The sequence below is a fragment of the Pezoporus occidentalis genome, unplaced genomic scaffold, assembly GCF_034315485.1.
Source record: "Pezoporus occidentalis ecotype Australia unplaced genomic scaffold, CSIRO_AGI_Poc_V1 ctg5, whole genome shotgun sequence".
Taxonomy (NCBI): Eukaryota; Metazoa; Chordata; class Aves; order Psittaciformes; family Psittacidae; genus Pezoporus; species Pezoporus occidentalis.
Genome location: NW_026915835.1, coordinates 13041561 through 13096153, shown reverse-complemented (window position 1 = coordinate 13096153; position 54593 = coordinate 13041561). Strand labels below are relative to the sequence as shown.

The window sequence follows — 54593 nt, the reverse complement described above, 5'->3', positions numbered from 1 at the left end:
TTAAATTCCTATCCCCAGTTTTCAAAATCACTGATTCTACTTGTCCTTAATCGGCTTCTTTGCATAATGTTTTCATCTTCTTAATCATTTCTCCTGTTTCTGCTTCTTTTGGGTATTTTGACATGTGAACACTATTTCCGCACCCACTCCCCTCCCCCATTGGGAAAAATGGCTTGGATGCCAGAAAAAAGATTGGCTTTTCTTTCCAGAAGTGATTGTTTCTTTTTCCTCTATTTTCCTTTTTTTTTTTTTTTTTTTAATGTTGTGTTCCTGAGTAGGTAGTTTTAATGGCTGCACATTGTTCTCACCACAATAGCTGTCTAAGCTTCCTAAACAGATGTCTGATGACTGCACAGCAATGCCAAGTCTCAGACAAGTGCTTTTGGCATGATCATGCTCATATATTGACTCTAACAGGACAAAACCAACCAATTTTAAGTCTTGGCACAGGCTGAGAGATTATAGCTGTCAATTTATAACTGACACAGTTATAAAAACTCCATGAAGAATAATATGTTTACAAGTAGCTTGCTTGGAAGGGGAGTGAAATCTGATTTTTTCTTGAGCCATTTACGCAGGTGCAGCAGTACCACCCAGAGGCCACTGCTGTGCTGGGTGCTGCACAAACAAGGAGTTTGTTCCTGTCCAAAAGAGCTCAGATACTGGAAAGGCAAATAAGATAGTAAAGCTTAGAAGTGATCATATGAAAACATTTCTAGTAATCTCGGATGAAAACCCCAAAACTTGCACTCTCTCAGCCTCCTACACCATCTAAATCTGAGTGCAGACAACTCCTCTAACGTTGCTAGAAAGGAGCACAACATTAACAGAGATAAACAGAGGATCATTCAGACTGCTTTTAATTATAAATTAGGCTACTTAGATGAGATGGAGAAATTCCAGGATCTGGTCTCTGCTCTCAGGACTGTCTCTACATTTTCTATTCAGCAGTGATTCCTGAGGGGTCAGTAGGCACCTAGTGATTGCGTACGCAATGCAGCTATCCTGCAGGCCATGGGCCATAAGGATCCACCCTCTACCCATATCAGGGAACATGGCAACAACACCTGATTTATTCCATACACTAGCCTGTTCCACTGTGTTACATGACTTGGTTAAAATAGAGGTAAGATGGGGCAGAAATAGAACTTGACCCTCCCACTTTCTGGGCCAGTGATCTGCTCAAAGAGGAGAACAGCACCCCCCTGATTTTAAAAAGCAGTAATTATCAGGAGATTTTTGTGGAGGTTGGATCTCAGCACAGTGTGCCAAACACGTTTTGAGAATATCTGCAGGCTACTCTCCCTGAAATGCAAGGTATGTTTCTAAGTCCCAGTTTTACTGATGCAGGAGATGAGAGCTGCATTGCTTAGATCAGGCAAGACAGAAAACAGGACAGTAGGCCTTTGAAGTAAAAGAAGGAAAAATGGGTTTAAGACCTCAGTGTTTCTGCATCCGTTAAGAAGCTAAACAGCTATTTTGGTCAACAGTTTCAGACTTGGGCACTACCTGAGTATCAAAACTACCTGAGTATTAAGTGTCTTTATCCTTTGTCTTTATGGAATGAAGGATGTCTCTACTGTTACACTGCTTGAAGAAAAATGAGGTGGTTTGGTGCAGCAGATGGAAAAAAAGGAAGCTACATTTCTCCCTTGCAGTTTGACACCAACCTGACTGGAAGTTAAAAACACCTCTCAGTGTAACAGAGTAGCTACAATGAGCAACATGCAAGTATGATCAGAAAGCAAAACCAATCAGGAAAGTGGATACTTTTCATCCTAAACAACAGGATTATGTTAAAGTGTCAAGGAAAGCAACTGGAGTAGCAGAGTTCTGAGTAAGTAAACTGAACACATGAAACAATCCCAACACAACACACATCTCCATAGCAAGGCGTGGGGAATAGAGCTGACCTCTGGATAAAAGCAAGGCCTCTTTGATGCTGACCAGCTCTTTACAAGCATAGCTAAGGGGGCTCTACAAAGTAACAAAGAGCATGTCTTGTCAAACTCAGAGAGATGCTTGTTTTAAGAGGAAAAGGATGTAAGTATCAGTAGCTTTGAAGTAATCTACATATTTAAATGCATCAATATATATTACATGCATTATTTCACTCCTTTCCTCTTATTGCTTGATTCTGCCCCCTGTAGAGCTATGCCCCAGCTTTGTAAGATAAAGTATCCATTACACACTGAAAAAATGGGCCTGATGAATCAAAACCCCCACATAATTTAGTACATCATCTCTCAATAGAGCTTTTCAGTATAATTTAATGCATTATTGAAGATAACACGTTCATTAAAACAGCTGCCAGCAAACTGTTCATTTGGATTGTTTCATGGAAGCACTAGTCAAAGAGAAATAAAACACCACATGCTAATGATATGCAAAAAGGAAAAAAAAAATTCAGTTTTGATACATTGGTATTGAGATGTTAATATGATTTTTTTTAATGACTACTGCCATGCTGGCTTTTATATGGTAAATATGAAGCATCACAAACCCGGTGTTTCTTTTCAGCAAACTTACAACATATAATAAAAAATAACAAAAAAACACATGGCAAAATTACCAGGGTTGTTCAGCAAGTATGAATTAACAAGCATGGAATTATTATTTATTGTTTCTTATTGCAGCTTCTCTCTCTGTAAGCATTTAAGTAGCAGATTTTTGGATACAGACTTTGCTCCTGGTCTCTAATGGAATGAACTGAAATCTCTAATCCTCTCAAATGCTAGGAAGTCCTGGATTCTAATGATCTGGTTCAAATGAACATCTAACATCTTTCACTGTAACAGCCTTAGCAATAAATATTGGCCTCTGAACAGGGCCAAATCTCTGACCCCAACATTAAAATTTCACCACTACTTTTCTCCACCTGTTTTGCAAGTCTCATTGTTTCCTGGTGAAGCACAGGGTAATAACAAGTATAGTTTAATTAGAATATGCCATCAGCAAGAGACACACCAGAAAAAAAAAAAATCTATAACAGGTTTATTAAAGCTACTGCCGTTAATTAATAAGAAATTTTAATAAAATTAACAAAACAAATTACTGTTTCATGGGTCCTTTACGTATCAGTCTGAACATCCTTCAAGCCAGGCAAGACAGATTACATCATTATTCAGCTGCAGACCCAATTGTATAAATTACACAGACATCCATACCTCCTGTCTCCTCTACTGAATGTGCAGATGAGGAGAGAAATTTTGTCTGGGGCAGCCATTCAGCAGTCTAATATTAATCTATGGCTTTGGCACTTTTTGCCCTTCTAAGCTTTTGCTAAGGTCCAGCAGCCTCCGAGCGCTCTAGGTCTGTCATGGTCATATCCAGTAAGTCCTTTTAAGTTGAGATGTAGGTGGTGAAAGTCAGTTCTGAATAACCATGATCTGGAACATCTCATGGCAGAGACTAGTAGTTGACACCTTTGTTTGTCTAGCAAATGACTGAATTATTTATTATTTTAAACAAATAGGCAGGTAATTATTGAGCGTTGCGGAAACATTGTAACAAAGGATGAGCTCTTCTTCTAGTTTCTATACCTTAATGAACATATTCTCTTCAAAAGGAAAAAACCCAGTGCTTTCACTGTAGTCTCAAAGGAAGGAGTTTATCTGGCCTAATGTAAATGTCTAGAAATTTGAGCTATTCACTCCAGGTTCCGTTGCAAACCATGGAAAGTAAAACATACATTCAGAGCATGGTTAACATCATGGTATACTAGATGTTTGCAATCTGACCAATTGAATCACTTCCTAAAAATGTCTACTTCTCTATATGAGTATAAAGACAGAATAGAACAAGTAACTTCAATGTCTGCAGTATAGATGTTTAAATTTAAGTGAGATGAATCCATCCAAGGTGTTTCGATATTCCGCTTAATAAGGTAGGCAAGATAAATACAACATAGTGGCATGCAAAGTATGTATTTCATAATTTCATGGCAGCTACTGAGTGTGCACTTCTTAAAAAAAAAAAAAAGGGTATACAATAGTTACCAGAATTACACACGGGGGGGGGGGGGGGATACTTCTAATTGAAACCCTCTAGCATTTTTTGTCTGGAATTCCTCTCCAGTAACAGAGATGCATTTTCCAAAGATGATTCGTTCCATTGTAAAGTTATCATTTAAGTTAGTTGGGAATAATCTTCCTCTGCAGACTGATGTCTCTCCTGAAAGGCACAGAGTGAACCCACCTCACTCTGTGTTAAAACAGTAGTTTAAACTGAATAGCTGACTTCTAAATGATTAATCTTTGATGGGATTAATCCTATACATGCTATATAAAGGTAGCAGGTCTTTGAGGAGATGTGTTTTCAGTAAAAAGAATACAGCCCCTTCAAAATGTATGTGTAGGTATATCCTGCCATTCAGAAAATTTTAATAAATTATTATTAGTTTTCCATGTAGTTTCACAAATCTGATAAATATATTGAACAGTATCTTCTTTTGCTTCCTGGAATGTATGTGTTAAAAAAACACCTAAATTCTCAAGCACTTGATTCCTTTGGAAACCGTGCAGTGGGACTGCATTTAAAGTATTTGTTCCTAGCAGTAAAAATAATCATTTTCCATAGTGGTTTGAATTAACAGGGCAATACACTTAACTAAACACTAGTGGAACTTCTTTATCACGCTGTATGTCAAATTAGTAAATCCACTTTTCTGCAAAAGAGAAAAGATTGATCAGAAATGCCAGAAAATCAGTATTCTCTAAGTGTCACACAAGGAAACTTTTAGATCAATTTATTTATTTTTTATTTATAAAATCTACTGAAGTCTCACCTTGTCATTTCTGAAATGGGGTATGTCACTTTATAATGCTTAACATACAGATACTTGGTCTGTCTGTCTACAGTTTAATAACTGTCAAAATGCCTTATTAATTTTATAATTGAATAAATTGCAAAATTCACTCTTCCCATCAAATTTTGCAATGACATAGTAACACAAAGTATTTTAACAAAACAAATTAATATAATTTTAGTTAGTACGATCATATCTCAGAAGTACATTGGTGAACACCACCTTATCGAACATTTCATCTACATTTTCATTTGTCTTTATTTGGTACAGAGGTACTGATTTTTAGTGTTATGAATTAATAAATGCCATGAACAGGGAAGACTTAAAAGCTAGCAACTTCTAGAATAATTCATAAAACAAAAGCTTCATTCTTCAGTGCCTTGCACATTTGTTTACTCACTATGCTCCTCACAAAAGTAAGAATGGTACTCACAGTAGATTATTTTCATTATGATTTAATAGATTTTGTATCTTCTCTTTGTTGTTCACAATGACTACATTAGGTGAAAATACCTCTGAACCCTGGTTTATTTGTTTCAGTAGAACAATCTGGTTCTCAGGTGGCCTTGCAATTTATTCTTGTCACTTCCTGGGTAAGATGCCATTGACTCACTGTAGGTGTCTCCATTGACAGCAGAGGCAGGACTCTACAGATTTCAATGAGACCTTAAGAGATCTTCCTCACAAGTACCGAATAACTATTATGTCTAGATCCTGGGGTTGGATATCATCCTAACTCAGTCTTACTGAATGAAATACTTTGAAAAGGTTTAAGTGAACAGAAATGAGCAAAAGCAACAGTTGTGTGGTAATATATTGAAGTTATTTGAATGAATTTCTCTACACTCTTGTTCTATGTTCAGTATAATGCATCTTGCATCTTACCTTTAACTTTGGAATAGCAAGGCTCACAATGCACAGTTTGTCTGTAAATCCAAATGCTGTCTCCTGCTCTCAGATCTTCCAGTGGTCTTTTACATACTTCACACTTTGACACACAAGTAAAAGTAACAAGAAAAATTAAAATGAAACCTTCTCTAATATTCGTTCCCTGGATGCTATCTTTTAGGAAGTAAGCAACCACAGACCAGAATAAGGGTTATGAGTACTGCATTATCAGCTAATCTGAACTCTGAAAGAGCAGTTTTAACAGTCAATTATACATCTGAATATCTCACCTTTAGACATCTAAAAATCAGAAACCTAAGTCTCAACTGGTTCCCTAGGTTCTCATTATACTCACCAACTCATTCCTTCCCCCAGACATTTCCACATATACTCTTTCTGTCTTAGTTTAGAGATTTATTATAAAATAAAATGAATCACCCTTTTGAGATCCTTTTGTTTGTTCACTGAGTAAAGGAAGCATGATCAGACTTAATCCAACTCAGAGTAGATCTTAGAGAACCTAAACCTTTAAAAATATTTTATACTGTATCTTAATCATTAACTGTCTCCCCCATTATTGCAGAATCTGGACACTGCTTTCACAAATGTCTCACAAAGATAATTTTTGAGATAGAGAAGCATTGCCTATGTTTCACATATGAAAATACACAGATATGCACAGAGGTTGACTTCCCAAGATCACAAGGAAAGCCTACAGTGGACCAAGGAGCAAAGTAATTTGATCTATAAACAAGAATCTTAACACCATCCATTTTTTGCAATCTAATGAAAGAATAACAAATTCAGGGTGTTTTTTTTTTGATTTTTTTTATCCTCTGATAAGTGAAAACCAGAGTCTTCCCATGATTTTCATGATGGCTGTCTATTCAGATAAATTTGGACTAAAAATCTTTATAAAAATTAAAAACCTTACCCAGAACATCCTTTAGCAGGTAAACAAATAAAGAAACCGCATGATGTCAACACCATGGACTTAAAGACAGTGGGATTAGATCAAGGATCCAGACAATATGCAATTGCCTTAGATTACACATGCTCACTAGGGCTAGTATGAAATTTCAGCTGAGCACTCCACATTGATTAGCATAACATATGAGAATACTAAGCAACTTTTTTTTTTTAATGTTTTACCATATTGCTTTTTTTCTATGCCTTTTCTACACAAGCTGCTAATATTAAGGTACTATTAAAATAGTCTGCTCCCTTCACTAGTTTTATGTTTCCTCGTATAAATCAGCAAAAGGATGGTCATGTTTTCAAAGCATTGACCGCTAAGACTAACTAGCATTTTTATACAGAAAAAAACTACAGTCTGGACTATTTACTCACTGAATTTCAAGGCCAGATTGGACAGAGTCTTGAGCAACCTATTCTAGTGGGAGGTGTCTCTGGCCAAGGCAGGGGGTTGGAACTAGGTAATCTTAAGGTGCTTCCCTACCCTAACCATTCTATGATTCTATAATTACCTTTACAAGGAAACAAAGACCTCATGCTGCTGCCAGCTACATGGAAATCTCTAATGGATACAGGGTATTTGTAAAGAGCTAAATGAATATTAATGATAGGAAATTGCACTACTTAGTTAAATACATAACTAGAAGCATGAACCACAGACCTACATTAGCTGTTTAATTTTTTTACCAATGCTTTCATAAATGTGTAGTTACACAAAATTAAGCTGAATTTTGCTGACCAGAAATGTCCCCACTTGAGAACAGGTAGCAAAAGGATATAATTTAAAAGTTAATATTAAATATTTAACAGATAATTTGGCCAATACCAGTGTAGGATGTTAGCACTCCTAACTGTGTCAAAAGCCTATTCCTCTTTATGTGGGTTGATCTATCCAAAAAGAATAGAAGCAAATCAGAGCTTGTATTTACTTGCAGTAGGAGTATGGAGGAGGTATTACATAGTGATTTACATGGAAGAAATTGCATTTCTACTGCTCACAGGGCTTAGAAAGTCCATATGAGACAAAAAGCATATGTAACTTCATACATGTTAAGTATAGCCTTACTGCTGTATTCTGCTTTGAGTTACTTTTTGTGCAATAACTAGGTAGAAGACCTGCTGTCAGAAGCAGAAGTATATGCAAGCGGGACAGAAAAATAAGCTATGGTAATGTGTGATTTTGAGAGTATTGTTTGTTACAACAACAAACTCTGTGCTGAGATGCAAGCAGAATTAAGACAAATGAAGTGGAAGGAAAATGGACTAGAGGGCTGAGCATTGATAGGCTTACCCTGCAAAAAGTTTAAGAGTGACTTTTAGGCTGAGACTTAGGCTTTGGAACGACAAGCAAATTTTTTTCTGTGCTTTCATTTTTACTGGAAATAGGAAAAAAAAAAAAAGAAACCAAACATGATTTGTAATAGAATGAGAAAGACATATCCATTTTCATCAGTATTTTATCCTACAGCAGAAACTATCTGTAAGACCCAAATTTCAACCAAATATTTGATCCCAGTGGGTAAAATGATTTTACCTCTGGCTTAAATACCTTTTACTGATGCCTTTGAGTGTGGCTTCTGCACAAGCCATAGTTGTCCTTAATCAAGGACATCTACAAAGCTTCACAAAAAGAGAAATAGAATAAAATTTTACAATATGAAGAAAGTGTAAATAGTATATAATTAATCAAATAGAAGCCTGTGCAGCTGAAGCCTTATAAATGTGTAGGACATTCAGGGTACATTACATTGCACTCTTTATCCCCCTTGTGGTTGCAAGAAAGAAGTATAGACAGGGAGAGGGAAAGTAGAGGAGAGAGATGAAAAAAAAAGAGGAAGGGATTGTGTAGAGTAAGAGAGACTAGTATTTCCTACATTAATCTTCATCTCCAGGGTGCAAGAGTTCCTCTTCTCCCAGGTGGAGAAGGCCTAAGGACTAAATATTCTCCTATTATCTCTGTACTATAATGCAGGTATTACATTCAAATTATATTTCTTAGTAGCAGGTGAAATCCTCTTACCTTGAAGCAAGTTGAATGACAGCAAATTTGCAAGGCATCTAAGATCATTTTGGCATCTATGCCCAAGGGCTTCCTGCAGTATGTACATATATCTTTTCCAATTATACTCCTGTGTATATAATACAACATCAGCTGTCAGAAAAAAACCTACCATTGAAATCTCAAGGAGAAAATTGATAAGCTTAGGGCACTAGGTGCGAAAGACATTTGTATACTGTACAATGGCCATAAATGGAAAAACATCATGTGTATGTTCCTTTCATTCTAGTTGACAGCTGTAATATACATGCTCCTGTGATGAGCAAAATGCTGAGCGTAATAGTCAACTAGCAAAAATACCTTGCTAGAAAGAATGGTCTTTGGTGAACTGAATGATTTCAAACAATAATGAGACTGTATTAAGCTGCTGAATGTCTGGGAGCATGTATACTAAATGGGGATGAAGTGAAGGATAATGATTTTAACATTTTAATCACAAAAGAAAATTGGTAGTTGAATTTAAACTGCTGTCATTTGATCAGTCTGATAAAGAACTCTCTTCTATGTTGTGGAAGAGCCTGAAAACATAGGCAGAAATCCTACCTTCATTGCAGTTATAGTGAACACATGCATAGAACAGCCTACCTGCTATTCATAACAATCATATTTTAAAAAATTTTCTCACCTCTTTTTGCATTCTTATGTGGCATCAATATGTACTTTCCCTAGATACAACTTTTGGTGTGTCTAGTATCAACTGGTCTTGCTCCTTTTCATTCAATAGTAAACCACTGTACTAATATTTAATCATGCCCAGAATCTTTTATACTTACTTTGGAAAAGAAAAAAGAAAAAATCTTTATTTCCAAGTAGTGGGACTGTGCAGATTCTCTGAACTGAAAATAGTGACCACATTTATTTTATTATTCTTTTTAAGATATTACTGATGAGCAAATATCCTTCTTATGTTTGGGACTATTTTAGCTGGTGTGAAAACACAGAGTTTTTAACAGCATTGTCATGTGAAGCTGTTCTTCCACATCTGTACATAGAGTTGGTCATTACAGACAACATCCCCAAAAAGGAAGGAAATTTTGCAGGATAAGAAGCTCCCCAAGGTAGAAACCTACAGAATCACAAAGCCAACTCTGTCACTTAAGGCACTGGCTATTGTTTCTATAGATATTTTAAAATGTCAGCTGTGACAAGGCTAACATAACATTAGGCTGATGAACCGTGGTAATGATTTGACGGCATGACCCCACTGAAAGGGAGCTCCATATGAAAAGCTGTCTGACAAGCCTAATGGGGACTTCCACTGCTCTCTTTTGTCTGAATACTTGAATGCTTATGCAAAATGTCTGTGTCCTTTGGTATTCTACAATGTTATTAATGTGTACTTACCGATCAGAAGTAGAGTAAACAGTTTTGATAGTATTTCCAGTTATATTTTTGTCATAGGTACCATATGATGATTTGCTGTGAATCAGTGAAAGAATAGCAATTACTAAACAGTACTTTTTATTTTTAAAGGTTTCACTACACTGATGATAATATGCAAATAAAACTAATGTAAAATGCTTGTAAAAAAAAATCATCATACTTGGTGATGTATTATCTTCTTCACAGCCATCAAGAAAAATATATAAAATTAAAACAAACAAACAAACAAACACAAATTAGAAATATAGTGTCCTTAGACCATGTTCTGTTGCTGAATGATTCTTCAGCATTTCAAAATTCAATCCATAATTCCACTGAGCAAAATCTACATGATATGATTGGGTTTGCCTGTGCTGAGATCCCAGCCTAAATGCTACATTTCAGGAAATGGTGACACACTGCTTTTTATCCCTTTTCTCCCTCTTCTTTCACTAGTCCTCAAAGAGGTGCCAAACAGCCAAACGAAAGTACAATACCCCCCTCGAAGTAGAGTCAGGGTCTTTGTAATACAGGCTGTTCAATTTGAGATTTGTGCTCACTACAGTAACTGTATTGTTCCTTGTATCAGAGTACAAAGGAATATACTGAATTTAACTATCAGGAGAAGCTAAATCTTCCTTTGTAACCGTCCCAGTTCTAGTTGCTTAACTGTCAGTTTTGTTTGCATGGAAGGGATGGGCATGTATGTAACAGCTGAAGAAGTCATCCTGCCATACATGTTTTGAACATTTCTGAACTGGTTTAATTATCCTATTCCTCCAGAAATTCATAAGGTATATGGTAATTATTATGTTTCATATCACTCTTGAATAATGTTTAGCAATGTTAGGAACCATTTTTTATAATCACGTGCATTCGTAGAATGTATCTTTTTCAGGGAAAGTGTAACAGACATATGGGATTATATCTTTAAATAGTCCTGTTTATATTAACACTTAATTAATCCACATATATGGCTGGGTTGGTACCAAAGGGCGGTTTTTCTAATCGAAGAAGGTCTTTTATTTAAAATTATTCTATTTTTGTTGTCATAATTCTTTAAAATGCATATTGACTGTGAAGAAACATATATTTCCTTTATTCCAATGATTTCCTGTTACTAACAGACCTTGTCTTTAGTTAGTTCTATACAATATCCCTACATCATATTTTTCAGTCAGATTTGCAATGTGTGTGTTTATAGAGACAGAATCCACCTAGAACAAGAGTATTTGCAAGAGAAATGGTTTTTAAAATAGTTTGTACCTGGTCAAAAAGTCAGAAGCCCACATTACAGTTTCAGCGATTGGGATGAGAGATGATACATGGGTTCAGATTCATCCCATATACTTTTAGGAACTTAGCAGGCACTGGAGTGTAATGTTTTCCTTACAGCTTCTGAAAGAAATAAGCTCCCTGAGAGTGTGGTGTGTCCAACATGCAGGAAATGCCTTTCCTCTTTGATAGTATAAGAATTCTGGCTTAACCACTATCCTAAATTTCATGCCTCAGCTACATCTCTAAAGCTACACAGGTTCTGTCTTACGCTCTCCACTCTGTGTGCTAGAGCTACGCTCTATGAGCCACCGTGCATGGGATCTTGGAAGCAGAATTTGGAAGGGGGCTGGCATCTTTCCAGAGACCAGGGTAAAGTTTCTAAATATCCCTGAAATATCTTGTATAGATGGGTTCTCTTATTTTTTATTTATTTTTTTTTTTTTTAAGAAATGCCACTTTAGGTGTTATGGTTCTCAATACGTTGTCCACAGTACCTGGTCTTTCTTTCGCTGTCACTGTAGTAGTTTGTTTCTGGGAGATTATTTAGAGCCCTTGGAGGATTTTCATATGCTTGCTCAGTTATCCTAAAAAAGAGAAACCACGCAATAAGAAAAAAACCAACTTTTAGAAATCATATTCAGTTACACAAATTTCAGTTACACTTACAGCCATAAATGTAGAAACTTGGGCTAGAAACAGTAGGTAAAAGAAATTTATCTTTTTCTTATGGTTGTTAAATTGTTGCTTGTGAAAAATAATGGAATCAGTGACCTATAATTTTAAGTCTTCTAGTTAATGCTGGTAGATATATTCATATCAGAAACTTCATCTAACTTTAATTGAACTCTGGTTACCTTAAAGTGCTTACTGCGGTTGTCAGCTATGCAGTAATGTCTGAGAAGTTGATAGCACTGTGCATTTTCTTGGCAGTATTCTATAATGTTTTTTATTGGTTTTATTATTTCTTAGTTCCAAATTTATTTATATAAATATATATATATATATAAAATACAGTTATGTTTTTATTAGAAATGACCAACTAAACAGATATGAAGAGTCATTTTCAAAAGTAGGATTACAATTCAAGTAAATGAAATGTTGCCTCCTGCAGTTTTCCCTGCCACAAACATGACATGCAACCAAACATAACAATAAATCTTGTCAGACAAATTATAGGATTTAAGGGGTAAGTGCTAATAATGTTTTTGATGGTTTTACAAAGCAGCTCAGACAAAGGCTGCTCTTGTTTGGTTCTGCCAAAAGTTATATTCTGAACCAACTTGATGATTATCAGCCTTGACTCTGGATGTTTGGGCTGCAGCTTGATTTATTTCAGTGAACTTGCCAAGGCCTGAAGCTTTGCTAAATGAACTTGCTCAGTGCTGATCACTGTTTTATATGCACAGCATGCTGCATGAAGCAGCACCCTCTGTTGTGCCCGACTCCTAATCTGTCAGGCCCCCTTTCAGAACTACAAGAGAAACTCATTCACCAGAGATATTCAGTATATGCTCCTCTGGTCAGACTGTCAAGTGGGACTGGTAGAATAAATAGTAAATTTTATATTAAAAATAATAAAACTGCTTATGTATATAGCTAGCTAAGTTCTTCCTTTTCACTTAGATATACAACTAAATGGAGACTCAAAAAGATACCATCAGAATGATACCTAGGAATATAATACTGATTTCACTTTAACTGACCAAAATGGATCTTTCTTTCTGCAAATAATGAAACTTAGTAACAGTGAAACTTTTAATCTGTGAATGCATTTACTTATATTTCTTTGAGATGCTAATATCTGAATTCACAAAACACCTAGATAAGCACAAATATACCTATGAATATCTTGTCACCAGGCATTTTCATTCACTGCAGGAGATTATAGGTTTGAGTCATTGCTTATTACCAAAATACGTGCAGCTATACTGTTATATATTGGTTAATCAGGCATATTTTAGAAATAATAGAGATATCATACTCAAGTTATGCAAATTCTGCTTGCTCACTTTAGGAATTCTCATTTTCTGGTATCACACAAACCAGCTACAATTCTTGATATTGACTCTTTAGATTTTAGGAAGAACTGTAAAATTGAGTCTCACTGCTTTGTACTTTGGTCATTAGCAGACTTCAATTCAGTGTGATCACCAAGGGCCTCACCTCTGTGAAAGGGAGGAAGACCTCTGAATTAATTAAATTATTTGATTCAAGTCAAATATATTAAATGGGTTGATTTATTTATGAATTTATGAAGAGAAATACTGTATGCAAAAGAAAAAATTCTGACTACACTATGTATTACAATTGTTTAATATCCTAAGCATTTAGTTAATCATGAGGCAAGAGTCTGTATTTAGTCATATATTAAATATTAATAAAATCATCATAATTATTTCATTATTTATTAAGACATAATAATATTTAAATATTTGAATTTTTATAAATTATTTCTGTTTCCTAGCCTATATTTAATGAGGAATTTCAAAAGTTAAAATTCTATGGTTTAAATCAAATAAAAATAAGAAATTTGACTTTTCTAATGATTATTACAGAACAGAATAAAATATAAAACTAAGACTATACCGCAGTATTTTCCAGTTTATCTCAAGTGTGACACTATTCCAAACTGCTAAAAAATGCGAAGTTCACTATAGTGTTGTAGGATAATTCAGGCTGGAATTCAGAGATGTCAAGAGGTATCTAGTCCAACCTCCTGCTTGAAGCAGGGGCAGCTCTGAGACCAGACCAGGCTGCTCAGGACTCTTTCTAGTTGGGTTTAGAAAACCTCCAAGGGAGAGATGGCCTGCTGTCCAAGACAGCTTCTCTAAGCAACCTGCTCCACTGCTTCACAGTCCTTCTTATATCTGGCCTGGGCCTTTCTTGTTTCAATTTATGACTGCTGTGTTGCATTATGTTGCCAGGTGAAGGGCCTGCCTACATCTCCTGAACTGACTATGGCTCTATCGTTTTAACTTGATAGCATAATTTAATTCAGTATAGGAATCAGCACCATGAGCTATGGAGATAGCTGCCAAACTGTGTTCTTTGGTTTGTCATTATACCCAGCCCAGATTCCTCTCACAAGTGCTGTTATCTAGGGTTGTATACAATCTCTATTTTAATGTAGTAATATATGTCACCCACACAATATATTAATATAATTTTGTTAGTATTTTATAGTAAATTATCTGTAATAAAAAATAATATTATCCATTGAAGAAATTTTTAAATGAAAAAAATGGCAACACTGGTTCTCACATGCAAATGAATAATGATACTAAGGAAAAGATTAATTTCTTATTTATTTATGATAATGATATTCCTCTTCCATATTTAAAAAAGACAATTTTTGGTTTAACAGAACATTTCACATTAATTTAAAGAACTTCAATTTAAAGAACCTTTTTCTTCCACACTGAGGTATTCATATTTACTACCCTGTATTTAATGAAGAATTTTTTAAAGTTAAAATTCTATGGTTTAAATCAAATAAAAATATTATTTCTGGCTCCTGCAATGAGTTTTACAAAACAGAACCTATTAATTCTAATATCCAGCCAACCACCAATATTTTATAAATATATAAAGGAAACATTGTGACATCCTTGCCTCTTATTTTTCTGACCAGCAGTATATATTTCAGTAAAATCCTTAAGGTCTTTTCCTCTGAAACAACAAACAAAAACAACTGCTAGTATATTGCCCATATGTGAGAAGAGGTAAAGAGTAATAAAAGAAAGAAATATATTTAGGCACACATTTAAAAAGAAAAAAGTAAATTATTAGTTAAGTTTATGTTTAAAATCTGCAAACAGTTATGTTATTGACCATAATGAGAAAATATGTTTACAATTTTCCATTAGCAAATTAAAGTTCTGTACAGTTAAATAAAAAATATCATCTAGAACACCCAAGAAAATAAAAAGGCTTTGTTTAATCATATCAGTGCTGTAGTGTAACATTTTTCTTTGCCAGTGAAGATAGTGAAGAATAAACATGAACTTTCAAAGAACTTAGTATTAAATTACAGGTTCCAAGCAGCCTAATCCTTGTTCACATTATTAATTTGCAAAAAAAATCTATGTTTTTGTTTAAAGTAAGAAATGTCTGCTTCTTAAGATGTCACGTAAAATCATGTCCAAATGCCCACATATTTTTGCTTCTGGAATGACAAGAAATTACCTCTGTGTGTAATCATAGTTAACAATTAAAGCATTGATTATGTCTGTACTTAGAATGAAAATGTAATTGTCCAAAGACTTACAAAGTTTACATATAAGGAAACATTATTTTAATTTCATGAATACAAACTAGTGGCTAGTTTTTCTTCAGGATTTTTATTATTATTGTTATTATTAATATTACCATCATCATCATCATTATTAAATGGTTCAGTGAATTAAAGAATTGAATGACCTATGAAAAGCACTCTAGCTAATGTAAAAATCTCTTATTCTCTTTAGGTAGAAGTAGAGAGCAAAAGCAAAAGGCTAAATTTGCTCTGTGATAACTTGGTCACTTCAATCCATAATAGGCATATTAATCTTAAAACTTTGGATGTCTCCTATAATCCAGTAGTGTCTCGAAGTCTTGGAGTCTATCCTAATGAATTCTCTGTGAATTACAATTTGCAAGTTATCTGTAGAATTTTGGTGTAAGGTGTGACAAATATTACATAGCTCTTCCTAGCACAGTACCCTGGCAGCTCCTCCTCTTCTGTGTGCTTAAGAGCTGCTTACAAGACCACAAGAAGCTTAACTTGAAACACACTGAACTGATGTACTCTTCAGAAATATAAATTCAAGCTGGTTTTTATGGATCACTGCCCTTGCTGACAGAAATGCTTTGTTACACCCTATTGCAGCAACACTTATCACCCATGAGCTCTACAATATTCGGCTTAATGCCCCTTCTCTAACTATATTAAAATTTTTCTTTATCAAGGAAGCATATCAGGCATGTATGGAAGCTTAATTAATTAATTAATTAATCTGTATTTTTATATTCATCATTCTGTATAAGGAATGCTATTTATTAATCTATAAACATTTTACAGATTTGCAACGTTACCTTTCCTGACATTCTCATAGTTACAAACTACTCACTGCCTTAAAAAAGCAGGGCCTGAGAAGCTTTGAAGACTTACTCCTTGTCACTTGTGAAAGAACTTGGTTTCACTTTGAGTTGGTTATCAAGATTTTGGTTCCTTTGGAAACAGAACAAAACCAGATCAAATCACAATTAGTACAGACAGCGGTCAATTAGCCAAATTAAATACTCACTTAAAAAGAAATTGTAATTATCACATTCTTCATAAAAAACAAAATTAAACTGATAAAAGTCAAAGCATACATCATTTAGTAATTCAAAGATATTCATAGACATAGCCACATGCCCCCCATATGCACATTAGCACACACTTCCTGGAATAAGAAGACCAAATTATGTTTTGGAAACAAGAAGTTATACCTAATACTTGTGTTAGAAAGGATAATTCCCACTGAATATGCATCATGGACAACTTCAAAGAGTTCCTGACCTCTCACATGCTGTAACAAAAATCTTTACCAGATAATTCAGTCAGTCAAGTATTCTTGGTATGTGCATGAACAATTTCTTAACTAAAAAGTAATCATGGATTAAGTCTTTTTGGCTAAATCAGTTAAAAAGTCCATTACCAAATAGCTAATTATTCTTATATCCTCCATTCTGTTATGTTCTTAGAGGTATTTAAAATATGACTCTCTAGTCTTCTATAAAGCCTACAAAAGCTCTGCAGTTGCAGCTACCTCAGTTATGCTTTTTATGGGCTATGCAACCCTCACATATATATTGGCTGCAATGTGGCATGTTCACCCAAAACAGAAAGCAGGAGATTTGGGACTCCGGTTTATTCTAGCTGCAGTCATGGGATTCTATGCAGTTTACTCAACACAGTTCTCAGTAGCCTTTCCACTTACTTCTGCTGACTTTCACAGTGTGAAGCGACAGAAAGGCTGTGACAGTAGCAGAGCTGTGCCCTGCAGGCCAGCACGCTCCTATGTCTGATTTTCAAAGGAATATAAGCATTTGGAGAACCAAATTCCACTACGCTTTTTGTGATTCTTAGCTCAGTAAAACACATACATTAGAAATTTTTACTTACAGCATAGATATAAAATATTATATTCACTTTTTTACAATTTTCAATTTCATATTTTTAATAATTTCTGGGAGTTCTTCCAGAATCAGATAAATTAGTTGAAGACACCTTCCTCTAAAACAAAAAAATCAAATACATTGCAGATAAAATATGTTCCTACCACAAGGCCCAAATATTAGAACTTCTGTTAATCTTTGTAGGAAATATTAAACTATCTTAGTGCACTTAGATGCTAAATAATTGAATTAATGATACTATAAAAATTTACTGTAGAAGACTAAGAGGTTATATTGCTTATATAGTTGTTATAGGTGACATTTTCTGTCAACAGGAAAGGAAGAAATGCACTCAACATCAGCAGGAAATATTCTGGTTTTGAACCACAATCTTTTCAAGTTTTCACATGTATTTTAACACTTCCCAAGTAAGTTCAGATTCATTTTACCTTCAATTGCTCCATTCACTTTGCACAGAGTTTTCAAACAGACAAAGAGGAGTTACCTAAAATAGTTCAACCTTGACCTACTGCCTATTTGAAAATCATAAAAAAAAAATACAAACTTCCAATAATTTCAGAATCATTCCTTCAGAAATGTGCTTACTGGCCCATATTAATCCGTGGTGCAACTTGAGAGATAGAGGAGTTAGTTCCCTTCTGTAGACTTTAAATCATCATGACTTTGCAGCCAACAGCATTTTTTACTTCCGCATACATTATTTTCAGTGCTTTGAGTATCCCAATGCATTGACTGGCTTGCAAGGAACGTTTTATTTGCTGTCCAAAGGGATACTAACAAAAGTAATAAAAGTTTAGGCTGCATGTGCGCTTCTTGACAACTACCAGTCTGATTTATAGAACACCAACACTGGAAGAGTCCTAATAAATGAATATAAACAGTTGCAGATGCAGATTACAGCACAACAAAGCATGCTGACTGACCTGTTCAGCTACACTTTATGGTTCCTATGGAACAAACTTCTGTAAGATATAACTCTTAGAAAATATCTATTATTACATTATTATATAATAATACAAATATTATTTAAATTATTATATAATAGCATATTATTATATTATATTATAAAAATATTATAATATAAATATTATATTATTATTATATAATATAAATATTATTATATTTATATAATTCTTTCCTGTTAGGGTGGTGAGGCACTGGAATGGGTTGCCCAAGGAGGTTGTGAATGCATCCATCCTGGCAGTGTTCAAGACCGGGTTGGACAAGGCCTTGGGTGATATGGTTTACTGTGAGGTGTCCCTGGCCATGGCGGGGGGGTTGGAACTAGATGATCTTAAGGTCCTTTCCAACCCTAACTATTCTATGATTCTATGATTACACTGGTTACACTTCTCAAATTTTCAACCTTATGACACATCTGCTTGATACGACTGCAGCAATTACTTAAAGTTGATATCTTGCAAGTTCATTGCCTTGAGGTGGTTGGCTAATGCAAAGGAGGTCAGGGGATGTACAACTTCAAGCCACTGGTTCAAGCATAGCTCAGGTTATTAGCAACTAAGTTAAAGTTTGAGAGCTGTTATTTACAGAAGGATAAAATGTAAAGCAGGGCAAGCTGCAGGATATAGTGGATAAGTAGGAATTTGATTATGTTCAGGGCATACTTTTACTGTTTCTTTTTATCTCTCCTTGTTAGCTAAGCTACATTTACTTTAGCAATAGTACACAGCAGGCACCAGCGTTGCTATCACCACATATCCCCATCTCACATTAGATTTCTCAAATTAGAAAGGATGTGAAATACGGAGCCTAAAGAGAATTTCAATTTAGGTTTTGCTTGAGAGTTGTTAGCATGCTGAAAAACAGCAATACAATTTATACTTTTCCTAATACTTCTAAAAGGGGTATAAAATATTAAAATGGGGAAGAGACCAACACATATGTTCATACATTGAAGAAGCTCCTTGATTATCAGAATGTCAGATGCAGTGAAAGGCTGTTGTGGAAAAGTCTTTCCAGTCGCAGATATAACTATCATTTGAAAAAAAAAAAAACTATTTCAGTGTCCAAGGCTGGCTGAATTGAATTCCTATTTCTCAAATTTGTCAGCATGCCTTCAAAATATAGATGATGATGGAAAACAGCAGGATAAAACTTCTACACAAAGCAGTTCGGACAAACCTGGGGAAATATCTTTCAAATGTGGTAGGTGATTTGTAAGAGAGGCTGACATTTTTCATAGGTCATTCCAAAGGATGCCACCTCCAAGCACCGTATTTTCAGAGACAGTCTTTACATCACTGTGTATATTCTGCCTAGGGTGAGTGTTTTTCTAAATGGATGAAAATAAGTAAGGTCAGACAGCCTGCCAGAAGAGTATGTAGTTTGCTTATAAATTCAGGAAGATGAAATATTTTAATACAGCCCCAGGACATGACTGGAATTTTTCAGGAGAACCTAACTCAGAATAACAAATATATATATTTGTATTCCGTACAAAAATATTGCAACAGCAGTACAGAGGATTTTGTATCATATTTTGCAGAAAAGGATCAAGTATTGGAAAAAATAATTAATTAATTATAAAATAAAAGCATTAAGACTTAGATTAAGATCCAAGTGTACTTGTTATCATCACTGAGGTGTGGAAGACAATTCTATTGATTCATTTACTTTTCCTTTTGTACGCAACTACCTCAAGAAAAAAGTCTATTAAGATATTGTTGCAGAAAAATGCTTAAGATAGCACTATCAATCTAAAAGAAAGGCCCACTCTGGAAGGCAGAAAATCCTATGTGTGCCTGGGTCACTATGGGCCTCATGCTATAAACTTGTGCCTAACTTCATGCTTAACCATGAATTTTGCTGCTGCTGTCTGCTATTTTGCCTCCAGCTGCTTGTGTAAAATAGGATTAGAAATTGGACAATTTATGAAGAGAATCCAGCAGAATAAAGGGCTAGCAAAGAATATAAGTAAAGTAGGTTTAAAAAAAGCTGTCAAGGCAGGCTGCATGCAAAATTTATGGCTTAGTTTAACCAGACACTTCTATTCTGCCATATCTTGGAGCCCCTGTGCCTCTCAGACACAAACAAAAAGGGAAATTATTTAGGGCTTCTGTGACAAGCTCTCCAGAAATTATCTACATTCCAAAAGCTTCCTATCTCTGACCCTGCATCAGTACCAGCAAATATACTTTAATTTACAGAACCATTGTCTTTTGTATTATCAGATTTTATTAATTTTAGGTATTTAATGTCTTCCTTGATTTAATGTACAAAAGACCTGTAAGCATGTTCAGTCAGTAATCTTTAAAGGTATGAAAATGAATGTCTGATGTAATTACAAAGTGTGGGGTTTTTGGTTTTTCTCCTTTTTATGTTCTGTACTAAAAACTTAGAGAAATTGAGTTGTCAACATTTTGCTGTCTTTCGCTTTGTGTTTGATTTCTAACTCAGTTCACTTGAGATGAAGATCAGTACTTTTCAGTCCTTCTGCTCTATGAAATCTGTTTGTGAATCTCACTTATTTAGGTGGATAATAATTCTGTAATTCTGGTTTAACTGGTGACAAGTCAGATCACTATCAAAAAGGAAAACATAGATGAATCCCATCATGCAGACATTCAAGCACAGCTAGTAGCTTTTGTTTTGGTTTGTTTTTTGGTTTTTTAATGGTTTTTGGTTTTAGTCTTGAAAACATTCAGATAAGGTTTCAGATGGGATAGAAACAGGAACCATGTGAACCATGCCCATCCCTACATAAGAACTTTATTAGTTGTTTGACGAAAGCAATGAAAAGCTTTCTAATGTATTTGCTAATTCTGAAGAGAATGAGGAAAACAATCAATAAAAGTAGTTTTTAAAAATTTTGACCACATTTTTCTGACTGTCTTTAATGCTGAGGCCAAGTTGAAAGTGATCCTGGACATGTGTGGGAAAGAGAGAGAGAAAAGAAATTTTAAACAGACCCCAGCCATGCTCTTGAACTGCCAGTATCAGGCAGCAGAGTATGTGATCACAAGTCCCTAGTCATTCAGTGAATGCTTACTTAAACTGTGGGGTCTTGCTGAGCTCATTTCTAGTTCCAGATGTTTCCAAATTCCTGTAGGCATTCTTGCCTTGTTACCTAGAATTTCATCATTCCTCTTTGCTGATACACAAACCAGTTGAATAATAGCCAAGCACCAATATTGTAGGCGTTCTGTGGACCAGAAAAATGAAGGACCACACAAATTTGCTGTAATGTCTTTAATCAGTGGGGCACTTCATGTCAAATTCTAGGGTACTCGAGGTTTCAGACCTACTCACTCTCATCATCAGCATCATAATGCAGAGGCACATCTATTAGAGTCATGCATGGTATTTTTAATAGATCTCCATCTGTTTTCTGATTAAAAGCCCTGAGCAGGATTATAAAACCATTGAAGTGACTCCCTATTTCTAACGGATGATACTATAAAATATATATAATGTTTCTAAATGTGATAGCAAACCAGTTGCATCTGTTGTCCTTTCTTCAGTGATCTCTCCCACCTGAGCTCCTACAAAGCATTCTGATCAACAGCGTCTTCTTCTGACATGATGGGATATGCAAAGACCACACTAAGCAAATCTGGCTAAAACCTGAAGGGCATTTCTGACCTACTCATGTCAAAACAGAAGAAAACATAACAACTGATTGCCAACTGGACCTTCTAAATCTGACCAACTAAAAGAGTTGGTCTAAATTGTATTGTGTCAGGCCTCTCACTGAATAAAGCTAAACATTACGGGCCCAGCTGAATTTCGATGTGCCATCAATGGCTGCTTTACTGTGCCTATGTCAGACTTTCCATGTATAACTGAAAATGAATAAAGAAGCTCTTTGAGAAAAAAGTGGCATTTATTCTGAAGCAGGGTACATTTCCTTCCACACTGCTATGCTCACTAATCAGTGCCAGGAGCTCTCATTCAGACCTTTCATCAATAACAGCCAAGGATAAGAGAACAGAAGAGGTCTGCAGTCAACTGTAAAAGCCAATTTATACTGTGCCAAAACTAGTGCAATGCTAAGCCCACACAATTTTGGAGTTAAATGCAGAGTAAGAAGCTGTTGATCAGAGTGTTTAAAAGGATGCGGAGTGGGAAAGATCAATGAAAAAAGGATAACAACTAACTCAGTTTTGCATGGAGAATATGTATGACCCTGTAAACACTGTATTAACTTTTCAGTCAGGAATAATGGGCATAGATCTCTTCACATGAACTCTGTAACAGCAAATCGATTATATCAACATTCAGAAAAGCTGTAAGCCAACATTCCACTGAATGCTGAATCTGTCAGCACTGGGAGGCAGAAGTTCCCTGTCACTAGGAAGCACCTTCCTCAGAAATACAAAAATGTGTCATCAAAAATGATTGTATAAATTTGTACTATAAAAATGTATGCCTACATGAGGTCTGTTTAAATATCCTTGTTTCCAACATTTTTTGAGCAACACAAGTGCCCTCCAGAACATTTTAGAGGTCTCCTGAAGGTCTCACTAAAAAACAAATGAGAAAGTCATCACAATGGAAAAGTCACACGGGAATACTTGGTGTGGGAGTCATGCCTTCTAATTCTGGTCATCTAAATTTTAGTCCAACATAAGGTAATTCTCTAGGATGTTTCTAGTGGCTGTTTGGGATTGCCTGTCTCGCTCCATAAGCCAGATTTATCTTTTTCATATAATGGGAACACAGAATTGGCCAGTGCCTCAAAAGGTACCTACATGTTCTCTCAGTTTTGTGCTCTTTGCAGCTCTAGAACAATGAGTTTTATTAACAAATGTTCATTTAGGAGACCTGACATAATGGGTTTAATTCCATTGGTTTGGAAAATTCCAAGTCAATACCAATTTACTTTTATTTTTTTAAATAATTTGAAAAAACTCTGTATCTTATTTTGCCACTCTTGAAAGCTGTCAAATGTTGATAGACACAGAAAAATATGTCCCTGTTACAAGAAACAGTTTAAGCAAAGGTAAGTTATGTGTCATTCTTTCATGATCTTTTATAATGAAAACTGTCAAAACATCTTGGGTCAAATAGGGATATTATTAAAAAGGAGCGTAATACAAATATATTTACAGCATTGACTAAATTTTCTACTATCTGGTAGGAGCAATTATAGTAAACTAACTCTACAGCATAGGAAAATCCTGTACATTCAGTGCCCTGTACTTTATAGAATATAAAATGCTAAAGAGCTAAGAATATAGTGCCTGCTTAAATATGTCACAAAAATATTGCAGTTCCTTGTTTCTGCTCCCTAGAAATTGTGTCTGTCACACACATACATACAAATACATAGCTGAAACATTTTCTTCTACCTAACTCTGCTGTCAATGACATACCAAAAAGACATACTTATGTAAAAGTTTCTACAGTATGCCATGTGCCCCTACAAAGCGATAGTCATTCAGTGATAGTAGACAGTCTCACTACAAATGCTTTAAGAGCTAAGCTGGGATCTCTTTCTACATTCTTATATAGCCCCTGTTACTATCAGTTCAAAAGCTTTTCAAGTTGGCCCATCATAAATTCTGAGATATCTATGCAAAATAAAAGATCAATTCATTACTTCTCAAATTTATGAACTCTTGGAAATATTTTTTTTAATTATGCTGCCTCTTTTGGTGGCAATACCTTTCTACTGCACTGGTAAATGTGGTCCGCTGTGCCAAGTATTGTTACTTTCTGTACAGATCATATGCAAGGAAGCAGTGCAGTTGAATACGAGTGAACCACATATAAAAGCATTTATAGAAATACATATTTTTGCATCCTAACTGCAATTGTTAATGAAACATTGACTAAACCCTCAGGATGTTTGAAGGGGTTTAACAAGATTGCCCACAGAACATGGTTCTTTAAAATATTCAGGCTTTTAATCACCTGCAGTTAATGGTTGCAACAATTCTGTAATGGGGTATCACAGAGTGAGAATCTTGGATTTCAACTGAAATGGAAATAAAACACAAAAAGAACTTGATAAGTAATGAATATAAGACCCATTGAGTAAATCAGAAAAATGTCTCTGTATGTATCCAGTGCAGTCCTCATATGCTGCTGCGTTTGTAAGATACCAAGAGACCTGATTTGGGGACAACCTGTGACAAATACACAATTATTGAACAAAGGCTATCTTTACTTTTTCTGTATCCTGCCTGTCCATGCCTTCAGATATGCTATATATTATTATATACCCTATGTTTTATTATGGATGCTAAGTCTGTTTTACTTGGGAACAATGCAAAAATAGCTTTTTACATTAACAGAATCAGTGTTATGTCTTGTGTGAAACAGTAGACAATAAAGCTTACAATTTTAGCCAAAAGAGATCATATCTGACATTCCAAAAGATGTTCATTGCATTGCTGACAAGCCTGATAGAAAAGCAATTCCCATTTTCCACTTATTTTCCATTGAAATTAGTTCATTATTCCTTTAACATCCCTATCAGAATCCTGAGCAAAAGACAAATCATCAATTAAGTATGACTTTAAAAAAGTATGACCTGAAAAATCTTTCCATTCTAAGTAAAAATATAGGAAATTAAAGGATGTAAGAGAAAATGTTATTCTAATAAATGTCAGTGTTACTAGAAATGCTTGTTGTGTAACTGTTTTCTTCCCCTGTGTAACACAACCCTTTTTGCCAAAAGTGTAGTATTTATTTGACATCTTTAATAGAAAAAAGGAGCTTCTGCTGACAGCTGCTTATTGCATTTTTGGTTAGTGTAAATTTAACAAAAATCTGTAGTTTTATGAAGCTAACACAGCAGCAGCAGATGGACGACAGCTGAAGCACCAGCCAAATGTAAAGGAATTATAGCAGGAGTAGAGAGGGCTGAATTTTGCCTGCTTAAGATTACAGGCTACTTATAGTTTATATACTGACACAAATAGCTCTAGCAGCACAATGTTGCCATAGAAACTTGTAGACCAGTAAAATATTCCTCCAGCTTTCCACCAATGGAGGGACAGGAATACAAAGCTTGATATGGTAATGAGAGCCACCAGGGGATGATGAATATGAACTGATTGAGGGTGTGGGTTAAGTAAGACCTTAACAAGCCTTTAGGAGTGAAGAATGGTTATGACTTCCCTAGTTAATATGCTGGCATACTTAATTCTCTAAGATCCCCCACATTTGTTGACAGGAAAATATTTCACTGAAATATTTCTTTTTTTCCTAGGGATTACACTGTCAGACATATTTTGCATGTTTTTATTAATGTTTTGTACAGGTTTTACATACTGGGGTCTTTGGAGGAGAGGGGTACAATACAAAATAACACAGACTGTGGCTTCAGACCTCACAAAACTGTACTTTATGAATAGAATTAAGTAGAATTAGCTCATTTAAACTGATTTTAGTCTTTGCACCATTTAATAATACCAGTTAAAAACTGCAAAATGAGCTGCTGTAATTCTCAGTCCATGTCTAGAAATCTACTTCTAGTTCACTCACTTACTAATTGCATATGCAGGCATTTTGTTCTGGTCAAGGACACAGTCAAATTTTTCTCATGGTTGTTGCTGATTGGTTTGAAAAATATAACATCTCCATCAATACAGAAACTTACAATTTGCTGGAATTTCAGTTAAAAAAACCCAACCAAACAACAAAAGCCAACAAACCAAACCAAATGAAACAAAAACCTTCTATGTTTTTTTCAGCAATAGTTTTCATGGTGTTCTGTAGCCTTTACAAGATACATTAGTACATACGCCATCTAATTCATACCACAAGTCCATCTGTTTAAACATACTAATTTTGTCACAGTAACTGTTATATGTTGGGGTTTTACTATTTAAAATGTTAACGCACAAGTTGGGTTTGTGTTTTTTTTTTATATACATAGTCATGTGTAGATATTACCTCTCCCACAATATTGAAGACCAAAGAAAATATACTATATAAGCCATGCTACTGCAGTTCATCTTTTTCTAAACAGTTGCAGCAACTATCTATACGCTGCTCTTTAAGATGCAGGCTAGACTGACTGAAAGAATAAAAAATGAGACATTTGCAGTAACTTAGCTAGTCAATAAGATGGAACTCAAAGTTTGTGCTTCTAGGACTAGATAAATGCTGTGTTTATCACATTCTATGTCCAAACGAGTCATCAAATATGGAAATCAAACAGATTGGGTACTTAATATCTCATTTTTCAATTTTTATCAAAATATTGTTTTGATTGTATTTGCTTGTGTTACCTTGCTGTAGCTTGATCATTCACCTCAGTCTTGGATTTCTGAGGGGTCACCTGTTCTGATGAAAAGGCATACCTGCAATAGGAATGGTGGAAACATATTCAAGGCAGAAGAAGGTATTTGGAAACATATTATAGCATTTAAGTGACTTATTGTTGATATTCTATTTCTTATATTTGTCACTACAGTGACTTTGGATTTTCTTTGAGAAACGTTTGTCTGTTGTTTTCTTTAAAAATGAGAAAGTTTGGGCTCTTCAGCCTGGAGAAGAGAAGGCTGCATGGAGGCAGCCCTCCAGTATTTGAATGGGCTCTACAAGGATGCTGGAGAGGGACTCTTCATCAGGGACTGTAGTGATAGGACAAGGGGGAAGGGGTTCAAACTAAAACAGGGAAAGTTCAGGTTAGATATAATGAAGAAGTTCTTTACTGTGAGGGTGATGAGGCACTGGAACACATTGCCCGAAGAAGTGGTAAATGCCCCATCCCTGGCAGTTCTCAAGGCCAGGCTGGACAGAGCCTTGGGTGATATGATTCAGGGTGAGGTGTCCCTGCCCATGACATGGGTGTTGAAACTAGATGATCTGAAGATCCTTTCCAACTCAAACTATTCTATGATTCTATAACATACAAATTTCTATAACATATATATAAGGAATGATATATGTATGCATGTAAAGAATATATACATATCTATAAAGACCTAAGTAATGTTTCAGTACAGTTGATTGCTCCATTTACTGAGCCTTTTGAAAAATTAGTATTCCAAGACTAGCTGTTTTGCTAGTATGGGTGTAATGAAGTGGAGTTCTTTACTGTTTCAAAATTATTTTGCTAATAAAGGAACTTTAAAATACTTTTCTACTAAATAGACTTTACTTATTCAGTAAAGACTAATAATTTACTTATTTAGCAAAGTATTTTTTTTTTTTTGAAACTAAATAACTAACCAACTTCATTTTCCCACTTTAACTTGTTTGTGTAATCAGTCAGATCAGTCACTACAGGAATACTAGAATTATAAGAAATTGCAATAATTTTAAGAAGGTGGCCAATAGAATTGGAAAGGAGAGTTACACGCTGCTTTAGAGAATTTTTTTACTTGGATGGCAACTAAAGCATGAGAAATTGTGTAGCTGCCTTAATTATAAGTAATGAAATAGCAGGTTGGTTAAATAATCTTTTCCTAATGTAGACCATCTGAAATGCATATTTAATTAATAAATTAATTTAATAAATCTATTTTCTAAAATTAGAGCAATCTTTGCAGACACTCAAATAATTTTAGAGTACTTCATGCCAATTCATCTTATGTCAATGCCTTCTATTACAAGTCTTTGCATGTGCAGAGATTTTTAATTTACCACTTTCTTTTTCTTCACATTCCTCACACTCTTTTTAACTCTCTGTTTAGAGCATAGTTCAATATAAAGGGACATTTGCATTAGCAACATATACAATTGTGGAACTAAACCTGTGAAGCAGTTTTTAATTTTTAATGCAGTTACAGTTGATTTTTCAATTTGAATAAATAGCCAGTGTTCTAAGCAAAGAGAAAATAATTAAATTTCTGCAAGGGAGGAAGTCTTAATACAATTCTGAGGTACTAACTATAGAGGAACCCTCCCAGGTAAATTATTCATTCTTTGTATTATAAATAAATGTAAAATGATAATCAAGGTTTGTGCATGTGAATGTGTTGCATTTATAAATCTACTAAGAAGCAAAATAAGCAAGACATACGTTGTTGGAGCCTCTGAATTTTCTGAAGTGGTCCTAGAGAAAGAAAAGAGTAAACAGTTCAGAAACCAAGTAACAAAATGCTAGTATTGAAACACTTCTTTGCAAGATTTTAGATTAATCAACAGCAATTAATTTTACTTTTTTGTCCTTCAAGGTGGCATTTTGCTTTGTTTCTTAATGTGGAACATAACGCTTTCAACTCAAGTAGCATAATACTCAATAATATTCTTTGTATGTTATTAAGACAATCATTCTTCAATTAACATTCTCCAGTCATTCACTCTGGTCGATGGTGGGTTTCTTTCAGCACACAATTCACAACCAAAAAACTCAGTTACAGTGAGATGCTTATATTTTTAGCTTCAGTTGCAGTTTCTTTTAAGTGCTCTGTAAAGTGTGCTTAATCAGCTTGGAAATGAGGCAAAGCACTTTAAAAGTTTACATGTCATACTTCACTATAGAAGATACACTATAGGTATCAGAATCAGAAAAGGTAAGTAAATATAAACACTGACCAATCCTCTCTCCCCTGAACCTATGATTGTTGAACTCCCTTCCTGAGGATGGCAGAACAATCAGCCGTTCTCATATTTCAAGAACAGACACAGCTCTTTGCTACACCTGTCTTTAAGACTGATAGTGACCTTTAAAAACTGGTTATTAGCATCTATGCATCTTTGTTTCCTGAATCTCACTGGTGAGTAAAAGTCTAACAATTATTAGTTATAGTAATATTCACAGTTTGAAACAGCTTTCACATGTTCAAAGCACTTTACAAAGATAAGCAAAGAAATCTTCTAATGCTCATTTCTGTTTAACCAACTGTGCTTGGTGACATCATTGCTAGACAACCCAGGAAGGGCCATGAAATCTTGAGAGTGAACATGCCTGTCTTTCAGTCTTCTCTGAATTGAGAGTAGAGGAGGAACTGGCTCTTCATAATGCTCAGCCCTCAGTCAATGCTAGACATCAAGCTGCTAAGAGCCCATGCCATTTTATCAAACTCAGTCCCTCAATAATTGCCCTGTTGGCTCACTCCCCAGATCAGCTTTAGCCAAGAATTAGGAAATAACTAGCCATCATGAGCACTTACCTTTTGGTTTCCAATGTTTCTGTTGTGGTTTTACTACTTGAAACTGGAGGAGGCATCCAAGATTGCCTGTCAGTGTTAAGAAATATTTTTTTTAGTATTAATTTAATGCTGTGGGGCTGAACAGCGTCCTATGAATGTTAGAATGTCAAAAGTGATGTAGAAATACCTGGAACTTTTCTTAAATTATTAGTATTTTGAGATTCTGAACGCAGATACTTCTTAGACCACTTTATTGGTTTGTTTTGTTGTGGTTTTTTTTTGTTTTTGTTTTTTCCCCAGACAACTGAGTGGAATTAGAAATAATATAGTAATTTTAATTATTTTTGTGAAAAAATGTGTTCTCTGACTCTAGGTTGGTTTACCTGCCATCTGAATGGTATAAATAAATGGATCATTCATGTGAAGGACAAACAGACAGAATGCACAAAGGAAACAGTGTCAAGTATCAGCCCAAGAAACACATTCAGGCTGATATTAGAGGTCACATAACCATTACAAGCACTTTCACTTTTTTTTTTTAATCAAAACTATTAATCCAGCAACTATCTGTGAGGGAAAAGCAATTGCACCATAAACACTGCAATTCAGTGATGGCTTTTCATATCTTCAAAGAGCCTGAAGAGAACTATGGGGCTGAAAACACCATAAACTTCTACCAAACAAGCAAAGCTGTCAATATGAAAATTATGATATTTTAATTTCTACTTCCAGAATTCTACCAATCACTATTTTTATACACGAAGTATGGAAATCACAAAAAAGACAGAATTTATGCCCGGGAAGGACACATAAAAATATAGCCATTGTCAGCAATACATTTTAAATCAAAAACGTAGTTCTTTCTTTGTTCTAAACCCTGCTTTTTTTTCTTGCCCAAAGAAATCCAGACTTTTAAAGCTAGCTGTTCATCATACAGAAAACCGCGTGGTTCATATGTGCTCAAACAGCACAGGTTTAAGTTTGGCATCAGATTTTGCAATTACAGTGAGCTAGAATGCTTTAAATTTAGACACTGAAAAGGCATATGTAGCTGAGTTAGGGGCTGCAGCAAAGTGACAGCGTCTGTTGTGCTATGGTCCACCAGGCTCACAAAACTGGCTCTACAGAGATTAACTTTCAGCACACTACTCCCATGGAAAAAGCCAGAGCATGTAAAAGTTTCATTCTAGAAGCTTGCTGAGGAGTTAGAGCATGCTAGAGGAGAAAGTTGGTAATGCTCTTTTTATGTAATTGTGACATGCTACTGAGGTTTCATAGAGTGCTATATATTCTCTGGCAACCAAGCAATGCTGGTAACAAATACCTTTTTTTCTTGATTGGAGAAGTCACAGCAGTGTTTGTGGGTGCTGCATTAGAAGTCCAAGATTGTCTGTTAGGGAAACATAATTAATTCTTAAATAATTGTATCATTGTGAATGAAAAAAAAGTCAAAAAGTTATTGTCTTCTCCTGTGTAATTCTTAATGTAACGAGAGTAACAGAAGAACAGAGCTTTACAGACTATTTTATTGCTCTTTGACAGGAAAAAAAATATACTACTTAAGTCTCACTGAAGTCCCACTTCAGAGTTCATGGTAGGTCTATTAAAAAATCATCTCTAGACAAAATAAGATAAAATCCAATTTCTATGATGTTTCATGTGTCATCATCACCATGATTTACAACATAATGGTGTCAAATCATAATTTAAAAGAATGATCTCGCTTGAACTTTAAATGCCAGGGATACTCATTTGCTCTTCAGAGTAATATCTCAGCACTTCACAGGATGACATTTAATTGCTATGCTCAGCCGTCACTGGCATTTATATTCATTGTAATTTATTATTGATGGAACAGTACTGACAGTGAAATATTTGTCCCTTTACATTTGTAAGTATAGTGGCTGAGCTCTTCTGACTTCCATTTTTTAAATAAAAATTTCAATCAGGTAAGAACTGTAAATCCTTAAGAAAATAAATCTTTAGTGCTGCGTAGTCAGATATAGAAAGTGTTTATCTCTGCATGACAGCAACTTATTTGAATAACATGTAAAAAAATTGTTAAAAAAAAGGTTATTTTAAATTAAAACTTGGTTTTGCCTTGTTTTAAACAAAAGACTGACCTTCTGACAAAAGAAAAGCCTTCCACTGGAAAAATCAGTTACCTTGTCTATGAAAAAAGCATTTCTTGTGTTTTGGTACTCAGGTTTCCTATTGGCAATGTTCAATGTTTTTTTCAACTGGAAACATTAATTGCAATTCTTTTGTGCAGTCTTTCCTCAGCAATACCTGTTACGTTTGGTAGAATTCATGCAGAGAAATGTAGAGCTCAAGAATATGTCTTCACTGAACTGTTTTCAAAACTCTCTTACTCATTCTGGTTTTGTATCTAAAACACTGTGTTTCTTAAATAATTGCTTTTCTGAGTGAATGTGTAACCTGAGGTAGTCCCTTTCTTAATCTATGTGGAGAAATAGGCATTTTAAAGGTAAGTTCTTCTAAAGAAAATATCTGAGAGACATCAGATGAATTGTCCTTCAAAAGACCCTTTTTCTCCTCATTGGCTACAAAAAAGGTCTATGATAACCCAGACATAGAACTCAGCATTTCAGATGTCAGGTGCTGGAATTAAGCCCACTGTTTGGCCATAAGGAATACAAGTAATGCCTCTATATATTCTTGGCATGTCCACATAATCAAAAGTTATGATATTTTATAATACTTATGTGATAACACATGATAAATGTTCCATAATATTTTATGATACATAATACATAGATGATTACGTTTCCAAAAATCATACCTGTTGCTTTCCTTATTATTCAGAGTTGGGGACTTATTTATTTTATCAGTGTCACTTTTGTCTGGAATTCTGTCAGAAACAGAGAAATTATTTATAATACACACTCTAGATATGAAAAAAAAAAACAACCAAAACCCCACTTCCAGTAATGTTAAATGATGGAGATTTTTTTTGCCCTCTGCACAAATTAAAAATTCCCCAGTATCAAAAAAAGACTAGAGCAGATTCTGAATTAATATAAATTTAGTTCATTAATATCTGAAGAGTTTAAGTAGCTCACTGAAAAAAAATGTTTTAAAAGGTGATGTTCAAACACTAATTGATGTACTATATCAAGCCTCCTTGTTGTTAACAGTTTATTGCAACTCCTTTGAATTAGACCAGAATACGAACAAAGCAATGTTCCATCAAGTAGCACAAACTATTCCCTTCCCCTCTCCCTCACCATCCCTAGAGAGATGCAACAGTCTGATTTTTTTTTACAGCTTTTAGAGATCAACATTTTTTGACAATACTCTGGTGTAAAATCCCTAACAAAGCATGGTAGTGACCTACAGCGATAACATCTAGCAAGAAGTAAGATTATTTGTGCTTGAATTACTTTCATTAAGCCATGAAATTTACTCTTAGAAACTACCACATGATTTTTCAAGCCCTTTATAGATTCTACAGCTGTTGTGTAAATCCCAAATTTTCACAGAAATCACCATGTAGCTACCATAGCTGAAACAGCTTAAGCATTTATTTTATTTCAACTTTGTTCTCTTCTATAGAATACCCTTTAATAAGAACAGTAGGACTCTTTAAAGGTCAAATATAAAGTGATGTACATTGAAATAGATTATGTTATGTTGAATATTTGGTTAAAACAACTGATTTATATACAGAAATTTAAATAAATAAGTTTACAATTTATTTACATATAGAAATTACTTAATTTTAGTTATCTCCATCTATAAACTGAAGCTATAGATACAAAATAATTAATCCCAGAACTCTAACATTTTGCATCCTGCCCTCAGACAAGTATCACAGAATACCGTTGTATTTAATGGAAAGTCTTCAACGGAGCTCTGACACAATTTGTACCAGCTTATGCTCTGTGCCTTTTTCAAATCTAATTTTAATTGGACAGATAACTATCATGTCACGGGCAGCTTGTGGCTGTGGCCAGCAGTTACAGTTACTCGAAAGATCACTAGAGGTCCCACTAAACTTGCTATAGCATTGCTGCAGATGCAAACATGAGTGTTAGTTCTAATTCACGGCCAACCGATGAACCACCATTTCTTTCATGCTTAATTTTGTGTTTTCAGAATTTCAGCACAGTGCTTTAAGCAATTCTGTATTTGCTCATTTTAAAGACTTGAAGGGTCCATCTGGCTTGCTACTCCAGTGCTGCTTAATTGTAACAGAGGCTTTGAAAAAAGTGAAAGAAGAAATGTAAGTATAATGTTCTCCTTTTCAGCTTCTGATAAGCAGTGGTTGAAGAATATCCTCTGCTTGCACCCAGAATGCTGTTTCCAGACACCTTTGGATCACTGATCCATTCACTCATCTAATGTTTTCCTGAACCAATTTAAATTTCTGGCATCCAGAAGATAGGGTGGTGTTGACTCTTACAATTAATCTACGTGTTTAGGGAAAAACAAATGCTCTGCTTTGTTTCTTCCTTTTCTTGTTGTTTTTTGTTTTGTTTTGTTTTGTTTTGCTTTTAGTTATTACTTAAACATTTTATAGAGTATCTCCTCATTCTCACAGTGCAGCAAACAGAAAATATCCCCTCCTTACTCACTATGTCACTCTTTTCCAAGTTAAGGAAACTTTTGTCTCTTCAGACATTCCATATATGAAAGATATTCCATCCTAGTCATCATTCTTTTTCACCTTCCTCTTAACTTTTTTTTCTGGTTCTGTTATAATTTCTTCACATAAGTGAAAGGCTGCATGCAGTGTTCAAGATGTGCAAAAGGGGTTCATACCACGACTGAACAGTGGTTTCAAAGGGTTAGATTATTAATAAAGAAGAGAATGAAAGTGTCTCATTTGCTTCAGTCCCATCTCTTCAGATTTAATTGCTGTAATTGCAGTTAGGATTTATTCTTCCTGGAAGCTATTCTGGACTCAGTAGTACTTGGAAAAACAGTAATGAAATTTTCATTGTCTCTATATTATTTTAATATTTCTCCCATCTTTTGTCAAATGCTTAGTTGTTAATAGTATGAGAGAAATAAAAGGATAAATGTGATTGTTCCTTCCATCCAGAAGGCTACCTGTGATTACCTGTAAAATGCAACTGTTGTCTGAGTTATGATGTGTAGATCTGCATGCCAGTACAAGCATATGTGTACCTACTGTCATCAAGCTATGGAGTTCTGCTAGTAACTTAACAGCTCTTGGTATTTTCTTGTGCTTGCAGCCAATGGTGCAATTTCATGTAGTCATCTGCAATAACTCTCCCAGGTCCTTAATACTGAAAGTGATGTTTAAATTTTGTAGATACTGGGTTAAGAAAATATCATATCAAACAATGCTATTTTTGAATATCAACACGGCAGTCTCCAGGACTCAGAAAACTGTACTTAATATAGCTCCTAGATGTTTCCACTGTCACATTTACACACACAATGAACTCAAAATTACTTCTATACTCCTTAAATTACTTTTTTTAATTAGAATTTCAATGACCATTTTCATTTTGAAAACTAGCTATTGAAGAGACATTCATCCAGACAGAGATCCAGACTCTTTAAATCCTTGTCTTTTGGAATATTACGGTCATGGCCAGAAGAGATGCAGAGCAGAACTGTGAAAAAATATTCCAATATTTACCTTGCAAACAGGTAACTCCTAAAGGCCTTCTCCTAAAGTACAGAAGACTAACATTTTACAGCATCTTAGATGATAGACAAAATAATTTTCCACATAGACAACATGACTTACTAGAATTCTATAAACAGCTCCAAGAGATCTCCAGTACCAACGTAATTTTTCTCAAGAACTGTCTACTAAAAGCTTTATCAGACTAAAAGCTTTTTCAGACTTTATCCTACCTCCCAGAAACATGCTCTTTTTTCAACTCTGCCTTTTAGTTTTGAAAAGGAAATAATAAAAAAAGAATGTTTCTTTTTTATACAGACAACTAAACAACTAAGTCCTGCAAAGTTCATGCAAGCTTGGAGACTTCTGTACCATGGTTATGCTTGCCAGAAAATAATTTTAAAGAAAAGGGAATTTTGCCCAATGGAAAACATCCTTCGTAGAGGAAGCAGGAGTACCAAATTGGACTGCAGGGTACAAAAACGTGTTAAGAGATAATACATCACCACACCTTGTAATGCATTAGGCTGCAAGTTTGAGGAGATGCATCCGTTACAGAAATGCCTGCTGGCAATGGGTGTGTACAAATTAATCCTGGAATGGTTATATTCCACAGTTTTGAGAAGACCAGTAATGAGTAAGGAAAAATAAACTTCCTTATTGTGAACATTTCAGGTAAAACCATCATTATTCACTCAATTTATGGACATATTCTGCATTAGTTATCAGAAGTGTATATTCACGCCTATAATCCTCTTTGTATTCTCTGTCATCTTTTGCACATTAAGAGCCCTTTATGCTAGATATTTGTGTATATGAAAACATAAAGACAATCAGCTTACTACCTAAAATAATTCAGACATATTACTATCTTGGCATAAAACAAAAAGACATAGATAGGTACAAAAGGACAATGTGGTTCAGTGACACTGTAGAAACTGGAATTGTCTATGACTTCTTAATTAGCAATCGGGGTTTCTATGCATGAAAATCAAGCCTTAAATATATATTTGAAGTCAACGAAAATAAGATAAGAACGACAGAGCTGACATATTCTAATTGAATTTCCAATAACTTCATAGAAATTTGCTTTAGGGTCTCTTCAACAAAGTGATCTCCTATGTGATAATAGAGAAGGTCCTTTTGAGGATAAGTAACTGCGTAGGAAAAAAAGGTTTAAGGTAAATGACATTTTTTGAGACTGGAAGGAGTGATCTGTATAAGACTTGTGTTTTTCCATATGTTCATAAATTATCTAGAAGAGAAGGTGATGTTGCTTGCCAGTGACACGGATTCATGGTAGTCAAAACAAATGCAGACTGGCAAGTTTTTCAGAAGTCATCTTCTAACACGTCAGATTACTAAAATGGCAGGTAGCATTCACTTTTCTTAGATGCAAAGTAATGCCTGCCAAGAAAAGCAGTTGATCTCTGAACCAGCTATTATCATTCAAGAAAGAGGCCTTGGAATTATATACAGAATGCTATAAAAGTGAAAGATAATTCTCAGCATCACTCAAAAGAGCAAATTCAATATTATGAAGTATGAGGGAAGGAGCAGAAAATGGACCAGAAGCCATTGTACATATACAAGGTGTGTGCCCATCTTAAATACCTGCATGGAGATTTGGACCCCCAGATCAAAAACACTAATATGGAAATAACAAGATACAAAGAAGGACAGTAGGTAAATTGAAGTTAGGATGGTTTCCTCCTGATGAGTGAACAAATGCAGCAGGATTCAGCAGCCTACAGAAGAATCAACAGAGGGGTGATATCACACAGCTGCATAGCCTATTCTGTTCCAGGCTTCTATGGGGAAGGTAAATGTTACATAACAGTTTTTCATTGTTTCTTACAGCAGAAGTAAAGATCATCAAACAAAATAACACAGTGCTATGATCCAACTAAACAAGTGCACTTTTCCCACAGTGTATACTAAAGTGCTGTTACTCATGGCCTCTGCATGTTGTGGATACTGGATGTTAATGTAGGCTGAATTTTGAAGATGCAATGCAGAAAGAATCTGCAAACACAAGCATGGTCATGTCTTAACAGAGGTGAAGACTGAAGAAGACATTCAAATTAAGCGCCTGTATGTTAAGCATATTTGATATTTGTACTGATCATGGTATGAAGCCGCAGTAAGGATTTGCAAAGAACTAGAGGTTTAGCTGTGTTGTGCTTAACTATCAGAGAAAGGACTGCGACATATAATTTGAAAGCAGGAAATGGGATGAGTGGTTTTCATCGATGCAGAGATACTTACTTTTATGAGGACAAGAATGCACAGAAATTGATAGAGAAGAAGAGCTATATGTCAAAAGAACCTTTTCTCTAATCACATTTCCATTTGTCTCATTGGCAAATCATGAAGAAAAATCATTGTCTTAGGTGCTTAATAAATAACAAAATTTTAAAACCCCACTGATTTAATTCATGCTTTCATTTTTAAGACCTCTGCACAGGTATGAGAATAACAAACTACAATATATACAGAAAAAATCCCTACCTGTCCAGGGTAGTATCAGACCTGTAACGTCCAAGTACAGCTTTCTGATCTTCCTTTTCATTTGTGGCACTGCAATAAAGAAGATTAGAAATGCCACTTTGGTTACTGTTTTTATTAAACAACTCATCACAAAAAAAAACCAATATACAAGTCTCAAGATATTATACATTATTTCAGACCACCAGGTGTCAACACATCCAACCCTGCATGAATTGCAATGATCAACCTAACAGTTCTTGACATTGGAGTCAGATTTATGGGGGAAAGATGCATAGACTAAAATTGAACTATAAACAGGATATAGTAAAAGGACACTCGGTTTTCTTTGACAATATCATTAGAAAGGTGTGCAGATTCTCTACTGTACCTGTGTAGGCTATCTTGAGATTTGTACTGGTTAAGCACAGCCCTTCCATAGTTTTCATCAGCACTTCAAGCAAAAGAAAGACAGTAGTTAGTTAAAATTTGAATATTAAATAGAAAATTGTTTCTTGGCAAAACATTTCTGTCCTCAATCACATTTCACAGCTGTCTGCTACTACTATAATCACACCAGCTACAGATCTCTGCATTAGATGATTCCAGACATTTTGGAGTAAGAATAATCTCTTCCTACATGCTGTTCATGGGCCGAATAATGGAAGCCTGCTCTCATGGTGGAGTTTTTACTGTAATGGAAGTCCTAGTGTGTATTAGAGTGAATTTCAACTGATCCTGGTTTAAGCTCCTTAAAAGAACTTGCCAAGATTTATAATCTTCATGCTTGTAAAAGGAAAATGTTAGATATTAGTCCTGCAACCTAGATATATGAAATGTGGGATTTTTCTTGTAGAGCAGAAGCCTTTCATTAAATGATCAGCACTCAAAAGTCTCAATGAAAAACACAGTGAAAATCCAACAAACTACTTCCAAAAGGCAATCAATACCTCATCACGAAAAGCAAATACTAGTTATTTGATTAAATTAATGTAATTCCTGTTGATACCATTCATGAAAAAGTAGACACTCCAAGAAAATGTACATGGCATACTGAACTAAAAGCACAAGAAATATATTTCATATCTTTCTTACTTTTCCTCTTCAGGTCTCTTCTTTATCCAGCTGCTATCTTGCAAAAGGGTCCGTCGTTTGTTACTATCATGAGTAGCCTGTTGTCTGCTTTTAATTGCAACAGAGGGGCTCTTATTATCTGCAAATGCAGAGAAACATGTCTTGAAAAGGAACGTATGGAATAACTTTGGAAACTTAATGTACTATTAGAAAGGCTGAAATATGTAAATGTTTATCAGAGTTTGACTCTTCAGCTGTCATTCCTGTTTAGTGCACACAATTTGCTTTGAAAGTTTGTGGTTTAGTCACTTCAAACTTATTTGCAAAACTAAATTCAGTTTCGTCCTTAATATGAAACAGCTTCATATAATTTTAATGTAAAGAAATATCACAAATCTGATAAATTGATTATGAAATACACAGAGAAAAATAATTCCAGGAAAGTCAAACTAATGAATACTGTTTCCTGAGGCATTGCTTGTGGATTTTGAACATGCAGATGTGTGACAGGATGCAAATTTCAAAGCAAAGCTAATCTTGAGATGATGACGTGGTCCTCCACCTACATCCACAGCTCAGTGTGTGTGTATTTTCAGGTTTCTTAGAGGGGTCATGCTCCTTCTGAAGCTTTTTCCTCAGTGCCTGAATGAACAGTTCATTTTCTAACCAGCTACCTAGTTTTACTGAACTTTTAGTAAAAACAATACATTTAAGACCTATAACTTTATGTCAAATTTAACTAAAATGGGTGTATGGTTTCACGTTATTGGGAGGAACTCCCATATACACTTACACACTGTGTGAACATGGAAGCCTTATTTACTTTTGAAAGCAACCTAAAATATCTTTGTCCAACAATGCTGATATTTAGTATGTTGAGTATCAATACAATGATAATTTGATTTGTGAGACTATAACTTCCTCACTGTATTAGAAAGTTAATGTTTATCTCAAATTCAGTGACTTGTCCAATATCCTCAGTTCGTTTTCTTCCCACCTAAGTTTTGTATCATCAGCCTATTTGAAGTGAGGGGCAATATTGTTAGAATCATAGAATAGAGTTGGAAATGACCTTAAGATCATCAAGTTCCAACCCCCCTGCCATGGGCAGGGACACCACACACTAGACCACGTCAACCAAGACTCTGTCCAGCCTGGCCTTGAACACTGCCAGGGATGAAGCATTCACAACTTCCTTGGCCAACCTGTTCCAGTGCCTCACTACCCTCACAGTAAAGAACTTCTTCCTTGATGTGATGTTTTAACTTTCCCCTTTAAAATGGAAGACTAGAAATTGAGCCCAAATAGAAAATCCATCTTTAGATTATGATATTTGCTCCACACCCTCCCAGAGAAAAGAACTTGAAAAACTAAATATGCAAAACCTTTGTCAATAACATCCAATTAATCAACGAACTGACTGATGAAGAATACTGAGTTTCTTGGATTTTCCTTTAGAGACCTCCATGATTTCCTCCAAGAGTTCCTCATTCCCTGAGTGTTCACACAAAAGGAGCTTAACACCATCAGATTTTTTGGAGATATCACTATCTGGTGTCCAGTAAGGACACTTGACCATAAAGATTGTGGATAGAAAGACCACACAGAAAACACATTCAGTATTAGATCGTTTGTCATAGCTGTGTTTCTGCTGTAATTTATAAGAAAATGTAGCTCTTGCTTTTAATATAAGAACTTCAGCTGTAGTACTAACATGAAAAGATGACAAATAGCTACAGTGAGTGGAAAACCAAATTATAATGAAGCACAAAAAAATCATTTTGACTGACAATGGTCCAGACTGACTTTTCTAAATACATTTTTCTCCTGAAAGCAAAACTCTGCAGTGCAAAGGTAAAATTCAGTCTAAATGTATATCTCACTGTAACCCAAACTGTGTCTGCTCTTATCTGTTGCAATTCATTGTAGATATATCTATACTGACAGTAAAAGAAGGACAGTGAACAAACTAAAGGATTGGACTCCTCATTCATGTTTGTGCAGCTGCAAATGTTCTCTGGCTCTTCTTGTGTTAGACTGAGCTGCTAGAGAAGTGACAAACATTAAGAAGCATGGCTGTGATAACACGAATGTGTGTTTCTGTCTCTAGGCCCTGATGCCGATGTTTGGCTTTCTTTTATGAGCAGTATAGATGCAGCCCTTTGAGGCCATTAAGAAATGAAAGGCACATCATAGATGAGATTTGTAAGAATGTGCTGACAATCACGATAGATTAAGAACAAAAAGTCATCTATCCTTACTGCATGATTTCTGCATCAGCCTGTTCCCTGACAATTGACCTAGCTTTTCTCTTAAAAATATTTATTAAAATCTGACTTTAAAGACTTCAAAAAAATGAAGACATCCCAGCCTCACTTGAATAGCTCCTGTGGCTCATTAAAATATCTACCTACATAAGCAAACTGAAAAGAAGTACCTCCACTGATTTAAACAATAGCATTGTTTCATAGTCACTGTCAAGAACTGAGATAGCTGTAACTAGCAAACAAGACTAATTTAAGTGCATTTGCTCTAAATATTTACTGTTTTGAATATAATGATAATACTAGCAATGTCAGGATATAACAGGAGCTCGATATATTGATAGAAAGAAAACCACCAACTTTGTAACATTCAGTAATCAAGGATTTGAATGAAAATCCAATATTAAAACCTGTACCTTCCTATTCTCATAAATATTTTGGTATTTTATGTTTGGTACAATCATTTGGATTGAAAATAATAATAAAAAAAGTTAATTTTGGAAAGTAGGAAAAAATGTGAGTTCAAGCATATGCATTCCAGAGATAAAACTTCTCTATGGTGAGGACAGCTGATGGCAGCTAAAGGGGTGGAAATGTTTCCAGCATATCTTCCAAACTAACAGTTTTAGCCAGATGCTTTCTACTGTCCATAATACATTTTAATCTGTGTTCTATTGTCAGGCATAACCTCCTCTGAGTCTTGAAGAAAAATTCTTCAATGACACAAACATAATAGAAGAATTTCTATATAATCAAGAAGTACTCAGTATATATCTAACTATTACAATTAAACTTGCATATACAATATTAGCTTTTTTCCAATAACAGTTTGGGAAAACTATTATCTCTTACACAAAAAATCACTTGGATTTCAGAGAAATTATGGCTTTCTTAATTGCTTAGTGCAATTAGGAAATTCTCCTATAAAGGCAGCAGCCAAGGAATATATATTGTGTTTTATTTTCAAGAAACATCAGAAGCAATTTGCTAATGCATGAGGCTTTGGGTTTGCTGAAGAGTACTAATTTTTGGTCTAATGAATTGCCTCCCAAGTTTCAATTAAAAAACTAAATATAGATCTGATACAACAGTTCAGGTCACATGAGCAGAGGCAGATGGATCTTATCTTTCTTATCTTGACAATATGAAGTTTATGTCCTTAGCATTGTAGAGCCAAGCTACTTCCCACCGTGGCTGCATGCATTTTGCTGCACTTAGGTTTGGCATGTCCCACTCAAACCATGTCTTCATGTACCTCAAACCCTTTCAGTCTTTAAAAGTATTTTGCAGGTTCCAGGGAAATGGAAAATTTCATCGCATTTCCAGTTTGTTTCTTGACATTTCTCTGCATAGAAAGCAAACTCCAGCCCTCCTCAAGTTTCGTCCCTCAAAAGGAACAAACAATTCTATCTATCTGACAATGATTAAATAACATTTTTCTCCCCTCCTTCTCTTCTAATTTTCATTGATTTCTCCTCATTTTCCCCAAGTGAGACAATGGGACGATGCCGAGACCATCTGTCCACTGCCTTCCAAGCTGCCATGCTCCTGTGGGATCTCCAAAGCAACCACAGGGCTCAGTGGAGGGAACCACTGTCTTGCACCACACTGCCTGGCTCCCCTGCTCCAGCACACTACACTGCCCAGCATGGTGATTTAGCCTGAATCTCTGCAGTGAAACCTTACAAACATCACTGCTAGCTTTGCGGCTGAAGTAGGTCCTGGTGTGAACCTGATAACCAGCCCATCACAGCTTAACAGTGTTGGTATGTCCTGTGACGGAGCTGCATGATGAGCATGGCAATGCTTGGAAAGGAGAGAGACCATGCCTCAGTCTGTAAGTACCCTAAGAGCAGAAAATAAAGAAGACCCAGTATTACCGCTTTTGTGAGGAGCCTGTTTTCGTATGCTGAAAGCTGACATTTTTTTCAGCGGGGTGTCCTTCTGTGGAAATCTAAGAGAAAACATGACAAAAAACAAACAACAACAAAAAAAAAGAAGAGTTGGCAGTGAGATTAGAAATCATCCTCAAAGACACTTTAAATTCATTTGCCATGCTGATCACCTCCTCGTGCAAGTTTAGTCTAATAGCAAAATGACTTAGCACCAGCTGCCGACCTCTTTGAACTGAAGCTCAGGCACAGAAGTGGCCTTTCTCTCCCTGGTGATGACTATGTGTATCCTTGCCCTGTGTTTCTGACCGTCACGCTGCCTCTCCCTCCTTTGCCTTGCCAGGAGCTCCTTGTCTGAGAACATGCGGGGTGGTAATAGCCTTTGGAGGGCAAGACAAAGTAATGAAGATTGGGGTGAGTTGATTAGCTTCATGGGAAGATGGTATTAGCTTGTGGCTCAGAGCAGTGCCTCAAGCTAACATGGGCTCACCCAGCCCTGCTGACAGGTCTCACAGCTTCCATGGCCTGCAGCTAATGGGGGGGTCCGGGACAGAAGTGGTTCTGCACTGCAGCAGTTTTCCAGTCACTGACTTCTTCCTTATCTCAAATCAGGTCAAAAACTGAGCCTCCAAGACTGACTGATTTAAAAAAAAAATAAAATAATTATTTGGGGGTTGAGCCACTCAAAGGATTTCATGTTATGCTTTGAAACTGGATTTTCAACATCAGCTTTCCTAGAGAAAGCAACAAGCAGAATGTAACGACATTTCAATGACAAAAAATTCTCCCTTAAGTCAAAAAAAAAAAAAAAAAGCAAAACCAACCCTAACGTTGAAGAATGTGGGCAAACTGACCCTCCTAGCAAGTGAATTCCTTTTTGAAAAGCAGCATTTTCCAAGAAAACAAGGTTAAGCTGGGAAGCTCCCAACCAGCTTCACAGGTCAGGCTGCTTAAAATTTACAGAAGCACTGGAAAACTTATTTTGTGATAGAAGCAGTCATTAAAAGCCAGAAACATTCCCGGTTCTCTCAGTGACATAGCTGTCCTGCTTGTTTTGCAGACATAGAGAGTATTGCTCACTCACTTAAAATAGAGTGGATTGAGAGCCTGTAGCTGTTTCTTTACTGATGGAAGGTGAAAAATGATGTTTAATTTTGGCAAAAAAACTTAGCAAAAATACCAAAAGTAACACCGTCAATAAACCATATAAAACTATGATTTACACACAATGAATTGCACTTGGAACAGATTTGTCTTTTTTATGTTTTTACTGCCAGACAATTCCTAAAAAAAGTTTATCATTACCAAGCAAAGAAAGTAGGAAACCAATATGGATGTAAAGAAATACAGATCTTTTTAGAAAGTAAAGATATAAATACAAAAATAATGCTGAAGTCCAAAAGTCTGCATATATCGTACCCAGTCGTGAAATTCCAGATGTTTGTGAGAGTTTAAAATTCTGGACTGTTGATTGGAAGACTCTGACCACACTCCTTTCTTTAAAACTAAGTTGTTTGTATCAAGCATGCATCGGCACGGTGTGTGTAGAAAACATGTGACTGCTGGATCTTGTTTCCACGGAATAAAAGTATACTCAGGGCTATGATGAGCCTTATTTATTTTGCAATAGGTCATAAAATATCTTTCAAAGTGACTGGTATAAGGTTTTGAGCAGCTATGCTCTGCATTTCCTAGAAACCATTCAGGTAGGTTATCAAAGCAATCATTTTTAAATACTAATCAATCTTGTGATAAATTTTCCTGAAATGTCACAAGATGATAGAGAGGACTCTGATTTATTTATGTTTTCAGCTTAACAACAGCTGGACATCTGATACTGGTTCTTATTTCAGTCAGTCCCATGACAATATGAAGCTTGACATTTCAGCACGTTTCACAGGCAGTGAGTGCTGTGACTTTTTCATCTAGAGAAGAAGAAGGAATTTTTTTCTAATAAAAACTTTTAAAGCCATTTCCCAAGGGAAGTGAATCATAGAAAATGGAGCCACTTTTTGTGGAAATTAAACCAAATGTCATCATTCTAAGTCTTAGAAAATCTTGTTAAAAATACACATTTCGCAACTCAAATATTTCTCACTAAAAATGAGAAGAAACTGCTACGTAGACTTCATCTTATACTATCGCCTTCCTTTCCACAGATTCCTGATGGAAACAATTTCTCACAGAACAGGCAAGGATGTACCACACACCTTTGCTAAAATTAAACAAGAGAGCCTTAGACATTTGCTCTGAAATAGAAATTATCACCAAAGTAAAAAGTCCATACATTTTGAGGCTTGTCTTTAAAATCAACAGAATAACTACAAATATATTAATGACACAATTCCTGCTTGTATCCATGCATGTCAAAAGAAAGTCCAGCAAGCACGTTTCTTTTATCCTCCATCATTTAATTAAAACTGTGTTTTGCCTCCGGTCCTGTATTAATTTTTTAAAATGTTTTTAGGGCAAAACAATATTTCTGCTGCACATATGTACAGCATCCAGCATAAACTACTACTTAGTCTGGCAGCTTGAAAGTAGTCTGCATAAATGAATATAAGAAACAGGCACACTCCCTTCTACAGTCAGCATTGAAAATGTGCCACGTATTCTGAAATTTTAGTCCTACATAATACTGCCACATTGTCCTCAAGGTTTACTTCTTGCTTCCAGACTTTCAAGTTGTATATCAAAGATTAAGCCATTCAAATTTAAAACATAAATTAAAAAAAATTTTCCTACTTTAATCTCTAGCGCAGATAATCAAGAATCATCAGAGTAAGATTTAAATTTCAGGATCTTGAACTGAAAAGAATCTTGCATAAAGAGGAAGAATACAATTCATCAAAGCATTTTTTTTTCTTGGTCTTCACTATTGTGTATTAAGTGTGTGTATCTGTGTATGTGGAAAGGGGAATGGACAGAAGATGTGAGGATCACATGAGTTTAAAAACTTAGGGCTCATAAAGATCTGGAACCACCACATTATTCAAACAGGTCAATGAACTGCTTATCTTTAGATCATGGTTCAAAGGAGATTTAAAAATAAAAAGGTTGTTTTGGACTTTGTAAATGAAATTGCAAGACAGAGAAGTTATAGGCTTCTATAGTATACTATAGTAGTAAATTATGTTCAGGCATACTTAATAAGAGCTCAACCACTGAAGCGAAACAACTCAGCTGGAATGCAAAACAAAAACAAACAGGAATGCAGCTCCAGCATAATTTGAATTTAAAAACAACGTCGGGAAGCTTTAAAAGAAAATTAACACTGCCCCAGCCAGTCCAATGAGCAGGTCCCCAAAAGTTTTAAGACATGCCAGTCCTGGATTCAGACCCTCTCTCATTTTGTGGGAAATCCAAATTCAGTCCCAAAGAAATCCAGAAAAAACTTCAGACGTGACTTCAGGGAAGGTCAAATGCCCTTCCAAGCTGGTAGCTAGTTATTCAGAAAGCAGCACAGGTCTCCAGTTCTGATTTTATCATGAATAACCATATTCACATTTCTGTATCTCCTTTCCACCTCTTGTAGTGACTGACCAGCTGAAGACCTCAGGCCTGTCTTAGATTCTCAAAGCTAGACCTACTAGTTTTCAGCTCGTGTGAACACACCCATCCTTCCAATACAGAGTCCTCCTGCCTTCTTTCTTCTGTTCTTGGCTGTAGCTTTCTACATAGTTAGGTTTCACATGTATGCATTGCTGTATTTAAAAAAATACATAAGAATAACAGAAAGATTTCCTGTAAGAATCATGTTCTCCACATCAGACTGAACTAGTTACAACCAAAAAAGTCTTTGTTCTTTGATTTCTAGCTGACAGTGATTAAAACCTTGTTTATAAATATGTATTTTGCTTCTAATAATATCTTTCCACAGCTTAGAGGTACCACATATTACCACCCTATATATAAAGTAACTCAACACGAGTAGTGAGGGAATGTCAAGGGAGGTGAATCTTCTCATAAAAGTCAAAACATTTGTTTTTATACTGAAGTTTTTAATCTAAAACATTGTCAAATGTGAATGCCTAAAATATCAAGCTTCCTTATTAATGAACTGAGTGACACAAAAAGTTACGGACAAACAACTAGTTTTAAGCAAAATAGCCTCAGAATTTTCCTGTCTTCCAGCTGCTCATGCTGCATTGGATGGTAGAAAAGATACTGAGTTTGGCATGTCCACATTAAACGCCAGCAGGTGTCTTATACATGGCTCTACACAGCCACAGATTGCTGACTGATTTTCAAAAATATCTAATATCTGCCATATGAGAAAGAAACTTTATTCATCCCAAATGGGAAACCTTCCACCAAAACGTAATATTTTAAGGGATGTTCTGCTCAGAAGTAAGCTAAACATTCAGTATCTTGGGAGTAATCAGAGCTCAAAATTTTAAAATTATCACATTGGAAATCTAATAAAATATTAGGAAATCAATTTCCCACATTCTTTGTGCTTTAACCCATTTGCTTGCTTTTACTGTGGTCCAGGAGAAATTTTGGATAGAATAACTATTGGTGAACAAATAATATGAAGGTTTGCTTCACCTTTACTGTTTGTTGGTTGGTTTGTGTTTATTGTCTCCCCTATTGTAATGGTTAATATTAAACTTATACTACCTGGTTTGTTTTAATTTATATGAGATGAATGTGGAGAATAGGGCATTTAAAAAAAAAACACATTTGATCTTACTTAATCACAGTTATGAAGTACACTAATAGTAATTCCTTGCCTTTAGTTAACAACTTTCATGTCAGGTCAGCAAATTTTGTTATTTTCTTCATCATTGTTCTTGAATATAGTAAGATGTGTGAGCAAGAAAATGATTGAAGTCATTCTAACTTGTTACAGGGTAAAGATCTCCAGGCCTTAGAAAAAAGGCACTGAGGAGACACATCATTACAGTTGTCCTTCTAGATAGGCCTTCATAAGTCTGTGAGTGAAATCTTCCTGGTTTGGAAGTCAATATCAATTTTGCTGATCTCTACATCTGTCATTTTTCCCCTCAGATATCAGAAGTGCTGTGACTGGGCTACCTATACTTCATCTCAAATAAGAATTCCTATTTCCAAATGTGGCTGTAAATCTTGATTGCAGATTGTTTTCCAAATCACCATCACAGTTAGAGCCAGTCAAGGCTGTACCATCCTTCATACTTTCCAACTTACTATTTCAGTCAGTCAACCTTTAAGTCCCACTTTGTCAGGTGCAGTTCTGCATGTATAAACTGGGCTGTACATTTTCCCCTACAAAATTGTCACCAGTATCCAGTGCTGTCACTCAAGACTGTAGGCCAGGACATGAAATAGAAAGAACAATGGTGTTGCTAACTCAGCATAGTACCAAGTGTGTACACAGAGCTTAAAAAAAACCCACTTGAGTATAATTTATATGCTTCAAAATTGTAAGTAACATTATTCTCTTTTTTTGGTTATTAGCTAGTCTTTTTGTCCTTTTGCTGAAAACTACAGGTAAAAATAATTACATTTATTTTGCAGACATTAAAGAACAACAAAAATGTGTTCCTAGAATGATTTTTTTTTTTTTTCCAGGAGCTGCATGTGTGGGCAGTAGCCATTTAATACATTTGCAAACTTCTGGAAATAATATATTGTGTTTAAATAAGTACTTTACAGTTTAGGTCACAGAGTTAATAACAGCTCTCACAGAGAATAGAAATAATGTGTATGTGAGTGAAAGAGAAAACAGGCAAGGTTAGAAGAGGCAAGGTAGGACTAGAGAATACATGAATGTGTGGCAGAGATCATCTATTTGTAGCTGAAAGAGCTCTCAAAACTGGTTTTTCAGGATGTGGGTGGAGGAGATTCTGTTTTGAAAGAAATTAAGCTTTGGTAGTATCATTAAATGTAAAATCAGCTGCTAAGCCAAAACCTAAATTTGTACATGTTTTCAAATTAGTAATATGTGATCAGTTTAAATTGAAAATTGATTCTTTTTTTTTTTTTTTAATGGATTGTAGAAGGGGGGATGATAATTTTAATCGGGTTTTTGGTTGGGGTTGGTTTTTTTTTTTCAACTCTTTCACTTTTCTAGATTTTTAGTAAAGAATCCTTCCTACTTATAAATGAGTTCACGTCATGTAAAGGAATTTTATTGTATCACAGGAGAATGGGTACTTTTGCTGTCTCTTTTGCTAAGGTGGAAATGAAAACAAACTGTTGCAAATTTTTTTCTAAAATTATACATGTGAAGCAAATTCAAATAAATGAGGTTTTAATGCTTTTTAATTTTAGATAAGAATTCTAAAGAAACAATAAAACTAAGGAGAGTGCAAAAAATACATTAAAACAGCCATTCGTAAAAAGTGGTCTGAGCAGAAAGCTGGTCAGCAGGGAAATAGCATTAGAGTAAAATATAATTAGCAATATAATGTAAATAATGAAGTAATTAAGATAATATGGCCAAGAGAATATGTCAGAAATGTCCAAGGAATCTGAAATGAACCTAAAATGAAACACTTTGAGAGTTGAATTTTCATAGTCAAGTTCTCCACACTTCTTGAAAATAAGATTCTTTGAAACAGGATCATAAATTGGACACTAAGAAATTACAGAACACCTGAAAATGTAGGACTTTCCATGCATGGAATATAAACCCAGAAAAGTAAATGTCCTTACCCAGAAGTTAGTGTCCTAGAGTGGCTCAGTATGGTAAGTCAACCTGTAGATACCTGAAAATGAGGTACAGTCAGGGCAGACAGAGAGCTGAATTGTCCTTCCCCATCCAGCTGTCTGAAAAGTCAAGAGGTTTCTCCTTCAGAGGCTGAGTCACTTAAGGAGGAGGTAGGAGGTGTGGAAAAGGGTGGCACCTTGTAGAAATACCAGATCAATTAAAAGTACAGGTGAGTTGTTACACTTCTGTGCTTGCTGTACTTTTCAAGTGCAGTAGGGCTGGGTTTCACAAAATGAAATGCTTTCAGACCTTGAAACAAAAAACCCAAGCAATTACTATTTGGAAAAATATGCTGCAGTCATTTGGATTTCCCACAGAAATGTACATTGCAGAGTTACAGGGGCTGACCCTCAGCCAACGGGTTTCAGGTATTTTATGCAGGTGAGCATGAAGAAACACTATATTTCATCAAAGGAAAATCTGCAGAAGTGTCACACACACTGGAATCCAATATGCATTAAGCATTTGCACTGTTCGAGTATGTGGGCAGAGACAAAAGATCTGGAGAGGGAAACTCTCCCACACGAGATTCTGTTGTAAGTCTCTCTTATCTGTGCCCATCTACATTCTCCTTCAGCACAGGCAGTAATAAACAGAAAAGGGAGAAGAGACTACCTTCTCTTTTCTTTCCTTTCTTTAAAATGACTGCAATACATTTCTCTGTAGGCTAAGTGCCTTACTATAAACAAAGACAACGGCAGGGAATCAATAACTTCCTTATAGGAATGCTATATACAACCCTATGGTTCTGTTTAAGATACAGAATCTGTTGAATGTGTTTTATACAAGCCCTCACTTATTTTGTATCTGGAGAGCTTTTGTAATTAAATATGTGAGATGCCATTATGCAATATGGTGGGTAACCTTTGGTCCTATTGTCTTTTGTGAAAGTGAAGAAAACTGACACAAGTTAACTTAGTTTCTCTTTAGCCATGTTTCTAGTCCTTGCTTTTGTTGATGGTTACATCTTCATAGGCTTGGTACTTAATAGCATCAAGTTGTCTAAACATTGGTTATATCTGATGAAACAGAGCTGATGAAGCAGAGCAGCAGGCAAGACAATACCAAGTATAAACTACTAACTACCACACACTTCAGAATTAATGAATACAAGCAAGCAAATATTTCTGAACTTCATACATCTCACTTCTGTGTTTCTGGCATGTTCAGGTACACATTTTTACATGTTTATCTTTTTATGATCAAGAAGAAAATGTTGTGAATGCATCTCTTTACAGACATGCTACAATTTTACAACTGTGACACACATGCCTCGCAAATGAAACAGATGTCTTTCTTCATGAGAAATGCACAGTGGGAATTAGCTTAATTTAATTTGTTAGCCCATATCAGAATTTGAATTATGTCTCCCTTATTCCCCAGTTGAAGCACATACAGTATTCTGGACACAGATTTTTTAGCAGTGTCAAAAAAGCAATGCAAAAAGTAGAAGTGAGTATGTGCCTCTGTATTGACAACCAGTGATTTCTAACCAAAGGATGTAATTAACCTAATCACCACGCTGGGCCATGCTTTACTATTGATTTATCAGAGCTGAAGGAATTTTTTTTTTTAGTTCAAACAGTAACAACAGTAACTCATTTCATACCTACCTATAACCATGATGCCTCTATAATCTGCTTGTTGAGAGTTGGCTACATACTCTGCTTCTTCCTGCCATTCTCTCAAGAACAAAGAGGAACTTCTGTGAAAAATATACAAACATAAAAGGCCACATCTGAAGCTGATATAATGGGATATAACTACTCCAAAATCATTCTGACAGCTTGATTTACATTAGCAGAGTGCATGGTTTGATATGATTTATGAGAGAAAACAAGAAATGTCTTAGAATTCCTCCTTACAAAAACTTCTCTTTTAGATTCATTAATAACAAGCAGTAGGGACACATTACTGATTAGTAATCAGAGGTCACTATCTCTTGCTACTTAGAACTCTAGCATATTTTGGAGGCCATTCCTAACAAGCTCATTTTAAATAGCGTAGGCTTATTGGTCATCCAAAGAATTCTTAAAATGCCTCCTAAGAAACTGCAAGTAGGGGATGCTGAATTTTAAAACAGAGCACTGGCAGGAAAGAGAACATAACTGGTTCAGAAATGCCATCATTTAGATTTGAATAGCTTATTCAGTGTTACTAAATTTAATTTACATTTTTAAGTACAAAACATACTTCAAAATATTACACTACCGCCGCATCCTTATTGAGCATTTATGTAGATTCACAAGAGATAGATGGGAATGCGCAATGACCCAGCAGACAACTTTCTGGACAAATACCATTCTCTGGCTCCTCCCAGAAAAGGAGGAATACATTAGTGAATGCATTTTTTTTTTGTCATATACTCAGTCCTCCAAAAGAGAAGTCCTTTAATACTTTAGACTTCCCAAGTGTGATTGATAAACTATTGTTTTCTGGGTTATAAGATGCTATTATTATAACTGTCCTTCCAAAAGATTTTAAGATATTCTAGCAAGTGATGTTTAAGTTTTTTTAGTTTCAAGATAACAGGTAAAATAGCTACATTTATCCTATTAAGTTAAACATCCCAAAGCCCAGTCCCAGACAACAAGAGACAGCATGGTTTGTATCGATACACTAAACTTACTTTCCAAAAAGAACCACATGGCCTCATCAATGGTCCTATTGGAAACAGTCACGCTTTCTAATAGGAGAGATCCACGTACAAGGGTTTTTTCAGAGATAACTAATTGGCAGGAACAAAACTGTGTCAAGCACTGTGCATTATAGTGGGATGGACAAACAGAGGCTATTGCTCAAGCCCAGGCCCTACCCCTACTTAGTTAACTAGTATGGTCTTACTCATTGGATCTGATTTTTCCAAAGTGAATTGTGTTCAACACAACTCATGGTAAAAATGACTAAAACCAAGCACTCTAAAACATATAGGTAGGTGTTGGCAATGGATGATGGCCAGCTTCCAGACAGCATTTAGCAGGCAGACACAGCTAGTTAATGTAACTATTATCTGGGAGGTGGGTTGCACATCTGTGCCATCCACACATTTTTCTTGCTTAAGCCTGGTCTAAGATCACCTGTATAAGTAGGCAGCAGTTCTATCAGGTTAAGTTAAAAGGAGAAGGGTCATTTAAGGAAAAAAGAACCCAGTGCAGCCAATATAATACTAATTAACACAGAAAAGGAAGTGGTGCTCAAGCATAGGGTGACACCTTCCTTTTGAAAGTGACTAACACAGGACTGCTCCTCCCTTAATTCTCAGTCCAGCCCTACATAAAATAAGGGGATGCTTGGACTTGTGCTACCTCTATGTACAGAGGTACTTTTCACCCCTGGTCAAAATAATTACCCAAGGGAACATCTTGCCTGTGGGTACACCCTTACTAAGAGGTACATATGACTCAGAACCGGACAAGAAATGGTTGTGTGAACCCTCAGCAGCATTCATCACTGCAACAGAGAAGAGAGGGAGAAATAAGGAGTATGATTATTTTTTTCTCCATGGGCAGGTTACTCCTATAGGATTTCTGTAACTTTCCCTTGAAGATTCTGGTCCTGCTCCTAGACAGACATCTCAAAATAAAAACAAACTACAGATGGAAACTCCCTTTCTCCATGGCATCCTAGTTCATATTAAGGTGTGAATTCAAAGATATATAAGAAATGTCCTCGGCAGCCTTGCAAAGGGCAGCTACTCACAGTGCCAAGTACCTGAGAGCCATTTTTAAGAATTTTATTCCTCCCTTGGTGCTCAAAAAGTCAGAATTCGTCTGCTTAATCCACATGCAAGGCTCATCTCCAAGCATGTCTAATCCTTTCAAAGGACACAATGAAAAAACAACAGCCTACCAATGGGAAAAGTCATTTAACCTGTTTCTAACCTCAAGTTCAAAGAATTTCTCATTTTGACAGCAGCCCATCTTTACCAGCAGACTACTTTAACCACCAAGTTATATTTTTCATGGGAGGGAACACAATTGCTACAGCTTTTGTACTCTCTAAATATTCACTGAAGAGAGAATAGTGGCACAGCCCTTTTACTATAATATACAGATATTGGTCTCATCAATGTCTAAATTAATATTTGGGTATGACATATGGAATTCTTCTTATATTGCATTTTTCAGAATTTTATAACTTGAGTAATTAAAATATATATAGAGAAAAGTAATTTTGTAATATCAGGTAGCAACAGCTGTTGTGCACATGAATAACAAGTTAAAGTCACTTTCAAGGTAAAGCCACTTTCAAAAGATTATGTTACTGTTAAAGTGAGTACAACATTTCAGTAAATCTGATGCGACATAGCAGAATGCCCAAGGGATTATGTTGTGTTTTACAGATTAACTTTTTTCAGCCCAGTTTATATTTCCTATTGCTATTGCAGGTTGCCATTCCTGGGGAAGACCTCTCAGCTGCTTAAAGTAAGGTATGCAATCTGTTGTTTAACCACACCTTCCTGAATACAGGAAGCAGCACTGACAAGGCTTTTTCATATGCATTTTTTAAATGTGACGTGCAGACATATTTTGCAGCCCATTGTTCTCCCAAAAGGTGTGGCAAAGTTCATAAACTAAAGAAGGAAATAAAAAATGCTATATATAGCATGTAAAATGTCTAAATCTCTTCCCACTTCTAGTTGTCACAGAAAATGGCTGAGCAGTGGCTTCTGTTTTCCTTTCTAAATTTCTTGGCAGAGAAAAAAGCTAATCATGGCAGATCCACAATCTCCAATGTCAGTGGGCCTGATTTGCCCACAATTTGAATACCTATCTACTCTGCAAATGAATGAAATATCTTGCCAAAGCCTCTAAAAGCCTAGTCCATAGTATGCTAACCTTGTGTATCTTGATCTTGAACCACTACTGTTATTACCTTACATAAAGAACACAAAGCGCCACTGATAAAATCAGTTATCTATAGAAAATTGTGCTAAAAATACAGCTAAATCAGGTGACATCTATGTGGTACCAGCTGAATGGCTGTAACCAGCTTTATAGTTTATGTTATT

At 35.5% G+C, this 54593-nt stretch overlaps 1 protein-coding gene across 3 annotated transcripts; it reads right to left on the bottom strand.

Annotated features, from left to right (window-relative positions):
• Nucleotides 1-1603: 1603 nt before the first annotated feature.
• On the bottom strand, nucleotides 1604-49708 carry SCEL (sciellin). 3 transcript variants are annotated; one of them, XM_062636913.1, is made up of 17 exons: nucleotides 49528-49708; nucleotides 42874-42947; nucleotides 38751-38868; nucleotides 38047-38109; nucleotides 37680-37748; nucleotides 32349-32417; nucleotides 30870-30935; nucleotides 29567-29632; nucleotides 28474-28506; nucleotides 26735-26806; nucleotides 16519-16578; nucleotides 14982-15038; nucleotides 11864-11953; nucleotides 10074-10148; nucleotides 8691-8799; nucleotides 5693-5795; nucleotides 1604-4666 (listed from the first exon to the last, which is right to left on the bottom strand). In XM_062636913.1, the coding sequence occupies exons 2-17, from the start codon at nucleotides 42914-42916 to the stop codon at nucleotides 4650-4652; spliced, it is 1110 nt and encodes a 369-aa protein (XP_062492897.1). In that variant the 5' UTR covers nucleotides 42917-42947; nucleotides 49528-49708; the 3' UTR covers nucleotides 1604-4649. The 3 variants fall into 3 exon arrangements, with proteins under 3 accessions (XP_062492897.1, XP_062492895.1, XP_062492896.1); XM_062636911.1 differs by having other exon boundaries at nucleotides 1605-4666; nucleotides 37680-37752; nucleotides 38048-38109; nucleotides 49528-49706; XM_062636912.1 differs by lacking the exon at nucleotides 49528-49708 and adding an exon at nucleotides 44305-44451 and having other exon boundaries at nucleotides 1605-4666; nucleotides 37680-37752; nucleotides 38048-38109.
• Nucleotides 49709-54593: the final 4885 nt, after the last annotated feature.

Excerpts from the sequence above, each read along its gene's own strand:
- SCEL (XM_062636911.1), bottom strand. The coding sequence starts at position 42,916 with ATGTCAGCTTTCAGCATACGAAAACAGGCTCCTCACAAAAGCG. Across the intron at positions 30,936-32,348 it reads AATAATAAGGAAAGCAACAG|ACAATCTTGGACTTCTAATG; the intron begins GTATGATTTTTG and ends TTTCCCTAACAG. Across the intron at positions 16,579-26,734 it reads AATGATCAAGCTACAGCAAG|GAACCAAAATCTTGATAACC; the intron begins GTAACACAAGCA and ends CTGTTTCCAAAG.